At 32.1% G+C, this 72,089-nt stretch overlaps 3 protein-coding genes across 3 annotated transcripts; 2 read left to right on the plus strand and 1 right to left on the minus strand.

Annotated features, from left to right (window-relative positions):
• Nucleotides 1–3,688: 3,688 nt before the first annotated feature.
• On the minus strand, nt 3,689–6,440 carry LOC139843395 (uncharacterized). The gene is made up of 3 exons (XM_071833467.1): nt 6,023–6,440; nt 5,693–5,913; nt 3,689–3,775 (listed from the first exon to the last, which is right to left on the minus strand). The coding sequence occupies exons 1-3, from the start codon at nt 6,438–6,440 to the stop codon at nt 3,689–3,691; spliced, it is 726 nt and encodes a 241-aa protein (XP_071689568.1).
• A 19,545-nt stretch (nt 6,441–25,985) lies between these two features.
• LOC139843405 (uncharacterized) lies at nt 25,986–26,591 on the plus strand. The gene has a single exon (XM_071833476.1). It carries the CDS (start codon nt 25,986–25,988, stop codon nt 26,589–26,591), a length of 606 nt encoding a protein of 201 aa, XP_071689577.1.
• Nucleotides 26,592–26,675: 84 nt separating this feature from the next.
• Nucleotides 26,676–34,020, plus strand: LOC139843414 (uncharacterized). The gene is made up of 4 exons (XM_071833486.1): nt 26,676–28,937; nt 29,004–29,352; nt 30,040–30,112; nt 33,681–34,020. The coding sequence occupies exons 1-4, from the start codon at nt 26,676–26,678 to the stop codon at nt 34,018–34,020; spliced, it is 3,024 nt and encodes a 1,007-aa protein (XP_071689587.1).
• Nucleotides 34,021–72,089: the final 38,069 nt, after the last annotated feature.

Raw genomic sequence — 72,089 nt, forward strand, 5'->3', positions numbered from 1 at the left:
AAGTGAAAACACTCTCATAAGTAGAGAAAGTCATCTCTCTCTCTATTCGACGGATAAAGAGATTGCTTCCGAATGGACCTCCGGCCAATAAGTAGACTTTTTTTTTAAGTAGAATAAAATTAAAATAAAATTGAGACGCCATGAAAATGGTAGAATTAAATTTTCATGAATTTCAAAACTGCATGTAATTCAATTTAGACTCTAAACGATAGTCAAGACACCAATAAATCAACGCCTGCTGTTGACTCAAATAGAGCCAACATAAAAACATAAACTGTAACTTAAATAAATAAATATAGTATATAATAAGTAAATAAAAAGAAATCAATACCGATAGATCTGTTATAATAATATTACAACAACAACAACAACGTAACCTAATACCACATGAGTGGTGTATAAGGGAGGTGAGATTTAGACAATCCTTCCTCTATCCGAGAATAAAGACAAGTCATTTCTCCACCCAGAGTGAAAACACTCTCAAGAGTAGAGAAAGTCATCACTCTCTTTATTCAACGGAAAAAGAGATTGCTTCCGAGAGGACCTCCGACCTTTAAGTAGGAAAAAGTTTTAAAAAAAAAATACTAAAATGAAAATAATAATAGACGCCATGAAAATGGTAGAATCCACTGTTATAATAATATTGTTTTCTTTTAATTCTAATCAAAATTAAAATCAAAATTAAGAAGAGTTAATAATATTAAACTTACATCGATTATTAGTTAAAGTAATAAATGATATATGTAGATTAATTTTGTACATCGCAATTATTTGTTTTCTACTTCTTAAATAGTAGTTCTATAACCATGTTCCGATAGTTATTATCTTGTTCCGATAGTTATTTATTACACATATACAATTAGGCATATTGTAATTTCGTGTTATTATTTTATTAAATAATTGGTTTTGGATTAGGCATGTTTATCTTAATCACGGTATTGAATTAATGATTATTTATGTAATTTATTTAAGCTATCATATCATATCTTATTCTATCATATCCTATCCTACTATACTTTAAAAGAGAGTTTTTATTAAATAATAAATATTTCTAAAACCTCCATCCTTTTTTTTTTTTTTTTTGAAAAGCAAACAATATATTAAACTCGAAACATATACAAGGTTTGAGCCAAAACGGCCCAAGCAATTTACAATCCCGACAAGTTGCAAAGTGAGCAACCAAAATCTAAACTAAGCACATTCTACGTTCACGACAAAACCAACTAATTAAGATAAGTGTTGGGATTACATAACCAAGTTAACCAATCTATTTTCCGACCTCTAACTCGATGGGAAATCCACTCAAAAGCCTTTACTTAAATCTCGTTTATTGCCACCGGAATGCACCAACCTTTTCCTCGAAAAACAACATTATTCCTATTTACCCAAATAAGATAAGCACAAACCCATACTACCGCTTGCCACATCCGCTTCCCATTCTCTGTCAAATTATTCGGACCATCCCCACATAGAATTTCGTTCATACTAAGGTTAGGTATTGAGCCGAAACCCCACCATGAGAAGATCCGATTCCAAATATCCAGAGATTTATTGCATCTAAGTAAGGAATGGTCAACGGTCTCGATATCGCCATCACATAACGGACAACGAACGGTGTCTAAGTCTATACCTCGCTTATCTAGTTCATTCCTATCGGGGAGACGTTTTTGAAAAGCCCTCCAAACAAATATTCCAATTTTCTTCGGTAATAAATTATTCCGCATAGTAACGAACGAGGAGGAGGAACCCGTATAAAAATGAACATAAATAATTGAAGTAAGACTTTTAACCGTAAAGTTACCGTTAGATGTGAGTGTCCACATACCCTTTGATCCAAAGGTCTATATTCATCCCTAATCACTATTAGGTAATAAATCATCTTTTTATGTTAACAAGCATATGGTTAGCCGCGCGTTGCGACGGCCAACCATGTACAAAAGCATTGTAAATAATAGTTAACGATTATACATAGGTTTTTTAGAAACATTTTACACATTACTCCTTATTGCTACATGCAACATAACGATTACACATAGGCAGTTTACAACTTCATTTGTTGTTTGCACATTATGGCAGTCCTATTTTTTTCCTTGAGTCCTTGGCCGGTTATTGTAACACAATTAACGACATGTTATCATGAATATAATAAATAATATATAAACAAATACGCCAATGGGGCTTTGCCTCATTGGTAACCATGCTTGCATGGTTTCGAGGAGACCCGGGTTCGAGTCTCACCAGGGGGTTTTCCCCACCTGCCCGTTTGGATGGTGGCGGTTTCCTCCTGGAACGTGCGATGTGCGATCTAACCACTAACCGTGCGATATAACTAACATGCCGTTCAAAAAAAAAAAAAAAAAAAATATAAACAAATACAGCCACCACATTAGAATAATCCAAGTATACACTACAACAAATTTATCAATTGTTCACGCATATTTTTACACACTTGTAAGAAAGTGTGAGCTTTTTGTCAAATTCCTCACACTTATAAATATGTATAAGTTTGTTACATTTATAAATGTTGAATGTTATTCAAATTTCACACTTAAAATTGTAGGAAAGTTTGTTCACACTTATTAGTGTATACAAACACAAATTTAATCACATTTAAAAATGTGAGTAAAATTTGTTACACCTCACTTCTTCACACAAGGGAGAGCGTGAACAAATCTAGTGCGACAAAATTAACTTAACACTCTTAAGTGTGGTTATATTTATAATTATACACACAAATTAGTGTGAACTTTTTTTTCTCACACTTTTATGTGTGAAACTATAATAATTATCTACATTTATAAATGTAATACATTTACAAGTGTGAGGAATTTAACAAAAAAGTACACACTTTTTAAAAATGTGTAAATTTATGCGTGGTTAATTAGCAAATTTGTTGTAGTGATAGCAGTTGACTTGCAAAAGTCAAACGCAGTGACCAAATCATATATAAGTGACTGCAGAAATATCTAAATTCCAAAACTTTTCGTGATCCCTAACAACATCAGTAACGGAAGTGATATGTACACAACCATTTTTTACACATACACAACCAATTATGCTTTACACACTACAACAAATTTGCTAATTAATCACGCATAAATTTACACACTTTTAAAAAGTGTGTACTTTTTTGTTAAATTCCTCACACTTGTAAATGTGTGTAAATGTATTACATTTATAAGTATAGAATACCGTTATAGTTTTACACATAAAAGTGTGGGGAAAAAAGTTTATACTAATTTGTGTGTATAATAATAAATATAATCATACTTAAGAGTGTTAAGTTAATTTTGTCGCACTAGATTTGTTCACGCTCCCCCTTGTGTGAAGAAATGAGGTGTAACAAATTTTACTCACATTTTTAAATGTGATTAAATTTGTGTTTGTACACACTAATAAGTGTGAACAAACTTTTCCTACAATTTTAAGTGTGAAATTTGAATAACATTCAACATTTATAAATGTAACAAACTTATACATATTTATAAGTGTGAGGAATTTGACAAAAAGCTCACACTTTCTTACAAGTGTGTAGAAATATACGTGAACAATTGATAAATTTGTTGTAGTGACAGTCTTGTACTTCACAACACTGTAAAGCATGTTTGATTGTGTATATGTAAAAAATGGTTGTGTATATATCATCACCCAATCAATCACCCAATCAGTAACCATGAGTTGATTATCCTCATCTTTTTTTCCTCCTCAAAATCATCTTTTCAAGTGCACTTTTCCTAGGTTCCAGAGCACCAATTGCTTCAATGAAGAATATCGCCTGTATGCGAGTACAAACATTATTGGAGTATTCCTTATATCGTATTGACAACTACAACATTAATAGTCTATGAACCATATATATATATATATATATATATATATATATATATATATATATATATATATATATATATATATATATATATATATATATATATGGGCAGGATCAATGGGGAAGTAACCGTTCGGGAGGAAGCGGAGGGAAGCAAAAAAAAAAAAATTCGTTTTTTTGGAATTTTTTTTTCCGGCACCAAGGTCACACGAAAATATGAACATTTAGAAGAGACACTTCGTGATGAATGTTATTATTTAGGCGGGAAAACGATCGACAAAAATAAAATTCAAGATAATATTGTTCGTGAAGAATATGAACGTTTTTTTTCTTCATGTTTTGTGAAGTAAAATTTAGCCCGATTTAGAGTTTAGGGTTTAGGGTTTGGTGTTTTGGGTTTATTCCCTAAACCCAAAACACCAAACCCTAAACCCTAAACCCTAAACCCTAAACCCTAAACTCTAAACCGTTCGTGTTAAAAACTCAATCTAAATCCTAAATCTAAACCCTAAATCTAAACCCTAAACCCTAAATTTCTAAACCATAATATCTAAACCCTATAAACCCTAATATCTAAACCCTAATATCTAAACCCCAATAGCTAAAACCTCAATATACGCTCGAAAAATACGATAATTGTTATATATTACTTCTTCGAGCGTTTTTCCGCCAAAATAAAAATATTTATCACAAAGTGTCTCTACTAAATGTTCATATTTTCATCTCATCTATAATGTTCGTGAACAAAGTTTTTCCAAAAAACGAAAGAAAACAAAAAGTTTTTGCTTCCCCCTAATTGGTTACTTCCCTCTTGATCTTACCACTATATATATATATATGTATATATATATATATAAATATATATATATATATATATATATATATATTAAAACTAAATTATATATATATATATATGGGCATGATCAATGAGGAAGTAACCAATCGGGGGGAAGAAAAAAATTTTATTTTTTTTAGAATTTTTTTTTCCGGCATCAGGATCACACGAAAATATGAACATTTAGAAGAGACACTTTGTGATGAATGTTATTATTTAGGCGGGAAAATGATCGACAAAAATAACATTCAAGAAAATATTATTCGTGAAGAATATGAACGTTTTTTTTCTTCATGTTTTGTGAAGTAAAATTTAGCCCGATTTAGAGTTTAGGGTTTAGGGTTTAGGGTTTAGGGTTTAGGGTTTGGTGTTTTGGGTTTATTCCATAAACCCAAAACACCAAACCCTAAACCCTAAACCCTAAACTCTAAACCGTTCGTGTTAAAAACTCAATCTAAATCCTAAATCTAAACCCTAAATCTAAACCCTAAACCCTAAATTTCTAAACCCTAATATCTAAACCCTATAAACCCTAATATCTAAACCCTAATAGTTAAAACCTCAACATACGCTCGAAAAACACGATAATTGTTATATATTACTTCTTCGAGCGTTTTCCCGCCAAAATAAAAACATTTATCACAAAGTGTCTCTACTAAATGTTCATATTTTCATCTCATCTATAATGTTCGTGAACAAAGTTTTTTCAAAAAACGAAAAGAAAAAAAAGTTTTTACTTCCCCCCGCTTCCCCCCGATTGGTTACTTCCCTCTTAATCCTACCCATATATATATATATATATATATATATATATATATATATATATATATATATATATATATATATATATATATATATATATATATATATATATATATATATATATATATATATATATATATATATATCAAACGATCCCTAACAAGGCGCTAAGGGATAATTACAAGGGCATAGAAAGCCATAAGTTCCAATTGGAAACTAAATGACCTCTATTTTTAATCCAACGAAAAGAAAAAAAGTCTAATTACATCGAATAAACTACTTTTAGAACAAAATGAATCATGAAAAACAATGCCGTTTCTGAATCGCCATAGAGCCCATAAAGTAGTAATCGTAACAGCAACAATCCGATTCTTTAAGGTGACCGGTAAATTAACGCCTTCTAACCAAACCACGAACGACTCCCACGAAGATAAATGAGGCAAACCGTAACCGAGAAAAATCGAAATTTTATGCCAAAGATCACGCACTACATTGCAACCGAAAAAAAGATGATCCCTCGTCTCTATATCATCGTTACAAACCGGACAAACAATGGAATCAACATCTATTCCTTTTGCGGAAAGGTTCCTACGAACGAGAATACGATCTAAACGGAAACGCCACAAAGAAAATATTCACTTTACGAGGGATAAAACTGAACCACAAAGTACCAACCTGAGCAGAAGGGAGACGCCTTCGGTCGATAAGTAACCGAGAATGTTTAACAAAGAACATCCCGTCTTTACTCGAGCTACATGTCCATTCGTCATGTTTGTCAGCAAGCGTAGGGGAGCCCAACGATTCAATGAGTGCACTAAGAGATTGTTCATTTCTACCACCGACAAAATCTCTATTCCAATTAAACACCCACGAACCATTAACAACTTTAGAGGCAATAGATCCGTTTGGGTCGGAATCTAAATGGAAGAGCCTGTTAAAACGTGAGGCTAACGGCTCATTGCCTATCCATAAATCGTGCCAAAAACGGATGGACTCACCATTCCGGAGAGCCATTTTAAAAAAGTCATTCGGAAGAAGCCCATCTCTTAAACATGAAAGACAACAAGTGACGATATTGCTCTAAGTGCTACTACAAGTAGCCGAAGTTTTTTCAAACACGTAGCCATGAATCGATTTAATGATTTTAACCCATAAATCATTTGGTTTCAACGCTTAATACTAAACCATTTAGTGTTCAGCGCTTTTTTTTTTCTGGCCTCTTAATAACATATGGTGCTTTCAGAGCTACAATTCTCTCTTAACCATTAAACACCTAAACTTTATATAATTTTCTATTTGAATTATATCAAAATCATTTATTAAACAACTATATTGTAGTTTTTATTAATGTTAATAAGGTTATTTTACATCATTCATATTATTCGTTAAAAATTATTATCAAACAGGTTATTGTTATTAAGAAATAACATCATCATCATTCAGAACCTTTGAATTATTCAAATTATGAACCATTCAGCGCTTACTTGTTTAGTTTTGTCTAGTATGTTATATACTTATTAATACTCCACTTATCAAATATCAAAGACCCTGCAATTTTCAATCCATGGCCTTGGACACCTGCTAATTTTTCAATTATCTAGGCTTTACAATTTTAAAATTTTTAAATCTATATTCTACATGGCTGCATATCAAACAGACTAGTTGGTTGAAGTGCAACGCGGTCACTAAGTAATGTTGTAAAAAATTATTTGGTATAACTTGTTCTGTATTATATTTCCAGTGGGGTCGTTTTATGTTTCTTGTAATGGGTCTTCTCATTGTGGTATTTTATTTTTTTTTTATTTTTTTATTTTTTATTTTTTTGGCTAAAATAACGATAACATTAAAAAAATCTTTTACATCAATAGATGAAAAAGACTAACAAAAGATACAACGAGACAAAAGCGCTATAAGGCTCGGAGGCAGTGAACAACCCTAACACTCAACAAAGAGCAAAAGCTAACTAAACCCGAGCTTTAAGCAAACTGTATCGCAACCGACCCCGGGGTCTTCTCATTGTGGTATATGTATAGCTTATAATGAGTCAAATTAAGTATCGGATGAGGTTATTGTTATTTGGCGGGAGATGATAATTTCACACTCCATTTTACTTGTGCCATCATCAAATCATGGTTTTTTTCTCAAAATGTTCCTGAAAATTTTTAACAGTAATCTTTAAGAATTTTTTGTAAACTTATCATTAAGGGCTTTTTAGTAATTTTTTGTATGCTTTAATCTTTTTATTGGTAATGCATAACTAAGAAAATGCAAGTCATCGTTGATAGGAGCAGTTTAACAAGCTTTACCAGTCAAAGTCAACATAATATTATTGTGTTATCATCATTGATATGAGCACTTTGTCACCTCCAACAGTACTATCGATGTGAGATCCAACTATCGTGTAGCTTCAGTGAAGATAAAAAAAGTAATTCATTAAAATGGTATATGCATAAGGTATTTATAGAGACCCAACTATCGTGTAGCTTCGTTGCAGCTCAAAGAAAGTGGGAGCATCAAATACTTGCATTACTTCAGTTTTTTGTATTTTAGACAATGGTATTTAATCCTTAACATGGGTTAGTCTTGCTTGTGATATTTACAGTTCTCAATAAATAACTTATTCATTTTGTGCGTGTCGTAAAGTTTGTTTCTGAATTTGCTTAGTGACGGTCATTCTGTATGTTGTCTTCTCGATAGTATACACTTGAGGTGATGCCAACAACAACAGGAATAGACATGGTCGATCAGCTTCTCAAGCTCTACGGAGAAAATTACTCATCAAACATCATGAATTTAGATGTGTATACGAAAGGTATGTGCGTTTTAAGTTTTTTCGTCCTTTTTGAAATGATTTAGCTCCTCACCCCATTAACTTTTGCATTTGATATTAATAATATTTTGACGATTATGGTTTGAAACAGGTACTATCAATGTTTGGATTTCATGTTTTGAAATGATTTAGCTTCTCACCCCATTACTTGTTTTTGGCCACAGGTGGTTGTTTCGTTGATTTTATACTGCGGTTTGGAAGTCAAACACTTAATATCGCGGGTTTGGTATGGCAAGCAGGTAATATCCATTTTGTTTGTAATTCTATTCATCTAGATTATAATGTTGAATGTTGATTGAGATTCGATTTGGTTTTGCTACAAATATCCGATTTTGTTGAGTTGTTTTCGTCCTAAGGTCGTTATAGATGGCCATTAACTTTTTATGATACTTTTTTCAGGTTGTAGGTTTAGTGTTTGTGTTTGTAAAATCGGGTTGATTCATACTTCATCTCCATATATTTGTTTTTTCATGATACCAACAACTTTCGACAAAATGTGTAGCGAGATTATGTCTTTTAATTGCCACCCATATGATGCGCGCCAAATGTTTGATAAAATTGTAGTTGAAAAGTGTCTTACAACAAGAAGCAGTATTGTTTGATATTAGCTATTTAGTATGCTAATTAAGAATAGGCGACTATTGCACTACACATTGCTTGCACTAATTACCCGAATGGTTATCGTATAGTTGATGTAATTACAAAGGTATGATCAATTTTAGGTGTTAATAAAGTGGCATATACGTCTTCTTTTCTTTCATATAAAGATTATATCGTGTGCAAATGCAGCTAGATATGATGAATAAATGAACAATATATTCAGTATCTTCATTAGTTTGTTTATATATATATATATATATATATATATATATATATATATATATATATATATATATATATATATATATATATATTTATTTATTTATTTATTTTTATTTTTATTTTTATTTTTATTTTTATTTTTATTTTTTTGTGAAAGGCAAGGTTAGTTGTTAGTTGTTAGACTCGAACCTGGGTCACTCTCGAATCCATGAAACATGGATACCAATGAAGCAAGGCCTCATTGTCATATAAAGATATACTTCCTTATCAATGTTTTCTTAATCAATGTTTACCTGTTATTGCTGAGAACAATTATGAAAATGTATTATTAAGATGAGCTGACGTTTTCCTGTTAGTTTTATGTATCATAACCTTACATTGATATTATCATTCTTTGTTTAGGGTTTCAAATCGCATTAAAGGAAGGAATTTTGATTGGTTTTGTGTTCAGTTTAAATGTTTAATTTCATATTAAGAATTAAGATGTACATGTCTTTGATTTTAAACGACTGATTGCAAATTCTTACATTGTTTCATATCGCATTACTTAACAAGAACTTTGATTCTTCTCGATTACTTGCAGGTTTTGTTTTATGTTTCATTCGTATCCAGGATATGCCTTTGATTTTTTATTAGATGGTAATCGATTAAAGTATTAAGTATTGCACTTCAACTGTTTGTGCTTATGTCTATGATTTTATACATTTCGTGCCATTTAATTGTTGCATTTCATTCGCTACAGCTTCTATGTATTTAATACTCAGACAATGCGAAAGGTACACCAATAAAACTTAAGAAATATGTGTGGCTCAACAATAGCCTAGAATTACTGCAAAAGGTATGTAATTCTTACGAATATATGACGTCACTAATACTAACGGGTTGTTTCCAGCTGCTTGTAATGCGTTCCTCTTATTTCAGGTACTTATATTTGGCTCTTTAAAAACATTACAACTTCAGCCTTGATGATCTTGATGTCGTTGCAAATGGTTACCCGTGTTTTCAAAGTTACGTGAGGGACGTATGCGGTAAGGTCCCTTTACGGTAAGGTCCCTTTATGTAAGAGCGATACATTATGTTAAATGTGGCAATTTTTAACCCATGTACATATAAAAATATAAAATGCGCTAAATAGTTTATGCTGGTATCTCAAATGGGTCAATCTAATCGATCTAACTAGAAAGGAAACATTTAAAACAGTTTTGCAAGTCACCGAAAGTATATTCATATGTTTAAAACCCATTAGATTATTTTATCAAAGAAATTTATTTTTATTGTTAATTTTATGAATCAAATCTTCACCGCATATCTAACACATTAACTAATTATAAAACTAAACGGACAATGGAGAGAGAGAGAGAAAACAAAGAGAGGGAGAGAGAAAACGAAAAGGGGTGGGAAACTGTAACAAAGAAACGAAACAAATCTAGGGCAAATGGAGAGCATTCGGTTGCAGGCGAGCAAGGGGAGTACAACGGTAACGGGTTTCAGGGTCGGCTAGGTAGACCAAACAATCCAAGAGTGATGTCGTTCATGATTTTCAACTTCACGGAATCGTGGATTGTACCGGATTTCTGGAAGTTTTTCAAACCACAAGGGGGAATAAGAGATGTATTCATCCCTAAAAAACGTCTAAGAAACGGGCAAAGATTTGCATTCATACGTTTTGAAGGGGTACATGATGAGACATTTTTCCTACGAAGACTCAACAACTTGACAATCGATGAGTGGCATTTAAGAGCTTACAAGGCATTCGACAGAAACATTGATGGAAAAGAAAAGGTGAAGAGTAATTCAGCTCCGACAAGAAACAACAACCCAAAAACGCAGGCAAACTTCAACACTTTCACTGATAATAGAGGTTACAATGAAGTGGCAGGGATGAGATGTAGTGACCCGAACTTTTCCATGTTTATATATATTAATTGAGATTGATGTTTACATGATTAAATGTTTCCAACATGTTAAGCAATCAAACTTGTTAAGACTTGATTAATTGAAATAGGTTTCATATAGACAATTGACCACCCAAGTTGACCGGTGATTCACGAACGTTAAAACTTGTAAAAAAAAACTATATGATGACATATATATGGTTATATATATAGTTAACATGATATTATGATAAGTAAACATACCATTAATTATATTAACAATGAACTACATATGTAAAAACAAGACTACTAACTTAATGATTTTGAAACGAGACATATATGTAACGTTTATCGTTGTAACGACATTTAATGTATATATATCATATTAAGAGATATTCGTACATCATAATATCATGATAATATAATAATTTAAAATCTCTTTTGATATTATAAACATTGGGTTAACAACATTTAACAAGATCGTTAACCTAAAGGTTTCAAAACAACACTTACATGTAACGACTAACGATGACTTAACGACTCAGTTAAAATGTATATACATGTAGTGTTTTAATATGTATTTATACACTTTTGAAAGACTTCAATACACTTATCAAAATACTTCTACTTAACAAAAATGCTTACAATTACATTCTCGTTCAGTTTCATCAACAATTCTACTCGTATGCACCCGTATTCGTACTCGTACAATACACAGCTTTTAGATGTATGTACTATTGGTATATACACTCCAATGATCAGCTCTTAGCAGCCCATGTGAGTCACCTAACACATGTGGGAACCATCATTTGGCAACTAGCATGAAATATCTCATAAGATTACAAAAATATGAGTAATCATTCATGACTTATTTACATGAAAACAAAATTACATATCCTTTATATCTAATCCATACACCAACGACCAAAAACACCTACAAACACTTTCATTCTTCAATTTTCTTCATCTAATTGAACTCTCTCAAGTTCTATCTTCAAGTTCTAAGTGTTCTTCATAAATTCCAAAAGTTCTAGTTTCATAAAATCAAGAATACTTTCAAGTTTGCTAGCTCACTTCCAATCTTGTAAGGTGATCATCCAACCTCAAGAAATCTTTGTTTCTTACAGTAGGTTATCATTCTAATACAAGGTAATAATCATATTCAAACTTTGGTTCAATTTCTATAACTATAACAATCTTATTTCAAGTGATGATCTTACTTGAACTTGTTTTCGTGTCATGATTTTGCTTCAAGAACTTTGAGCCATCCAAGGATCCATTGAAGCTAGATCCATTTTTCTCTTTTCCAGTAGGTTCATCCAAGGAACTTAAGGTAGTAATGATGTTCATAACATCATTCGATTCATACATATAAAGCTATCTTATTCGAAGGTTTAAACTTGTAATCACTAGAACATAGTTTAGTTAATTCTAAACTTGTTCGCAAACAAAAGTTAATCCTTCTAACTTGACTTTTAAAATCAACTAAACACATGTTCTATATCTATATGATATGCTAACTTAATGATTTAAAACCTGGAAACACGAAAAACACCGTAAAACCGGATTTACGCCGTCGTAGTAACACCGCGGGCTGTTTTGGGTTAGTTAATTAAAAACTATGATAAACTTTGATTTAAAAGTTGTTATTCTGAGAAAATGATTTTTATTATGAACATGAAACTATATCCAAAAATTATGGTTAAACTCAAAGTGGAAGTATGTTTTCTAAAATGGTCATCTAGACGTCGTTCTTTCGACTGAAATGACTACCTTTACAAAAACGACTTGTAACTTATTTTTCCGACTAGAAACCTATATTTTTTTTGTTTAGATTCATAAAATAGAGTTCAATATGAAACCATAGCAATTTGATTCACTCAAAACGGATTTAAAATGAAGAAGTTATGGGTAAAACAAGATTGGATAATTTTTCTCATTTTAGCTACATGAAAATTGGTAACAAATCTATTCCAACCATAACTTAATCAACTTGTATTATATATTATGTAATCTTGAGATACCATGGACACGTATACAATGTTTCGACCTATCATGTCGACACATCTATATATATTTCGGAACAACCATAGACACTCTATATGTGAATGTTGGAGTTAGCTATACAGGGTTGAGGTTGATTCCAAAATATATATAGTTTGAGTTGTGATCAATACTGAGATACGTATACAATGGGTCATGGATTGATTCAAGATAATATTTATCGATTTATTTCTGTACATCTAACTGTGGACAACTAGTTGTAGGTTACTAACGAGGACAGCTGACTTAATAAACTTAAAACATCAAAATATATTAAAAGTGTTGTAAATATATTTTGAACATACTTTGATATATATGTATATATTGTTATAGGTTCGTGAATCTACCAGTGGCCAAGTCTTACTTCCCGACGAAGTAAAAATCTGTGAAAGTGAGTTATAGTCCCACTTTTAAAATCTAATATTTTTGGGATGAGAATACATGCAGGTTTTATAAATGATTTACAAAATAGACACAAGTACGTGAAACTACATTCTATGGTTGAATTATCGAAATCGAATATGCCCCTTTTTATTAAGTCTGGTAATCTAAGAATTAGGGAACAGACACCCTAATTGACGCGAATCCTAAAGATAGATCTATTGGGCCTAACAAACCCCATCCAAAGTACCGGATGCTTTAGTACTTCGAAATTTATATCATATCCGAAGGGTGTCCCGGAATGATGGGGATATTCTTATATATGCATCTTGTTATTGTCGGTTACCAGGTGTTCACCATATGAATGATTTTTATCTCTATGTATGGGATGTGTATTGAAATATGAAATCTTGTGGTCTATTGTTACGATTTGATATATATAGGTTAAACCTATAACTCACCAACATTTTTGTTGACGTTTTAAGCATGTTTATTCTCAGGTGATTATTAAGAGCTTCCGCTGTCGCATACTTAAATAAGGACAAGATTTGGAGTCCATGCTTGTATGATATTATGTAAAAACTGCATTCAAGAAACTTATTTTGTTGTAACATATTTGTATTGTAAACCATTATGTAATGGTCGTGTGTAAACAGGATATTTTAGATTATCATTATTTGATAATCTACATAAAGCTTTTTAAACCTTTATTGATGAAATAAAGGTTATGGTTTGTTTAAAAATGAATGCAGTCTTTGAAAAACGTCGCATATAGAGGTCAAAACCTCGCAACGAAATCAATTAATATGGAACGTTTTTAATCAATAAGAACGGGACATTTCAGTTGGTATCAGAGCGTTGGTCTTAGAGAACCAGAAAATTTGCATTAGTGTGTCTTATCGAGTTTGTTAGGATGCATTAGTGAGTCTGGACTTCGACCGTGTTTTCTTTAAAAATGATTGCTTAACATTTTTGTTGGAAACTATATATTTTTAACATATGAATATTATGTGATATATTAATCTCTTAACGTGTTTGATATTATGTGATAGATGTCTACCTCTAGAACAAGTCCCATTGACTCACCTAATAATAATGAAGAGTCAAATGTAAATTGGAATGATTTGTGGACTGATTCACAAGTTCCCGAAGAGGAACCGGAAGAAGAGTCGGAACCGGAAGAAGAATCGGAACCGGATGAAGAAATAGAACCGGTGGGGGAAATAATAAAACGGTTAAGTAAAAGAAAATCCTCAACCAACCGACCAAAGTTAATTATGGTCAATGGTGTTTCCGCCAAGGAAGCAAAATATTGGGAGGATTACCAATTCTCCGATGAATCGGATTCCGACGAGAATTCCGATGATGTTATAGAAATTACCCCAACTGAATTTAAAAAGGCAAAAGAAAATAATAAGGGAAAGGGCATAAAAATAGAGAAATCTAATTCCAACCCCGATGAACTTTATATGTATCGTCAACCCCCGAAGTCCTTAAGTTGTAACAATGACCCGGGAACCTCTAAACCACCAGGTTTTTCTAAACCAATGTGGACAACGACGGCTCGTATTAGGGGAACATCATATATCCCTAGAAACTTGGCAAAACGAACCAAAACCGAAGAAGAAGAAACGAGCGAGTCGGAATAAGATAGTTGTATTCGTGTGGTGTAATATATGGAATATAGTGTTCTTATGCTTTATGATATATGTAAAAATTGCTTGTATTAATAAGTATTTTTTTTATGAATCTAACTCTTGTCTATTTTACAGTTTAAAAACACACAATGGATAGACAACCCAATATTTTAAGAGACCTACCCGGAGACATGATTGATGAAATCTTGTCTAGAGTCGGCCAGAATTCTTCGGCACAACTATTTAAGGCGAGATCAGTTTGTAAGACATTCGAAGAACGTTCCAAGAATGTCTTGGTTTATAAGAGACTTTCGTTTGAAAGATGGGGGATATCACATTGGGAAACCCATAAGTTACGATGTGTTTACTTTGACGCATATATTGCGGGGAACCCAAATGCTATTTTACGCAACGGGTTAAGAAATAATTTTGACTCAATATATCCGAATATTGGACTTCGTGATTTAGAAAAAGCGGCTAACATGCAACATAAAGAAGCATGTTATGCTTACGGATTAGTAATGTTCGCTTCTCACCAAAGTGAGAACAAGAACATCGGGCTACAACTATTAAACAAAACGTTTCCACAAGTGACGGAGTCGGTAATTGGGGTAAGAAATGAGGTTTTTAGATTATTACGGGACTGTTGGACATTACGTAACCCTCGTCCCTTTGATGACGTTACAACACGCTGTCTTATCAACGGCCATAACGGTTATGTTGCACAAGACCAAGGATGGGAAGTAGTCCTAGTAAAACCAGAATGCATGACTTGTTTCTGGACGTATGAATTACGTGTCTTTATTGCCTTTGCTGAACGACTTGTGTACTAGCTAGAATTGTCTTCACAACTATCTTGTATCAAAGTTATTGTGTGCTATATTTCATGCTTTATGTAAAATAAGCGGTATTGTAAGTTTGTAAAATATTGTATAAAAGTTTGAACGCGAAATATTATTATAATCAGTTTTTCATATAGAATTGTAGTAGTTGAATTGTATATTAGCTACTAAGTATGAACTTAACGGGTAGGTACTACCCGAATTTAAACTTATAAAACGCTAATATGAAGAAAAAGCTTTTATAAATGAGTTCATATTATGCTACGAAATACTATTAACTACTCTTAATATTCTGTATGATTAACTTGTTCCATTTAACTATTTTGAAGGAAATGGCACCGACTACTCGACACACCGTGAATATGAATGAAGAGGAATTCCGTACTTTTCTAGCTTCAAACATAGCCGCAGTACAGGCTGCGCTACATACCAACAATAACCTTGGATCTAGCAGTACAGGAAATTGTGTAGGATGCACCTACAAAGAATTCACTGCCTGCAAACCTTTGGAATTTGATGGAACCGAAGGACCGATCGGATTGAAACGGTGGACCGAGAAGGTTGAATCGGTGTTTGCCATAAGTAAGTGTACTGAAGAGGACAAAGTGAAGTACGCTACGCATACCTTCACAGGTTCTGCGTTAACATGGTGGAATACCTATCTAGAGCAAGTGGGACAAGATGATGCGTACGCACTACCGTGGTCAGCATTCAAGCACTTGATGAACGAGAAGTACCGTCCCAGAACCGAGGTCAATAAGCTCAAGACAGAACTTAGAGGGTTACGAACCCAAGGATTTGACATTACCACGTACGAAAGACGATTCACAGAATTGTGCCTATTGTGTCCGGGAGCATTCGAAGATGATGAAGAGAAGATCGACGCGTTTGTGAAAGGATTACCGGAAAGAATCCAAGAAGATATAAGTTCACACGAGCCCGCCTCCATACAACAGGCATGTAGAATGGCTCACAAACTAGTGAACCAGATTGAAGAAAGAATTAAAGAACAGACTACTGAAGAGGCCAATGTGAAGCAAGTCAAAAGAAAGTGGGAGGAAAACGGTGATAAGAATCACCAATACAACAACAACAGCAATTACAACAATAATCGCAACAATTATCCCAACAATCGCAACATCAATCGCAACTACAACAAACGGCCCAACAACAACAACAACAACAACAGCAACTACAACAATCATCCCAACAACAATAATAACCGCAACAACAACAACAATTAGAAGCAACTATGCCAAAGGTGTGAAAAGAATCACTCGGGGTTCTGCACCAAATTTTGCAACAAGTGTAAAAGAAATGGTCATAGCGCGGCGAAGTGTGAGGTCTACGGACCAGGGGTTAATAGAACGAAAGGAACAAATGGTGTCGGAACGAGTAATGGCGGAGCAAGTAGTGTCGGAGCAAGTTATGCCAACGTAGTTTGTTATAAATGTGGAAAACCAGGCCACATTATTAGAAATTGCCCGAACCAGGAGAACACGAATGGACAAGGCCGTGGAAGAGTTTTCAATATTAATGCGGTAGAGGCACAGGAAGACCCGGAGCTTGTTACGGGTACGTTTCTTATTGACAATAAATCTGCTTACGTTTTATTTGATTCGGGTGCGGATAGAAGCTATATGAGTAGAGATTTTTGTGCTAAATTAAGTTGTCCATTGACGCCTTTGGATAGTAAATTTTTACTCGAATTAGCAAATGGTAAATTAATTTCAGCAGATAATATATGTCGGAATCGAGAAATTAAACTGGTTAGCGAAACATTTAAGATTGATTTGATACCAGTAGAGTTAGGGAGTTTTGATGTGATAATCGGTATGGACTGGTTGAAAGAAGTGAAAGCGGAGATTGTTTGTTACAAAAATGCAATTCGCATTATACGAGAAAAAGGAAAACCCTTAATGGTGTACGGAGAAAAGGGCAACACGAAGCTACATCTTATTAGTAATTTGAAGGCACAAAAACTAATAAGAAAAGGTTGCTATGCTGTTCTAGCACACGTCGAGAAAGTACAAACTGAAGAAAAGAGCATCAATGATGTTCCCATTGCAAAAGAATTTTCCGATGTATTTCCGAAAGAATTACCGGGATTACCCCCACATCGATCCGTTGAATTTCAAATAGATCTTGTACCAGGAGCTGCACCAATAGCTCGTGCTCCTTACAGACTCGCACCCAACGAGATGAAAGAACTGCAAAGCCAATTACAAGAACTTTTAGAGCGTGGTTTCATTCGACCAAGCACATCACCGTGGGGAGCTCCTGTTTTGTTTGTCAAGAAGAAAGATGGTACATTCAGGTTGTGTATCGACTACCGAGAGTTGAACAAACTTACCATCAAGAACCGCTACCCACTACCGAGAATCGACGACTTATTTGATCAACTACAAGGCTCGTCTATTTATTCAAAGATTGACTTACGTTCCGGGTATCATCAAATGCGGGTGAAAGAAGATGATATTCCAAAGACTGCTTTCAGAACACGTTACGGTCATTACGAGTTTATGGTCATGCCGTTTGGTTTAACTAATGCACCAGCTGTGTTCATGGACCTTATGAACCGAGTGTGTGGACCATACCTTGACAAGTTTGTCATTGTTTTCATTGATGACATACTTATTTACTCAAAGAATGACCAAGAACACGGTGAACATTTGAGAAAGGTGTTAGAAGTATTGAGGAAGGAAGAATTGTACGCTAAGTTTTCAAAGTGTGCATTTTGGTTGGAAGAAGTTCAATTCCTCGGTCACATAGTGAACAAAGAAGGTATTAAGGTGGATCCGGCAAAGATAGAAACTGTTGAAAAGTGGGAAACCCCGAAAACTCCGAAACACATACGCCAGTTTTTAGGACTAGCTGGTTACTACAGAAGGTTCATCCAAGACTTTTCCAGAATAGCAAAACCCTTGACTGCATTAACGCATAAAGGGAAGAAATTTGAATGGAATGATGAACAAGAGAAAGCGTTTCAGTTATTGAAGAAAAAGCTAACTACGGCACCTATATTGTCATTGCCTGAAGGGAATGATGATTTTGTGATTTATTGTGACGCATCAAAGCAAGGTCTCGGTTGTGTATTAATGCAACGAATGAAGGTGATTGCTTATGCGTCTAGACAATTGAAGATTCACGAACAAAATTATACGACGCATGATTTGGAATTAGGCGCGGTTGTTTTTGCATTAAAGACTTGGAGGCACTACTTATATGGGGTCAAAAGTATTATATATACCGACCACAAAAGTCTTCAACACATATTTAATCAGAAACAACTGAATATGAGGCAGCGTAGGTGGATTGAATTATTGAATGATTACGATTTTGAGATTCGTTACCACCCAGGGAAGGCAAATGTGGTAGCCGATGCCTTGAGCAGGAAGGATAGAGAACCCATTCGAGTAAAATCTATGAATATAATGATTCATAATAACATTACTACTCAAATAAAGGAGGCGCAACAAGGAGTTTTAAAAGAGGGAAATTTAAAGGATGAAATACCCAAAGGATCGGAGAAGCATCTTAATATTCGGGAAGACGGAACCCGGTATAGGGCTGAAAGGATTTGGGTACCAAAATTTGGAGATATGAGAGAAATGGTACTTAGAGAAGCTCATAAAACCAGATACTCAATACATCCTGGAACGGGGAAGATGTACAAGGATCTCAAGAAACATTTTTGGTGGCCGGGTATGAAAGCCGATGTTGCTAAATACGTAGGAGAATGTTTGACGTGTTTTAAGGTCAAAGCTGAGCATCAGAAACCATCAGGTCTACTTCAACAACCCGAAATTCCGGAATGGAAATGGGAAAACATTACCATGGATTTCATCACTAAATTGCCAAGGACTGCAAGTGGTTTTGATACTATTTGGGTAATAGTTGATCGTCTCACCAAATCAGCACACTTCCTACCAATAAGAGAAGATGACAAGATGGAGAAGTTAGCACGACTGTATTTGAAGGAAGTCGTCTCCAGACATGGAATACCAATCTCTATTATCTCTGATAGGGATGGCAGATTTATTTCAAGATTCTGGCAGACATTACAGCAAGCATTAGGAACTCGTCTAGACATGAGTACTGCCTATCATCCACAAACTGATGGGCAGAGCGAAAGGACGATACAAACGCTTGAAGACATGCTACGAGCATGTGTTATTGATTTCGGAAACAGTTGGGATCGACATCTACCGTTAGCAGAATTTTCCTACAACAACAGCTACCATTCAAGCATTGAGATGGCGCCGTTTGAAGCACTTTATGGTAGAAAGTGCAGGTCTCCGATTTGTTGGAGTGAGGTGGGGGATAGACAGATTACGGGTCCGGAGATTATACAAGAAACTACCGAGAAGATCATCCAAATTCAACAACGGTTGAAAACCGCCCAAAGTCGACAAAAGAGCTACGCTGACATTAAAAGAAAAGATATAGAATTTGAAATTGGAGAGATGGTCATGCTTAAAGTTTCACCTTGGAAAGGCGTTGTTCGATTTGGTAAACGAGGGAAATTAAATCCAAGGTATATTGGACCATTCAAGATTATTGATCGTGTCGGACCAGTAGCTTACCGACTTGAGTTACCTCAACAACTCGCGGCTGTACATAACACTTTCCACGTCTCGAATTTGAAGAAATGTTTTGCTAAAGAAGATCTCACTATTCCGTTAGATGAAATCCAAATCAACGAAAAACTCCAATTCATCGAAGAACCCGTCGAAATAATGGATCGTGAGGTTAAAAGACTTAAGCAAAACAAGATACCAATTGTTAAGGTTCGATGGAATGCTCGTAGAGGACCCGAGTTCACCTGGGAGCGTGAAGATCAGATGAAGAAGAAATACCCGCATCTATTTCCAGAAGATTCGTCAACACCTTCAACAGCTTAAAATTTCGGGACGAAATTTATTTAACGGGTAGGTACTGTAGTGACCCGAACTTTTCCATGTTTATATATATTAATTGAGATTGATGTTTACATGATTAAATGTTTCCAACATGTTAAGCAATCAAACTTGTTAAGACTTGATTAATTGAAATAGGTTTCATATAGACAATTGACCACCCAAGTTGACCGGTGATTCACGAACGTTAAAACTTGTAAAAAAAAACTATATGATGACATATATATGGTTATATATATAGTTAACATGATATTATGATAAGTAAACATACCATTAATTATATTAACAATGAACTACATATGTAAAAACAAGACTACTAACTTAATGATTTTGAAACGAGACATATATGTAACGTTTATCGTTGTAACGACATTTAATGTATATATATCATATTAAGAGATATTCGTACATCATAATATCATGATAATATAATAATTTAAAATCTCTTTTGATATTATAAACATTGGGTTAACAACATTTAACAAGATCGTTAACCTAAAGGTTTCAAAACAACACTTACATGTAACGACTAACGATGACTTAACGACTCAGTTAAAATGTATATACATGTAGTGTTTTAATATGTATTTATACACTTTTGAAAGACTTCAATACACTTATCAAAATACTTCTACTTAACAAAAATGCTTACAATTACATTCTCGTTCAGTTTCATCAACAATTCTACTCGTATGCACCCGTATTCGTACTCGTACAATACACAGCTTTTAGATGTATGTACTATTGGTATATACACTCCAATGATCAGCTCTTAGCAGCCCATGTGAGTCACCTAACACATGTGGGAACCATCATTTGGCAACTAGCATGAAATATCTCATAAGATTACAAAAATATGAGTAATCATTCATGACTTATTTACATGAAAACAAAATTACATATCCTTTATATCTAATCCATACACCAACGACCAAAAACACCTACAAACACTTTCATTCTTCAATTTTCTTCATCTAATTGAACTCTCTCAAGTTCTATCTTCAAGTTCTAAGTGTTCTTCATAAATTCCAAAAGTTCTAGTTTCATAAAATCAAGAATACTTTCAAGTTTGCTAGCTCACTTCCAATCTTGTAAGGTGATCATCCAACCTCAAGAAATCTTTGTTTCTTACAGTAGGTTATCATTCTAATACAAGGTAATAATCATATTCAAACTTTGGTTCAATTTCTATAACTATAACAATCTTATTTCAAGTGATGATCTTACTTGAACTTGTTTTCGTGTCATGATTTTGCTTCAAGAACTTTGAGCCATCCAAGGATCCATTGAAGCTAGATCCATTTTTCTCTTTTCCAGTAGGTTCATCCAAGTAACTTAAGGTAGTAATGATGTTCATAACATCATTCGATTCATACATATAAAGCTATCTTATTCGAAGGTTTAAACTTGTAATCACTAGAACATAGTTTAGTTAATTCTAAACTTGTTCGCAAACAAAAGTTAATCCTTCTAACTTGACTTTTAAAATCAACTAAACACATGTTCTATATCTATATGATATGCTAACTTAATGATTTAAAACCTGGAAACACGAAAAACACCGTAAAACCGGATTTACGCCGTCGTAGTAACACCGCGGGCTGTTTTGGGTTAGTTAATTAAAAACTATGATAAACTTTGATTTAAAAGTTGTTATTCTGAGAAAATGATTTTTATTATGAACATGAAACTATATCCAAAAATTATGGTTAAACTCAAAGTGGAAGTATGTTTTCTAAAATGGTCATCTAGACGTCGTTCTTTCGACTGAAATGACTACCTTTACAAAAACGACTTGTAACTTATTTTTCCGACTAGAAACCTATATTTTTTTGGTTTAGATTCATAAAATATAGTTCAATATGAAACCATAGCAATTTGATTCACTCAAAACGGATTTAAAATGAAGAAGTTATGGGTAAAACAAGATTGGATAATTTTTCTCATTTTAGCTACATGAAAATTGGTAACAAATCTATTCCAACCATAACTTAATCAACTTGTATTATATATTATGTAATCTTGAGATACCATGGACACGTATACAATGTTTCGACCTATCATGTCGACACATCTATATATATTTCGGAACAACCATAGACACTCTATATGTGAATGTTGGAGTTAGCTATACAGGGTTGAGGTTGATTCCAAAATATATATAGTTTGAGTTGTGATCAATACTGAGATACGTATACAATGGGTCGTGGATTGATTCAAGATAATATTTATCGATTTATTTCTGTACATCTAACTGTGGACAACTAGTTGTAGGTTACTAACGAGGACAGCTGACTTAATAAACTTAAAACATCAAAATATATTAAAAGTGTTGTAAATATATTTTGAACATACTTTGATATATATGTATATATTGTTATAGGTTCGTGAATCTACCAGTGGCCAAGTCTTACTTCCCGACGAAGTAAAAATCTGTGAAAGTGAGTTATAGTCCCACTTTTAAAATCTAATATTTTTGGGATGAGAATACATGCAGGTTTTATAAATGATTTACAAAATAGACACAAGTACGTGAAACTACATTCTATGGTTGAATTATCGAAATCGAATATGCCCCTTTTTATTAAGTCTGGTAATCTAAGAATTAGGGAACAGACACCCTAATTGACGCGAATCCTAAAGATAGATCTATTGGGCCTAACAAACCCCATCCAAAGTACCGGATGCTTTAGTACTTCGAAATTTATATCATATCCGAAGGGTGTCCCGGAATGATGGGGATATTCTTATATATGCATCTTGTTATTGTCGGTTACCAGGTGTTCACCATATGAATGATTTTTATCTCTATGTATGGGATGTGTATTGAAATATGAAATCTTGTGGTCTATTGTTACGATTTGATATATATAGGTTAAACCTATAACTCACCAACATTTTTGTTGACGTTTTAAGCATGTTTATTCTCAGGTGATTATTAAGAGCTTCCGCTGTCGCATACTTAAATAAGGACAAGATTTGGAGTCCATGCTTGTATGATATTATGTAAAAACTGCATTCAAGAAACTTATTTTGTTGTAACATATTTGTATTGTAAACCATTATGTAATGGTCGTGTGTAAACAGGATATTTTAGATTATCATTATTTGATAATCTACATAAAGCTTTTTAAACCTTTATTGATGAAATAAAGGTTATGGTTTGTTTAAAAATGAATGCAGTCTTTGAAAAACGTCGCATATAGAGGTCAAAACCTCGCAACGAAATCAATTAATATGGAACGTTTTTAATCAATAAGAACGGGACATTTCATGAGATGGGTTAGGAAAGATAACCAAAATGAAGAATTCCCTCCATTACCAAAACACAAACCTGAAATAAGGGGAGAAACTGAACGTGTGGTCATCATAGAAGATGATGAAGACAACACAGTGTGCCTTAAAAACGCGATAATACGAGAGGCAAAGAATCTAGAGGTACTATCTCAACTCAGGTCAATATGTGACATCGAAGGACTACGTAACATCGACATTAAATTCATCGGGGGTTTGGAGGTTATGTTGATGTGTGGATCCGAAGAGCTAGCAAAGAAACTACTTTAAGATGAAGAGCATGGGATTAGAAAATGGATCTTGGATTTAAAAAGATGGAGGGCGACAACCAAGAATCCAGGGAGATTGACCTGGCTATCAATCTTCGGTGTTCCGGTACCCATATGGAAAGAAAAAACTTTTCATAAGATTGCATCCTGGTGGGGAAAAGTCTATGAACTTCAAAATTGTGTCCTTCAGGGAGATCAAAATCTTTCCAGTGGTAAAGTCTTGGTTAAAATCATGTCCCCAAAAATCGTCAAGGAAGAGGTAAGCCTCAAATATAAGGGTAACATTTTCTATGTCAATGTATACGAGGTTCCACGTGATATTTTCCAGATACAAAAAGATGAAGATGATGTAAGTGAATGGGAAACAGAAAATTGTTCCATAAACAATGAGGCCATGCCGATTAATGATAAACCACCGGAATCCGTATAGCAACCGGTGGCCGAGCTAAATCCGATGATAAACCCTAACACAAGGGTGGAAGATCAAAGGTCCAAATGCTTTAAAACCAGTGAGGCTTTCTCTAGGGTTGAGGATACATTTAATGATGATAATCTTAAAAGGAGTAAAGATGCGGATGATGGGTTGAACGAAGTGTCAGACATTAATGATGAGAATGTGGTGTGGAAGGTCCGGAAGGATATCGAGGAGACAAACAGTTCAAACAACAACGGTATTAGAAGTGGGCCAGGGATACAAGTTGACGTTGGGCCCAACATATGCCCAGGACCAAGTGGGCCGAGAACCCAAAACGGTGGGTTAGCAACTAATATTGGGGACACTGTCAAGAAGCCTGATGGGCCTATTGGGCTTAACAAAACAGACAAGGTGGATCACGAACCTAAAGAGTGCAATAAAGGATTAGAGCCCACTGATATTAATTTGGCAGAATTGGGGATCCCTGTTGAATTTCGCAGTGATAACTCAACCAAAATCACGGGTCACAAGTTTAGAACCAAATTATCAAAGAGGAATGTTAAATCCCAAATTAATCTACCTAATTTACTTTCTACAGGTGATGTGAGCTCGAAGACAAGATACAGTAGTCGATCACTTAATTCAATTTGGAAGAAAGCAGCAAGATGGCATGTATCTTCTAGGTTTTTACATCTGAAGAATTTTGCAAGGAAAATCCACCTGCTGAAGAGAAAAAAGAGAAAGTTCCCATCTTCAATTTCAACTTCTAAATCAGTCTCTAAGTCTAAAAATAGCAAGTACGGATCAAAGAGTGGAGGTGGAAGCTTGGTGAACAAGGGCAAACAGAAAGTACCCATCAATTGCATCAATTCTCATTCTCAAGGAAGCGAAGATACGGTGAATCACCAGGGATTTGGTGAATTGTTGGGGCTTCATTGGGGAGGTCAGAAACATTGAATCTTCCTTCTCGTTCGATAGTCTGTGTTATTATGATACTTCTTTCAGTCAATATTCGAGGTTTTAAAAAGAAAGGGATGTTAGGTTGGCTTCGCAACCTCTGTGATAGTTCAAAACCTTATATTATGGTAGTACAAGAAACAATGTGCGAGTCTATTGATGAAAAATTCATTGAGTTCTTTTGGGGTTCCCCGAATTATAATTTTACTCAGAAGGCGGCTAATGGCAGGTCGGGGGGGGGGGGGGGGGGGGTCGTTACTGATATGGGATCCTAGTATGTTTAATGTTGATCAAACTGTGGAGGGTGAATATTACCTAGCGGCTAAAGGAAAATTCAAAGGACACGATCGAGATACAATTGTAGTGAACGTATATGGTCCTCACGATGATAATAAAAAGCGAGTGTTTTTCGACAGTTTGGAGAACCTTATGAAATTCGACAATGAAAACATGATATTGTGTGGAGATTTTAACGAGGTTCGGAGGATGGAAGAACGAAGGAATTGTGAATTCAATCAACGAAGAGCTACTCGTTTTAACAAATTTATTGATAAAGCAGGGTTAGTTGATGTTCCTTTAGTTGGCAAAAAGTACACCAGAATCTGTGATAATGGGAAGAAATTCAGCAAGTTGGATAGGGTTTTAGTCTCTGGTTCGGTCCTAAATATATGGAGTGAACTATCAGTTTTGGTTCTCGATATGCTAAGATCCAAAGTCATAGATTACGGGCCCAAGCCCGTAAAGGTTTTTGACTCGTGGCTCAAACATCCTGATGCAGGTAACGTTATTTCAGAAGCATGGGATACTCAGGTGAAGGCAACACGTCCGGATATCATCTTTCGTTTGAAACTCAAAAACTTAAAGACGGCTCTCAAGAACTGAAGTAAAATTGTTTATGGTAATTTGGATTCTGAGATCGAATCGGCGAAAAAGGAGGCAAGTAATTGGGAACAAATTGCAAACGACATGGATATCGACGACAATGAAAGATCTAAGTGGCTGGAAGCTAGGAGAATATGGCTTGAAAAGGATAAAATAAAAACAAATATGATGAAGCAAAAGTCGAGATGCAAGTGGATCACCGAGGGGGAGGAAAACACCAAATATTTTCACTCCTTGTGCAAAAGAAGAAATAGCAAAAACGCAATCAGAGGCCTGCATATCCATGGCAAGTGGGAGGACGATCCGAAACTGGTCAAAAAAGAGGTACATAATTATTTTCAAAATCTATTTCATGAAACCAATGGGGACAGACCTGTCATTCCAAACGGACCCAGAATCGAATTAACAGTTGAAGAGGCAAACCTTTTAGAGGTCAGTTTTGATGAACAGGAGATTTGGGAGGCGGTGAAAGGGTGTGATGGGTCGAAGGCTCCGGGACCCGACGACTTTAATTTTAAATTTTTAAAAAAATATTGGAATCTAATCAAGCGTGACCTTCTTGTGGCGATTGAGTGGTTTTGGGAAAAAGGTGAGATTTCGAATGGTTGCAACGCTTCTTTTATGACACTAATCCCGAAGTGCATTGACCTAACAGAACTTGGTGACTATCGGTCAATAAGTTTGATAAATAGCTACTATAAGGTAATCGCCAAGTTACTTGCTAATAGAATCCGAAGGGTCTTACCTCGTCTTATTGGAATTGAACAAAGTGCTTTTCTTTCGGAGCGTTCCATTTTAGACGGGATATTGGTTCTAAATGAAAGTGTTTGTGATTTAAAAAGGAGTAGGGCTAGAAGTTTCATCTTCAAAGCGGATTTCGCTAAGGCATTTGATAGCGTGAATTGGAATTTCTTACTATCAATGTTGAGTCGAATGGGATTCGGGGCTAAATGGGTTAAATGGATTGAATCGTGCCTTAAATCCGCATCTATATCCATCCTTGTCAATGGATCTCCAACTGAAGAATTCAAACTTCAACGTGGTATTAGACAAGGTGACCCTCTTTCACCTTTTCTTTTCATTATAGCTAGTAAACGTCTAAATGTTCTTGCTCAAGAAGCTAGGGTAAAGGGTCTCATGTCGGGGGTGAAAGTAGGTAAAGATAAGATTCCGTTAACCCACTTCCAATACGCGGATGACACCATATTTATTGGAGAATGGTCTAAACGGAACATTTTTAATTGTATAAAACTATTACTTTGCTTTGAAGACGTTTCGGGCTTTAAAATTAACTTTGAGAAAAGTTGTCTTTACGGGATTAATGTGGTGACGGATGAAATAGAGTTAATGGCTAAGCAACTCAAGTGTAGCTCCGGCAAACTTCCCTTCACTTATCTCGGGGTACCGGTAGGGGCAAAAATGAATAAAAGTAAAGATTGGGATCCGGTGATTAAAAAATTTCATAAACGATTCTTGGATTGGAAATCTAGAACGGTATCATTCGGGGGGCGTTTGACGCTTATCAAGTCGGTTCTAAACAGTTTACCGGCTAGCATCTTACATTTGCTTGAAGGTTTGCGTCATATCTTTTTTTGGGACGGGTCGGGTGAGGGAAATAAAATGTCTTGGGTTAAGTGGAATGATATTTTACTTCCATATGGGGAGGGAGGGTTAAACATAGGGTCGCTAAAAGCAAAAAATTGGGCACTCTTGGGAAAATGGTGGTGGAGGTTTCGTACCGAAACCAATGCTTTTTGGGTTAAAATAATTCAAAGTATCTACGGTCGGGAGGGCGGGTTGGGGTCATCTCCTAATGGTCGGGTTGGGGTTGGTTACTCACCATGGAAAGATGTCATTAAGATTGGCATGGAAATGACAAAACGTGGCTACAATTTTAACAATTCGTTTGTAAGAAATATTGATGAAGGTTCGGACGTGCTATTTTGGGAGGATCTTTGGGTCGGTGAACAACGTTTAAGAGATAAATATCCGCGACTATACCACTTGGAGGAAGTCAAAGATGCTAAAATAAATGACAGAGTGTTGTGTAACAACGGTACTCGAGTTTTCACTTGGCAATGGAGCAGGCCACCTCTCGGCAGAAATGGAGTTGAGGTCGAACAGCTGCAGCTTGAAGTCAGGAACCAGTTTCATAGGTTAGGGTCAAGAACTGGGTGGGAGTGGTCGTCTAGCGAAGATGGAAAATTTCACACCAAAACATTAACAAACATCTTGGACTTGCAACTTTGTGAGGCGTCTGGGGAGGCAAGAGAAACCGAAATCAACAGATTGCTTCCACAATCAATCGGAATTTTCATTTGGAGGACCAAAAGAAGACGGTTACCGGTAAGAGTAGAACTTGATAGGTGAGGGATTGACTTACATACGGTTAGATGTCCCGTATGCGACAAGGATTTGGAATCAATTGACCACGCCATTGTTCTTTGCAAATATGCGACTGAGATTTGGGATCGGGTTTTTCATTGGTGGGGTCTTGGAGACTTCACACTTACTAGTGTCAATGATGTTTTCAATGATCACGAGGGCACTATAGCCGGGGTAAAATCAACGTTTCTATGGCAAGCGGTTAAATGGGTTTGTGGGTATCTAATATGGAAGAATAGGAACCTAAAGGTTTTTCGCAATGAGACACGTTCAAGGGATACACTTGTTAACGACATCCAAATTAAGAGCTTCGAATGGATATCCAAGAGAGGTAAAAAGCTTAATATCGAGTGGCATCAATGGTTGATAAATCCAGGTTCATATGGGAACTTTCGATCGGGCATAGGTTAAAACTCTATCGATTTAGTAACTGTACTTAGTTAAGCCATACATAGTGTGTTTTTAGCTGTAAAGTTTCGGGCTTTCTGTGTGTAACGGAGGCATCCGCAAATGCAATGTGCATGTCTCTGTTAAGTTTATAAATATATATATTTCTTGGCTTTGCAAAAAAAAAAAAAAAAAAAAAAAAAAAAATTATAAAACTAAACAATGGTCAAAAAGGTTGTGGGTCAATCTGTACAAAATGTTTTGACCCATTACATAAACATTTATTCAAAAAGATGGAGATAACATCTTTCAAATTTTCTTTTGCTATCTATTACTCTGTATATAATATCAATGTTTGATATAATAGCTTTAAATTTGAATGTAATTCTTTCGTTTTGATTGTGAAACGATTTTTTAATGCCTACAAGTGATCCGATATGGGTTGACATTTGAAGAATTTTATCTCATTAGGAAAAATGGACGAATTTGAGATGGACGACTGGACAATTTAATTTGAAAATTGCCATACTCTACCTCCTTTATGTGGTGTGGTTTGCTTTAAAATTTTATGAATGGTTCCATACTTGTGTTATAGGTTCTAAAATGAGATGTAGAAGCTGACTTGATAGTTCTCAACTTTGCTACTATTTATCATCAAGAGTTGACTGGGTGATAGAATGTGAGCAACAATTGGAGGAGCTACAAAATTCTAATTATGATCGATATAGCATTGGTGCCATAAATACAAGGTGAGGAGGTCACTAATGTGACATAAGTATATAACTGGTGAGATCCATGAATTGTGAAGTGATCTTAAATTATAAGAAAAATCATTAAGTAGTGCTCTGTGTGCCAAAGACTATGCGGCTGCCAACTTAGGTCGAGATAATCCTTCTCACATCGCTAAAATGGTCACCTCACAAATTAATTCCTTCCATATGTTATTTGAGTGACTATCTTCTTTTGAGATATAAAGTTATGTTATTTCAGTGACAATATATATTTTATGTTATTTCAATGACAATCTTCTTTTAGACGGGATGGAGGATATTGTTGGTCAAGGTGAGCAACTTTTGTTTGATTTTTGAGGTTTGAGTTGTTTTGTAGATATTGGGCATCTCTCATTATCTATTCGGCTATTCCTCTTTTTAGATGTTATATTTCGAGGTTGATGTAACATAGAAACCAAATAAGCATTTGCCACATGTACCCTATTGGTATTGCTTCAAAATGTAACATTTTTTTAGTGTATAATAAATAGTACATATTCAATTTGGATACATATATGATATACCGAAGAATGTGATGGTGAACGACTGTTTACTTCTTTGTAGGAATTTCTTTTACATGAAATCAAGAATTTCTTTGTAGGAATTTCTTTTGCATAATCCCGCGAAGTCGCGGGTTATAACTTAGTAAAGTTTCATATTGTCTTAAAAAAAAAAAAAAAAAAAAACGGAAACTTCGAATGGAGTGTCTTCGTCAAACTCTTTTCTTTTTAATAATTACTCGTATATGTGTATTTACTTAAAAAAATTCCTTGACTGATTTTCGATGTATATTATGTCTAGGGAAGATGGTACATCGTATCCGATTAAATGTTATCGTAAATTTTGATTAAATTAAATTTTATCATATTTCCCATTAATTTTAAAGATTTTTTCAAAATTTAAACATAAGCATCAAGATCAAACAATAGGTTTGTTTAACCACGCAATTTAATTTTACAAAAAATAGAAAATTCCTTTTTTTTTTTTTTTTTCAAAAATACGGAGTATCATATAAACGGTAAATAAAACCTTGTATCTAAAGGTTTGGTAAATTGAAACTATAAAACGGAGACAATGGCCATTATCCGTATTTGTTAGTGCTATGAAGTTACTAAAATTGCAACAGTCGATATCATTATATTTGTTAAATGTTTTAATGTTATTTTTTTTTGAAAAGCAAACATGAATTATTATTATTATTAAAATAGGAAGATACAAGCTAAGTATGCCAAAAGCATACCAAGCATTACATGACATAACTGTACAACTCAAGAAAGAAAACATAGAGCAAAGAACAAACTGAAAAGCTGAGAAGAGACAAAGATCAACAAGAGTTCAGTAGGTCAACCATGGTCATCAAACGAAGACGGATTTAAAAGCCACTGATTCCAATCTAAGTTTGATTTTATTTGATCTTTTTGAAATACATTCGAACGATTTTAATTGAATCTCATTGAGCGCCATCGGACCATTCCCTTTTTTCTTTTGAAATATAGTAGCGTTTCTATTTTGCCAAATAGTATAACCCGAAATCCACTCAATAGCTTGCCATAATTTCGAGATCCCACCCAACAAAACGCTGCTTCTTTTCCCACTGACGATAGACCATATCTCATAAATCTTTTGCAAACGAACATTTAAGAAGGATATGATCAACGTTTTCAATGTTGCCATCACAAACAAGACATCCCAATGAATTAAGGTCAATTCCACGTTTATCTAGCTTTACTCGAACGACAATTCTTCATAAAAGCGCACGCCAAACAAAGATACCAATTTTTTGTGATACTAAGTTGTTGCACATGGTTTCCTTAGGGTAGGGTTTGAAGGCAATTATAGAATGTTGTCATCAATCCTCTCAGCAAGTATAGAAGTGGATAAAATCCCAGAAGGGTGTAAATTACATATCCAATAATCTTCATCCTTACACCCGAACCTGAATTCACCAAGAAGATGTTGGAGTTCATCAAATTTAGCCTGGGTTCTACGTTTCGGCATTCGAATTCAATCCCAGTCAGCAGTCCAAAGACTATCATTCTTCACTAGCCTATCCATGACCAAAACATTTTTAATTCCCGCAAGTCTGAAAAGCCTTTCGAATTTTTCACTAAGAATTAAATAGCCAAGCCATTTGTCCTTCCAAAAGAGAGTACAATCGCCTTTGCTTACAATTTTCACAAATGAGTTAGTAAACTCAAAACCAAGATTATTGATTTCCTAACCAATTAGGCGAATGTTGTTTCAAGTTGATTTTGTAAATAAGTTTTGGTTTTGATCCAAACAACCCAACCTGCCATCCCTCCCAAAGATACAACGAATTACCTTTGTCCAAAGTGCATTTTTTCAATTCTAAATCGCCACCACCATTTTTCTAGCAAAGCAAAATATTTTGCTTTAAGAGACCCGATGTTCAACCCCCCGCGCATAAGTTAAAAGAACATTTTCCCATTTAACCCATGAGATTTTTGAGATATCTCCCGGCCCGCCCCAAAAGAATTTACGTCTCAAACCTTCGAGTGTGTTAATGACATTCGTTGGAACACGGAATAAGGAGAAGACATATAAGAGAACACTAAGCACCGATTTGATTAGGGTAAGGCGTCCACCAAATGACATGGTTTTACAGTTCCAATCCGATAACCTCAAGTAAAATTTGTCAATTATTGCCTTCCAATCCCGACTATTATTCATCTTTTGACCGATTGGAAGACCAATATAAAAACTCTGCCACTCATTTTCTATCTCATCCCAACCTCCATTCATTCAGATGAAACCTACAACTTCTTTTCATCAATATAAGATTTCCTTTTCAATAAACTCACATAAAAATATATTTTTTAAATTTAAGTGGTGGGAGGCGGATGTCCAGCTCCTCTCCACAGGCAATGCTATAGCCCTACACATGGGGCAAAGATTCTTCTTTGACAACCATCGTTTAATGCAATCAACGTGATAACGATGCCCACACGGCAATCCACCAGTGTTCTCGTTTTATTCGTAATCATTCAAACAAATTGCACAAATACCTGCAACGTTTGTTATGCTCACTCGTAGATACTTAAGCATCTGCTTTTCGGATAAACCTAAACGATTATTGATCAAGAAACTTAATTGTATGGTATCTATTGTAACGAAAAATCAATATGCCGTCTATATACTCTACCAAGTTTGGTGGTGGATATAGAGCCAATTGACATATTACAAATTCTACCAAATTTGTTGGTAGATTTAGCATGTTGGGGTGAAAATTATATTTTCGATTCCATGTATATGAATCGGGATGAGGATTAATCGCCCATGTGAGATAGTGTGTATTATAATGTAGAATCACTACACCGTCTATATATTCAACCAAGTTTGCTGTTGGAGTACTAGCCAACATACCGTATACATATCCTATCAAGTCTGGTGGTATATGTCGCATGTTGGGGTGAAGCTCGTGATAATTCATTGTTTTCTAAATTTTAATAGTCAACCTAAATTCGACAAACTAATGAATTTTGAAAGAGTAAGGCTTCAGAACAAGAAGCAAAATTGGCTGATGTAGAATTCAAGAAGCAAAATCAATCAAATTAGCAAAAGTCATTACTAAAGCACAAGACAAGGCTCTAGATAAGCTTGAAGCTGCTGAAAAGGCACCTGAAGTGAGTCCACTGGAGACTGAACGATCAATGGAATTATCTGATAAGCATCTCAGGAGAAAATATGCTGATGTGATAACAAGGAGATCTAATCCTGGCAAGATCGTCAAATGTCATAGAGGGACAAAGAGAACCTTCAATATCAGCAGAGATAATCATGTTCATGAGAAGGTAGATTATAGAGATCTGAGGGTGTTTGGACTTAATGAATGGATGGAAATGCTGCAGTACTTCATTGGAAAATGAGACAGTAAAGAAGATACTGAGTCTTGAGTTACAAGATCTACTTAACAAGGCAACAAAGCATGGTAATGCACCAGTAATTAATGATTGTAGATGAAGTGCTATTTCAAAAGAAGAAGATGAAGAAATCTACTGGTGGCCCACGTAGAAGAGATCCAATCATCCTACCTCCTTAAATTCTTGTACTCAAGCCAGAAGACTTGCCTGCACTGTTTCCTGAAGTGCTATCTCAAAAGAAGAAGATGAAGAAATCTACTGGTGGCCCACGTAGAAGAGATCCAATCATCCTACCTCCTTAAATTCCTGTACGTTATATATATATATATATATATATATATATATATATATATATATATATATATATATATATATATATATATATATATATATATATATATATATATATATATATATATACTGCTTTGTTAAATAATAATTACTTGTACAGAAAGGTTTTAAATTAAATATTTCTATAAATCTATCCGATTAGATGAATATGCAAAAGATCCTCTCCGTGTTTTCTGGTTAGTTAATTATTTGAATTGATACGTGTTTTTTTCTATAATCTGTCATTTGACACATTTAAAAAGCGTGGTAAACTATTTTCATAAATAAATAAAATCTCTTTATATATTATATATATATGATAATAACAAAACCAATAATAGATCATCTAAAATTTAAAACACTAATCCTAGCCATCCATTATTATTAACATCTATAATCTACACCATTCAAATTTTCTAATCAACATTATGACCTCATAATCACCTTTAGTAGTTATTTAATGACTAAATTACCTTTCTAAAATTTTGGACGGAATAACACTAACAAATTAGGGGTCTGCCACCTATTTCCCAACCATTTGAAAACACACCCAAATTAAAACATGTTTTCTCCCATTTGAAAAAAAAAAGAAACACCCTCAAAATGTTAATTAGGGGTTTTGAAAATTGTTGTAATCATCAAGCCTACAATCATAGTATGTTCATTTAAATTAATTCATCTCATCATCAAACCTGCATCCGATCATGTTCGTTTAAATTTCAATTACATTATCAACTAATTTCAGAACCCTAATTTACCTCATCGACTCAATTGTATCATCTTCTCAACAATGATTAAATTTTAGCATACATATGGATTCCATTATCAGGTACTTTTATCTTCATCTATAAATTATCCTTATCTATAAATTGTGTAATTAATCATGCTTTTCATCACTACGAATTCAGTCATTTCAATTATGTATTTTTTGATTACATTGCTTATCATCAATAAACCCTATTAAAATCAATTTTCTGTTACGAATTTATTCAATTTAGTTTTGGGTTTTTGATTATTTGATTAAATTGTTTATTATGATTATTCTATTTTAGGATAATATATGGGATTTTAAAAATTATTAAAATTATATGCCGGTATTTAGGTACTATATTATTCAATTTCAAAGAATATTATACAGAGGAATATTCAAATGAAATCAACTTTTAAGTTGAGTTCCAAATGATCAATCAGAGTGTGACACGTGGCACGATAATCACATGTGATTGAAAAAAATTCAAAAAAAATTATTTTTTTTTTGAAATTTTTTTCAATCACATGTGATTTGATTTGACATGCAGTAATCACATGTGACTCTGCATGCCAATCACATGTGATTCTGCATGTCAAATTCAATCACATGTGATTGAATTTTTTTTTTAATAAAATGACGAATTTCAGTAAATTTGTGCTGAAATCTTTAAACACCAAGTTTTTGATCAAAACTTGATCAAATCACCGAATTAAAATCTGAAATTTTGAAGATATGATCATGAAACGCTAACAAACTTAATCATATCACCAAATTAAAGTCTGTTTCCGGTTGAATTTTTTTTTTTTTTGAAAAAGAAATTTTGAATTATTTTTTTCAATCACATATTATTGTATTTTACAATCACATGTGATTGAGTTTGAAATGCTAAATAAATAAAAAAAAAATTCAAGAAAAAAAATTAAAAAAAAAATTTTCAAACAAAAAAAATTAAAAGAAAAATTCATTTTTTGAATTTTTTTTTCCAATCACATGTGATTGTCGCGCTACATGTCGCGCTCTGATTGGTTCGTTGAATTTCAAGCAAATTATTGGATTTAAGGGATTACAACTCTAGACAAATAAATTGATAATGCAAAATAAAATGTATTAGTCCCTCCGCAACGGGCGAGTTTAATCAACTAGTTATTACTATTACTATTATTATTAATATAATAATTCTTATTATCATGACAAATGGTTCGAAAATGTAAAATAAGTTACTAAAATTATCTAAGAAGATAACATGATTTTTCCAAATGTCTAAAAAGGATAGTATTTTTTAATTTGAAACTCGAAAAGGATTGTGATTTCAAATTGTGCTACAAGTAAGCCCATCATGTAACCAGTATACGTCAACACTTAACAGACTTAGTTAACATAAGTTAGAAAATGTATCAACAATGAGCATTCTTAAAAGTACAGGGACTAGTGGTATAGGCGTATAGCTGTTAAAAGATAGGGACTGGCGATAAATATTTGGATAAACCACGTGAACTAACGGTATAAGTAACTCTATTATAGAATAATTATCTTATTGATCGAATTAGAGAATTATTTTTAGTTATTTATCTTTGTGACATGCACTTTCAATAATTTTATTTTGAAGTTAAAGAGCGCACTAAGACATTAGAATACGAGCAAAATATATATTTCGAGTAAAATTATCATATTGTACATGAGGATGAGCAAGTTGTTCAACCGCTTTTAAATTTGTTATCAATGATTTTAAACCGTCTAAATGTCGTTGAGCCGAGTTGTAATGATTTTTATTATCGTATTTATATGACTATGATGATGCTTATTTTTGTTGAGTACTAATCAAAAGATTTTAGTGTTCACCCTCCTAGTCATAAACTTCAAGTGTGACGCCCCGTACAAAATCAACGTGTACGGATAATCAACAACAGGATCTTTACACGGTTACAACACTATATGCTATTTTAAAATAAGCTTTGCATTCGTGAAAAGGTAACGTTTTTACCAACGTCGAATGTTTTACAAAAGATGACGTCTTTACCAACGTCAAATGTTTTACAAAAGATGACGTCTTTACCAACGTCAAATATCTTACAAGGATAACGCGCTTCTACGAATAGAAAGCATTAACATAAGTACGTGACACAAAGGTCATTACAAAACCATTGTTCAAATGAAACATAAGTTGTGAATGCAAAGTAAAAGTTTCACGATTGAGACATCTCTAAACAATGAAGCGGAAGTCTAACATAGCGAGTCTGTAACAGCAAGTCTATAGTGTGATAATCCGGAAAATTTCCGATTAAATTTAAACTAAACTTCGACTGTTTCCAACGATTCACGAATAACCAGTTATGAAAAGATATGTAAATATATATGTGAGTATATGTACATCATTTACAATCATTATTATTATCAGTATTATAATTATTATTATTAATAATTATCATTAATATAATTACTAATATATTATTAGTATTAATACTTACCATTGATATTAAAATAATGAAATATCATTATTATTATTATTATTAATATTATTATTAACAAAATTATTATTATTATCATTCATCATTTATTAATATGATTATGAATATTATATTATTATTAAGTATTATCATTTACAATCATTATTATTATAGATATTATTAATATTAATATCATAACTATCACTAGCAGTATTATTATTATTATTATTATTATTATTATTATAGTTATCATTATTTTAATTATTATTATTATTAGTATTATTATTAGAATTTTTCATTAACAAAAATTATTATCATTATTATTAATTATAATTATAATTATAATTAAAATTATCATTATTAATATGATTAATAATAATATTATTATCATTTTATTTTAGTATTATCATTATTAATATTATTATTATTAGGATTATTATTATTATTATTATTATTATTATTATTATTATTATTATTATTATTATTATTATTATTATTATTATTAATATAACTAATATTATTATTCTTATATATAATACAATAATACAGATATATAAATCAATTAAGGCATACAAATACCTAAATTTTTCTAGTTAATCACGATCTGTATATATTTTTTTTCCTTTTCCTGATCGTATCCATTGCCATCTGCTTTCCATTCTATTTTTTTATTATCTGCTTTTATTTTGTTTATATATTTCTGTTCTGGATCGTGACTATGAGTCAACCTTCACCATCTTTATCTAACAATTTAACCATTGAGAGTATATTAATCTCACCTAAACTCTATATAACTCCCTGATACAAATTTAATTCACAAACCAAAAAGAAAAACAGAAAATAAAGCTCGTATACCTCTGTTCTTCACTTTTTCAGCCAAATCGCGAATTCGAATTTAATTTAAAAATCTATAAATGCAAATGTGTTAGGAATTAATTACTTAAACTTTCTGCAAAGTCTCAAATTCCAATTCATTCTATCGAAGTCTAATTTTAGAGTCAAAGTTTCGAATTAAAAAGTTAACTGATTTGTTCTTCGTAAAATTCGAGTTCGTGGTGACGTTTTTAGTCAAATTGATGGTTTGAAATGTTCCAAGGAATGATTTGAAACATGATTCGTGATGAAATTTTTGTTTAAAACAATCCCAAAATCGAAATCATTTTTTTTTCTTTCTCTCCTTCGCGACAGCAGCAGCACTCTTATTTTTTTATATTTTTTTTTCTTTTCTGTGATTAAAAAACACCCACATCCTATTCGTGTTTGTTTCTATTTCACTCATAAATCAAGTTCTTAATTAAGATTGAGTTTGATTTTGGTCGTTTGATTCATGAAGAAGAAGGAGATGAACACATAAATAATTCGGGTTAAATATTGTTAGGCAGTGTTATAAATTAGAAAATCAAATTGGACTGGATGGTTTAGTGGGTGTTTAGGTATTCGGGAGGTCTCGGGTTCGAGCCCGGTCGTAGGCATTTCTTTTTGGGAAAACATATAAAGGCAGCTTTCTAATTATTATTATTATTATATTATTTATTGTTATTATTATTATTGTTACTATTAGTTATTGTTATTATTACTAGTATTATAGTTATTATTATAATTATTATTACTAATAAAAGTATTAGTTACAATTATTATTATTTTTATAATGATTATTATTATTATTGTTATTACTAATATTATTATCATTACTAAGTATTGTTATCAAAAATTTAAAATAAGTATAATTATCATTAATAGTATTATTATTATTATTAAAACTATTATTATTATCATTAGTAACAAAATGGTTATTTTTATAGTTATTATTAATATCAGTATTATTACTGTTATCATTAATACTAGAAATATCATTAATTTTTAAATCTATCATTTTATTAAAACTAGTATTATTATTAAGAATATTATTAGTAGTATCATTATTATTAACATTATAAGTGTTATTAAAATTATCATATTATATTAAAATTTCATTATTATTATTATTATTAAATCTAATAGTATTATTACCCTTATCTTAATATTTTCATTAATTTAACTAACAAATGATATTCATATAACAATATACTTAATACACATAATTAAACTATATTAATATCTTATTTATTAAAATATATAAAATGAATATATTTAATAAGATAATGAAATATATAGTTTATTAATATAAAAACTATATCATTAATAATAATATATATATTTGTTCAATTAAAAGTATATGTTTTAATATATATAATTGAATATAGGTTCGTGAATCTGAGGATAACTCTACACTTGTTCAGTACCGTCATATGCATATTTACTACAAACTATCGTATCGTATCGTGAGTTCATCTGCTCCCTTTTTATATATTTTTGGGCTGAGAATAAATGCAATATTTTTATAACGGATAGACACAAGTGCAAACTATTATGCGACCAACATGAGTACTCTTATTGTGTTGATATGTAACATGTTATTGTGTTCATATGAAACATGTAAAACCCTGCTTTGTAATATCATTAATTGCTAGATAATGAAGAGGCAAACGGAATTATTATAAATAGCACTATTGGGAGTAACGTCATGCACTGTTGACCTCAGGTCAATTGGTGGTATAATAATGATCTCGACAATTACATATGTATTGTCTCGGGGTAAAATCGTTTAGTTTTGATATTATACGCTCATGGCATACTTTTGATATACATGATATATCATCTTTTATTAAATCTTGTGATCTATTACTGAAATCATTATTTATGACAAACCTATGAACTCACTCAACCTCGTGTTGACTTTTTAAAGCATGTTTATTCTCGGGTACTTAAATATTGCTTCCGCTGTATATCTGCTGCTTTGATGATGATTGCTTGCTATGCTTGGAGTCTTCATTACATATCATATCAATTAAAGACAATTAATGTTCTAAATACAATGTAATCTATTTATCTTCCGCTGTAAAACTCAATAAAACGTCTCATATAGAGTCGTTCTCGTTTATACAACTGTGATTTGATATAATTAGTCACAAATACCCCAGGCCCTATTTGGGGGTGTGACATAAATGGTATCAGAGCAGACTGTTGTAGAGAACCGGGATTGCATTTTATGTGTGCCTTATACAATTAGGTACCTTAGCAATGTAGGACTACAACTTTCCTTGACCATAGTGCCTTTAATTGTTGCCTTTAATTGTTAAATGCTACACTATACCTTAGAAACTATGCTTATTAAATTCTTTAATCTTTCTTAGAATGCCGAGCCAACCTAAGATTTCTGCTCACTCTCCTAAGTACTATCCAATTCCGCCACCATATTTAAATGCGACACCATGATTTCTGAAATTCTCTACATTCCTTTGTCATGTATCATGGTTTTGTGTATTACATATGTATTACATGAAATGTTATCCATGATTCTTGAAATCTCTACTATTCATATTCATTACTTTCAAAATCTTTGCTTTCTCGTTATTTTTGATCATTGAATTTTCTTGACGAGTGGCGTCTACGAAACTCTAGAATGGAAGGGTTTGGATTACCGATTTAAAGGATCCTATAGCTCAAGCCCCTATACCTGAATAGGCCATTACGAATTAAAAGTCTTTAATCGAAAGATTATCAGATTACATACTTATTATTTATAATCTCAACACGTCATACCGCCATTATTACATAAATGGAGGACACATCATATCTTATCATATCTATTCCAATAGACTTTGTCTAACACTTTTTCTAAATTTCCTCCGTAAATCACGAATATCTTTTTACTATATATACGTATTTAAGGAGACGGATATATCATTCAGTATCCAACACCCATTTCATATCAAACCCTATCCCAAACACATAATATGGATTCCTCGAACTCCTCAAGCTAAAAATGGCAGCGTAACCGGAACGAACGAACCAATCAGTCATCATCTATTCTGGATGAATTGGGGATGGGTTCGCAGTCGACACAGTCAATGGAGGCAAGAAGAAGGTGATCCCTTCCACCAAGCGAATTCACCTCTTGGTGAAGAACCTGAAGCGCTTACCGGCGAACCAGTCCAAAACACCATTTTCTCTCTTCTTTCCAGGATATCCCATCACGATTATATAATATCGAAGATTTTAGATCTTATTCACCCCCTTGTTCCAACCGCCAATCATCCATGAATAGTAGAAGAAATCAACGAGCTTCGCGCTCGAGTGGTGGCTCTGGAGAATATGGTGCAAATTCTACAAGCATCAGCAGCATAACCAGCACCACCAGTACCAGCAATACCTCCAACATCACCAAAACCGCAAGCACTGAAAGCACCAGCAGCATCACAAGCTCCGCAAACTCCGAAACTACTGAAGACAGCAACACCATAGATATCAAGGAATAATAGTAATAATGAGTTAAGATGTATTGACTCATTCTTCCTGAAGAACTATATATGTATACTTTATATATATATATATATATATATATATATATATATATATATATTATATATATATATATATATATATATATATATATATATATATATATATATATATATATATATATATATATATATATATATATATATATGGTTTGGAACAATAATAAATCTTTTCGTACTAAGCTATTACGTGTTAATCTTAACTAGTATGTCCTACTTGGTTAATTCATATCACTAATATGCTATGATGTACATCCTTCGTTAATGACTTAACAATCGTTAATCACTGCTTCAACACAATAATCTTCATTTCATAGTAAACTAAGTGTGTTATTCGAATACATGTTTGGTTTTACACTTCTATTTTCAATGTAATCGAAACTCTCTAGAAAACATCATTCTTGCCTTGCAAATTTCACAAGAATTCCACGAGCACCAACATCATATATCGAGGTATATCAATAACAATAAATGATTGAAGTATTGATTCATAACTTCATTAAAGAAATATTCCGCGACGATTATGTAATCTCGAAAGTTTTGGAGATTATTTATCCTCGTTTCAACCGAAAATCAAATAAGTTTAATATTATATTAACTCATTAAATCCATAATTACATCTGAAGGAAGATATATATATGTACGTATATTTTTATAAAGATTGTAATTAAAAATTCTTTTGTACAAACTGTTAATTGTGAAAATATTTTAACGGGTTGGTAATACCCGAGAAATATTTATATCTCACATTAATATGTTACATTGTACATTCTTCAAAATTCTTGAAAACACCTCAGAACTATAACCAATGATTCAGAATCGTTAAACTTTAAGAACGCTGACGAAACAACAAAAGCTGTAGAGGGTCTTAATGACCAAAAGCTTGATAATAAAGAATGGTACGATGGAGAAGCTCAAAAGAAAACTTGGTACCCATGAAGGAGGTTGTTGATAAATCACGAAGATTAAACATATAACCAAAGAATCTAGATGATTCAATTTCTGAAGGAAATCATAGAAGATCTTCTTACTTATCTTAAATCCTTACAGAAGAATTTTCCTCATTATCATTTGATCTTAGAAAATTCTAAGATATCATCGTATCTTTCGTTATAAATATCCTCTATATTTCTGAAGATATCTTCATAACGATTCTTGTTCGTAATTAATTATCTCTTTGCGATATCTTTATTACATTATAAAGGAAACTGTTTTAGTTTCTATATTCTGTAAAATTCAAGTTTAAATTTTGAATGATTTGAAGTAGTGTTGGGAATTGAAGCATGAGTTAGTATAATATAATGGTGTCAGGCCAACGTGATTATATTACAGTAAGTCATGCTAAATTTTAATGGAAGATGATGATTCATAGACTTTATAATCATCATGTACCATGTTACACGACTCTTACATTCTATTTAACCTCTAAACATATCAAGAAAATATATTTCTTGATGATTCGGTCTTTTCCGGATATTCTGGTAATTTGACAAATCAAATCGTGCTATTACCTTTCCTTTCTACTTTGTATATTATGATCATTTGAAACTCCATACCTACGAATTCTGGACCATTACTCGCTTTACTTAAAGTTGAGAAGAAAAAACAAGAGCATAGAGCTCCGACATATAAGGGAAAATATAAAGCCCGATAACAACACTGAAATTACAAACCGTGTATATCAATGCGTATAGCAATATAAAGACACGGGAGAACTAAAAACACTATAAATCCAAGAGCATAGTAGAAGTAAACTGACTCTTCAGGCGACAGATGAAAAAAGAAGAACGATAGATATAAAAGTCATGAATATATCCAGAATTAGAACTGGATGAAGCATATTGAAGAATCTTTTTGAAGTATGAATTGAGGAAAAAGTATAGAAGTGGTGAAGATAATAAAACAGAAGAAACTAATTTATAGCGAAATTCCAGACACGGCAATTAAGGCAATTCACCGCATTTAATTAAAGAAAATCCAAATTTCCTTAATTACCGGAGAATTAAATCTTATAAAGATTTCGAAGATTTCTTTAAATCCCTTGAATTCCGAAAATCAACTTTAACCATATCAAAAGTTAAGGCGAACATTTAATTTCCTCATTTCAATCTTTTATGATAGCTTCGCTTATACTCTTCCTGTAATCAAATTATTTCATCCATATTACCCAATGTTAATAAAACTCTATTTTTCAACTCATATTCATCATTCTTGTTGTAAAGAATGACGATCTCTATCAAATTTCATGACTATGATTTTCATGAACTACTCTCTATTTTGTCTACCCTAATATTGTGGCATAAACACTCAAGGTTTATATAAGCTCACTATTATTCATAACACATTTCAAGTGTATTGAAATGTTTGTATAGCGTCATCATCTCTTTCTGAGAAAACCTAATCAATAACACTCTTGTTAAATTGTTTAGATAACCTCCGCAATAATAATAAAATGCACTTCGTAGAATTTATGGTTCGTATGATTTAAACTCTTGAAACAAAACAATATCTATCTGTTAAAATTCATGCAAAGCCCCGAGTATACCTGGGAACGTGAAGACCAAATAAAACGAAAATATCCTCACATATTTACAAATAACGCCGACTGGTGGCAACAACTAAATTTGTGGACGAAATTTCTATTAACAGGGGGATAATGTGATAACCCAGAAAATTGTCGATTAAATTTAAACTAAACTTCGACTGTTTTCGATGATTCACGAATAACCAGTTATGAAAAGATATGTAAATATATATGTGAGTATATGTACATCATTTACAATCATTATTATTATCAGTATTGTGAGGACCCGTCCTAATCCATCCGGACGAAGTCCATATCGATTATAAACGATTCACAACAGTTGATTACATCGCGAGGTTCTTGACCTCTATATGATACATTTTACAAACATTGCATTCGTTTTTGAAAAAACAACCTTTCATTACATCGAAAGTTGACAACATGCATACCATTTCGTAATATATCTTACTATAATTGACCTAATAATAATCTTGATGAACTCAACGACTCGAATGCAACGTCTTTTGAAATATGTCATGAATGACTCCAAGTAATATCTCTAAGATGAGCAAATGCACAGCGGAAGATTTCTTGCATACCTGAGAATAAACATGCTTTCAAGTGCCAACCAAAATATTGGTGAGTTCATTACTTTATCATAAATAATCATTTCATAATTTTAATAGACCACAAGATTTCATATTTCCATTTCTCATAAACATACGTCCCATGCATAGAGACAAAAATATCATTCATATGGATTGAACACCTGGTAACTGACATTCACAATTTGTATATAAGAATATTCCCATCATTCCGGGATCCTCCTTCGGACATGATATAAATTTCGAAGTACTAAAGCATCCGGTACTTTGGATGGGGCTTGTTGGGCCCGATAGATCTATCTTTAGGATTCGCGTCAATTAGGTTGTCTGTTCCCTAATTCTTAGATTACCAGACTAAAAAGGGTGATATTCAATTCAATAATCTAACCATAGAATGTAGTTTCGATTACTTGTGTCTATTTCGTAAAACATTTATAAAAGTGCATGTATCCTCAGTCCCAAAAATATATATTGCAAAAGCATTTAAAAAGGGAGTAATGAAACTCACGCATATAAATATTGTAAAACAGTTAATAAAGCGTTTGCATGTATTCTCAGCCCAAAAATGTAAAGAGTAAAAGGGAGCAAATGAAACTCACAATACTGTATTTTGTAGTAAAAATACATATGACGACATTGAGCAATGCAGGGTTGGCCTCGGATTCACGAACCTATTATTCAATCATGTATATTAATACATGTAATGGTAATCAAACAAATAATTATAGTATTAGTGATTTTATTTGTTATTTTATATCATGTGTTTTATTAATAACCTAATTAGATATATTTATCTTTATATAGATGTTTAACATTTCTTACAAAAGTATTAATATGGTTAGGTTTTATGTCACAATTATATTTTTATATGAAAAATCTATATTTGATATATTAATAGTACTAATGATAATAATGATAAAAATAATACTAATTATGGTAAAAGTTATGGTAATCCTAATAATAATAATAATGATAATTTTAATATTAATGGTAAAGATAGTACTAATAATAATAATGTTTGTAATGTTAATACTAACAACGTTTAATGATAATACTAATTATATTGTTAATAACATGGTAATAAGAATGATTTATAACTCATTATAAGTTAAATATATTTATTTTCAAAAATTTTAAGTAATTACCTAATATTAAATTAAAAGGGTGATTTATAATTATTAATGTGTTAAATTAAAATATTTTAGTCTTAGTAATAAATAAATAAGTAAAATGATATTAGTATCAATATTTATGACCATAGTAATAATTGTAGCGATAATAATGATATTAGTATCAATATTTATGACCTTAGTAATAATATTATTAACAATAATAATGATAACAATCAAAATAGTACTTAAAATCATGATTCTACAATTAATCATAATAATGGTAGTAACAATAATGATCAAATTAACACTAATAATAATACTTCTCAACAATAACAATAATAATAATAATAGTTATAGTAATAATAATCATAATAATAAAAATTAAAAGTAATAAAAGAGTATACACTTAGGATCTTTTCTAAAAAGAAATGCCCGAGATGGGGCTTGAACCCGAGACCTCTTGGATACTCTCAAACACACCAGACCACTCCTCCATTAACGTTTTTCTGATTCAATATGTATTCCAAATTTATTTAACATGTTTTCTTTCGGTGTTCATCATATTCCTCAAGATCAATACAACTAGGGACCAGATCAATTAACAACAAATTACTTAATTTGTTTTAGGATTTAAACTGAAATATAAATACTTACAGGTTATTTAAAATAAACATAATAAAAAAATAGAAATGAAACAAGATTTATAGCTGCTGTCGCTGCAGCTTTAAAAAAAATATATATTAACATCGATCATTAGCCAAAACAATCATGTTCATGAATTTAATAATGGATTTAGGTTCTTTACTGAAAACTGAAATCAACCATGTCTAAGAAGTTCTTGTTTTAAAAAAAAAAATTAAACAAAAAATAAAGAAAAGACAGTAGCAGGTCACGAAGAACTCAAACAAACTCAAACATTGTTTTTCGATTTCCAGTTGTTTTGAGCTTACGGTTACAAAATGAATTATGCTTTAAATCGTCTCTAAAAACTTTAGGATTCAACAATTTTACCAGAATTAACACTTGCAACTTTAATTTGATTATTGAACATCGGTTGACTTTTAAGTTTTGAAATTTTGACTCATGAATTCGGATTCATTCAATTGAATTGAGATATGAAATTTTACATATAAATTCATATAACGAATCCAATGAACTCTATATTAATAAATTTTGAGAATTGATTCTAATTTCAATTCTTGATTAAACCGTTCGTAAAAAAAAAATTAAAGAAAAAAAAAACATGAACTTCCCTTCAATTTCTTCAAATAGCAGCTAAGATAAATTATCATGTAAATGATTGATAATAAAAATTGATTGGGGTTTGTTTGATAGCGTAAATGGATCGACCATATGTCACGAGCCAAAGAGAAAAAGAAGGAAAAGAACAGATGATTTTGAGATAAAAAAATACACGCTGTATATATCTCAATTATATATATCTGTATTTAATATATTATAATTACTATTAATACATTTAATATTATAAATAAGAATAATAGTAATAATAATAATAATCATAATAACTAAAATTGTAACCTTTTCTTCTAATTATAGTAATAAAGATAACCATAATATTAGTAATATTTATTCATAATAATATGGCAATTTAAATGTGTCAAATTTTCATATCATATAATATTCCTAATACTGATATTAATATTAATATTAATATTTATTTTAATAATAATTATGAAAGTAATGATACTGATATTAATACAATAATTATATTTTTAACTCGTAATTGCATATTAATATCACCATTTATTAATTATGTAATATTTGATATTTACATAATATATACTATATATATTTTATAGTTACCCATTTTAATAATATACATATAGTATTATTCATGCATAGATATCACATATATTAATTATATATATTGAAACACATAGACTAAAAGTATTATAATATATATCTAATACTTTCCTAACGTTGATAATTTATGTTCGAAATCAATTATATTCAGTATACTCTATATATTTCAAAATAACAAGTTTTAGTTATTTTAAATTTATCTTTCTAGATCACATAATAGTTCACTAACATATTTAGTTTATTATATATAATTATTTATATCTACATTTCTGTTTACAACAAAGGATTCGTGAATCGTCGAGAATAGTCAAAGGTCGAATGATCTTATTACAGTAGTTCAAAAAATTTTGAGACTCAACATTACAGACTTTGCTTATCATGTCGAAAACATATAAAGATTAAGTTTAGATTTGGTTGGAAGTTCCCGGGTCGTCACAAGTATTATAATTATTATTATTAATAATTATCATTAATATAATTACTAATATATTATTAGTATTAATACTTACCATTGATATTAAAATAATGAAATATCATTATTATTATTATTAATATTATTATTAACAAAATTATTATTATTATCATTCATCATTTATTAATATGATTATGAATATTATATTATCATTAAGTATTATCATTTACAATTATTATTATTATCGATATTATTAATATTAATATCATAACTATCACTAGCAGTATTATTATTATTATTATAGTTATCATTATTTTAATTATTATTATTATTAGTATTATTATTAGAATTTATCATTAACAGAAATTATTATCATTATTATTAATTATAATTATAATTATCCTTATTAATATTATTAATAATATTATTATTATCATTTTATTTTATTATTATCATTATTAATATTATTATAAGGATTATTATTATTATTATTATTAATATTAATATAACTAATATTATTATTCTTATATCTAATACAATAATACAGATATATAAATCAATTAAGGCATACAAATACCTAAATTTTTTTGGTTAATCACGATCTGTATATATTTTTTTCCTTTTCTTGATCGTATCCATTGCCATCTGCTTTCCATTCTATTTTTTTATTATCTGCTTTTATTTTGTTTACATATTTCTGTTCTGGATCGTGACCATGAGTCGAACTTCACCATCTTTATCTAACAATTTAACCATTAAGAGTATATTAATCTCACCTAAACTCTATATAACTCCCTGATACAAATTTAATTCACAAACCAAAAAGAAAAACAGAAAATAAAGCTCGTATACCTCTGTTCTTCACTTTTTCCAGCCAAATCGCGAATTCGGATTTAATTTAAAAATCTATAAATGCAAATGTGTTAGGAATTAATTACTTAAACTTTTTACAAAGTCTCAAATTCCAATTCGTTCTATCGAAGTCTAATTTTGGAGTCAAAGTTTCGAATTAAAAAGTCAACTGATTTGTTCTTCGTAAAATTCGAGTTCGTGGTGATGTTTTTAGTCAAATTGATGGTTTGAAATGTTCCAAGGAATGATTTGAAACATGATTCATGTTGAAATTTTTGTTTAAAACAATCCCAAAATCGTAATCATTTTTTTTTCTTTCTCTCCTTCGCGACAGCAGCAGCACTCTTATTTTTTTTATATATTTTTTTCTTTTCTGTGATCAAGAAACACCCACATCCTATTCGTGTTTGTTTCTATTTCACTCATAAATCAAGTTCTTAATTAAGATTGAGTTTGATTTTGGTCGTTTGATTCATGAAGAAGAAGGAGATGAACACATAAATAATTCTGGTTAAATATTGTTAGGCAGTGTTATAAATTAGAAAATCAAATTGGACGGGATGGTTTATTGGGTGTTTAGGTATTCGGGAGGTCTCGGGTTCGAGCCCGATCGCAGGCATTTCTTTTTGGGAAAACATATAAAGGTAGCTTTCTAATTATTATTATTATTATATTATTTATTGTTATTATTATTATTGTTACTATTAGTTATTGTTATTATTACTAGTATTATAGTTATTATTATAATTATTATTACTAATAAAAGTATTAGTTACAATTATTATTATTATTTTCATAATGATTATTATTATTATTATTGTTATTACTAATATTTTATCATTACTAAGTATTATTATCAAAAATTGAAAATAAGTATAATTATCATTAATAGTATTATTATTATTATTATTAAAACTATTATTATTATTATCATTAGTAACAAAATGGTTATTTTTATAGTTATTATTAATATCATTATTATTACTGTTATCATTAATACTAGAAATATCATTAATTTTTAAATCTATCATTTTATTAAAACTAGTATTATTATTATTAAGAATATTATTAGTAGTATCATTATTATTAACATTATAAGTGTTATTAAAATTATCATATTATATAAAAATTTCATTATTATTATTATTATTATTATTATTAAATCTAATAGTATTATTACCCTTATCTTAATATTTTCATTAATTTAACTAACAAATGATATTCATATAACAATATACTTAATACACATAATTAAACTATATTAATATCTTATTTATTAAAATATATAAAATGAATATATTTAATAAGATAATGAAATATATAGTTTATTAATATAAAAACTATATCATTAATAATAATATACATATTTTTTCAATTAAAAGTATATGTTTTAATATATATAATTGAATATAGGTTCGTGAATCCGAGGAAAACTCTACACTTGTTCAGTACCGTCATATGCATATTTACTACAGACTATCGTATCGTATCGTGATTTGATCTGCTCCCTTTTTATATATTTTTGGGCTGAGAATAAATGCAATATTTTTATAACGGATAGACACAAGTGCAAACTATTATGCGACCAACATGAGTACTTTTATTGTGTTGATATGTAACATGTTATTGTGTTCATATGAAACATGCAAAACCCTGCTTTGTAATATCATTAATTGCTAGATAATGAAGAGGCAAACGGAATCATTATAAATAGCGCTATTGGGAGTAACGTGAAATGTCCCGTTCATATTGATTATAAATGTTCCATATTAATTGATTTCGTTGCGAGGTTTTGACCTCTATATGAGACGTTTTTCAAAGACTACATTCATTTTTAAAACAACCATAACCTTTATTTTATCAATAAAGGTTTTAAAAGCATTACGTAGATTATCAAATAATGATAATCGAAAATATACTGTTTACACATGACCATTACATAATGGTTTACAATAGAAATATATTACATCGACATATGTTTCTTGAATGCATTTTTTACACAATATTATACAAACATGGACTCTAAATCTTGTCCTTATTTTAGTGTGCAACAGCGGAAGCTCTTAGTATTCACCTGAGAATAAACATGCTTTAAACGTCAACAAAAATGTTGGTGAGTTATAGGTTTAACCTATATATATATATATATATATATATATATATATATATATATATATATATATATATATATATATATATATATATATATATATATATATATATATATATATATATATATATATATATATATATGTAACAATAGACGACAAGATTTCATATTTCAATACACATCCCATACATAGAGATAAAAATCATTCATATGGTGAACACCTGGTAACCGACATTAACAAGATGTATATATAAGAATATCCCCATCATTCAGGGACACCCTTCGGATATGATATAAATTTCGAAGTACTAAAGCATCCGGTACTTTGGATGGGGTTTGTTAGGCCCAATAGATCTATCTTTAGGATTCGCGTCAATTAGGGTGTCTGTTCCCTAATTCTTAGATTTCCAGACTTAATAAAAAGGGGCATATTCGATTTCGATAATTCAACCATAGAATGTAGTTTCACGTACTTGTGTCTATTTTGTAAATCATTTATAAAACCTGCATGTATTCTCATCCCAAAAATATTAGATTTTAAAAGTGGGACTATAACTCACTTTCACAGATATTTCCTTCCTTGGAAATAAGACTTGGCCACGGATAGATTCACGAACCTATACAAATATGTACATATATATCAAAGTATGATCAAAATATAATTACAACCATTTTTATTATATTTTAAAGATTTGAGTGTATTAAGTCAGCTGTCCTCGTTAATAACCTACAACTAGTTATCCACAGTTAGATGTACAGAAATAAATCGATATATATTATCTTGAAACAATCCACGACCCAGTGTATACACGTCTCAGGCTAGATCACAACTTAAAGTATATATATTTTTAAAATCAACCTCAACCCTGTATAGCTAACTCCAACATTACTGCATATAGAGTGTCTATCGTTGTTCCAAATAATATATATACATGGGTAGATATGATATGTCAAAACATTTGAATACGTGTCTATGGTATCCTAAGATTACATAATATATTAGAATACATGTATAATACAATATAAGTTAGCTAGGTTATGATTTGTATATATTTGTTAAACATTTCCCGTAGCTAAAAAGATCAAAAATATCCAATCTTGTTTTACCCATAACTTCTTCATTTTAAATCCGTTTTGAATGAATCAAATTGCTATGGTTTCATATTGAACTCTAATTTAAGAATCCAAACATAAAAAGTATAGGTTTATAGTCTGAAATTTAAGTTACATGTCAATTACTAAAGAGGTAGTCATTTCCGTCGAAAGAACGACATCTTGATGACCATTTTGAAAAACATACTTTCACTTTAAGTTTAACCAAGATTTTTGGATATAGTTTCATGTTCATATGAAAAATTATTTTCCCAGAAGAACAACTTTTAAATCAAAGTTTATCATAGTTTTTAATTATCCAAACCAAAACAGCCCCCGGTTTCACTACGACGGCGTATATCCGATTTTATGGTGTTCATCGTGTTTCCAGGTTTTAAATCATTAAGTTAGCATATCATATAGATATAGAACATGTATTTAGTTGATTTTAAAAGTCAAGTTAGAAGGATTAACTTTTGTTTGCGAACAAGTTTAGAATTAACTAAACTATGTTCTAGTGATTACAAGTTTAAACCTTTGAATAAGATAGCTTTATATGTATGAATCGAATGATGTTATGAACATCATTACTACCTCAAGTTTTCTGGATAAAACTACTGGAAATGAGAAAAATGGATCTAGCTTCAAAGGATCCTTGGATGGCTTGAAAGTTCTTGAAGCAGAATCATCACACGAAAATAGTTCAAGTAAGATTTTCACTCGAAATAAGATTGTTATAGTTGTAGAAATTGAATCAAAGTTTGAATATGAATATTACCTTGAATTAGAAAGATAACCTACTATAAATAACAAAGGTTCCTTGATCTTAGATGATTACTTGGAATGGATTAGAAAGCTTGGAAGTAGACTTGCAAACTTGGAAGTATCCTTGATTTTTATGAAACTATACTTATGGAATTTATGAAGAACACTTTGAACTTGAAGATGGAACTTAAGAGAGATCAATTAGATGAAGAAAATTGAAGAATTAAAGTGTTTGTAGGTGTTTTTGGTCGTTGGTATATGGATTAGATATAAAGGATATGTAATTTTGTTTTCATGTAAATAAGTCATGAATGATTACTAATATTTTTGTAATTTTATGAGATATTTCATGCTAGTTGCTAAATGATGGTTCCCACATGTGTTAGGTGACTCACATGGGCTCCTAGGAGCTGATCATTGGAGTGTATATACCAATAGTACATACATCTAAAAGTTGTGTATTGTACGAGTACGAATACGGGTGCATACGAGTAGAATTATTGATGAAACTGGACGAGGATGTAATTGTAAGAATTTTTGTTAAGTAGAAGTACTTTGATATGTGTCTTGAAGTCTTTCAAAAGTGTAAGAATACATATCAAAACACAACATGTATATACATTCTAATGGAGTCGTTAAGTCTTTGTTAGTCGTTACATGTAAGTGTTGTTTTGAAACCTTTAAGTTAACGATCTCAATTAATGTTGTTAACCCAATATTTATTATATCAAATGAGATGTTAAATTATTATGTTATCATGATATTATGATGTATGAATATCTCTTAATATGATATATACATTAAAATATCGTTACAACGATAATCGTTACATATAAGTCTCGTTTCGTAATTCTTGAGTTAGTAGTCTCATTTTTACATATGTAGTTCATTGTTAACACACTTAATGATATATTTAAATATCATTTTATCATGTTAAATATAGTGTATCAATATCTTAATATGATACATATGTATTTAGTAGACGTTATCATAACGATAATCGTTATACATATCATTTCGAGTTTCTTAACTTAGTAATCTCATTTCTTATGTATATCACACATTGTTAATATACTTAGTGAGATACTTACTCATCATAATCTAATGTCAACCATATACATATGTCTATATATACCACAACATGTAGTTTTTACAAATTTGTAACGTTCGTGAATCGCCGGTCAACTTGGGTGATCAATTGTCTATATGAAACTTATTTCATTTAATCAAGTCTTAACAAGTTTGATTGCTTAACACGTTGGAAACATTTAGTCATGTAAATATCAATCTCAATTAATATATATAAACATGGAAAAGTTCGGGTCACTACAGTACCTAACCGTTAAATAAATTTCGTCCCGAAATTTTAAGCTGTTGAAGGTGTTGACCAATCTTCTGGAAATAGATGCGGGTATTTCTTCTTCATATGATCTTCACGCTCCCAGGTGAACTCGGGTCCTCTACGAGCATTCCATCAAACCTTAACAATCGGTATCTTGTTTTGCTTAAGTCTCTTAACCTCACGATCCATTATTTCGACGGGTTCTTCAATGAATTGAAGTTTTTCATTGATTTGGATTTCGTCCAACGGAATAGTGAGATCTTCTTTAGCAAAACATTTCTTTAAATTCGAGACGTGGAAAGTGTTATGTTCTGCCGCGAGTTGTTGAGGTAGCTCCAGTTGGTAAGCTACTGGTCCGACACGATCTATAATCTTGAATGGTCCAATGTACCTTGGATTTAGTTTCCCCCGTTTACCAAATCGAACAACGCCTTTCCAAGGTGAAACCTTAAGCATGACCATTTCTCCAATTTTAAACTCTATATCTTTTCTTTTACTGTCCGCGTAGCTCTTTTGTCGACTCTGGGCGATTTTCAATCGTTGTTGAATTTGGATGATTTTCTCGGTAGTTTCTTGTATTATCTCCGGACCCGTAATCTGTCTATCCCCCATTTCATTCCAACAAATTGGAGACCTGCACTTTCTACCATAAAGTGCATCAAACGGTGCCATCTCAATACTAGAATGATAACTGTTGTTGTAGGAAAATTCTGCTAACGGTAGGTGTCGATCCCAACTGTTTCCGAAATCAATAACACATGCTCGTAGCATGTCTTCAAGCGTTTGTATCATCCTTTCGCTCTGCCCATCAGTTTGTGGATGATAGGCTGTACTCATGTCTAGACGAGTCCCCAATGCTTATTGCAACGTCTGCCAGAACCTTGAAATAAATCTACCATCCCTATCAGATATAATAGAGACGGGTATTCCATGTCTGGAGACAACCTCCTTCAAATACAATCGCGCCAACTTCTCCATTTTGTCATCTTCTCTCATTGGTAGGAAGTGTGCTGACTTGGTGAGACGATCAACTATTACCCAAATAGTATCATAACCACTTGCAGTCCTTGGCAATTTAGTAATGAAATCCATGGTAATGTTTTCCCATTTCCATTCCGGGATTTCAGGTTGTTGTAGTAGACCTGATGGTTTCTGGTGTTCAGCTTTGACCTTAGAACACATCAAACATTCTCCTACATATTTAGCAATATCGGCTATTATACCCGGCCACCAAAAGTGTTTCTTGAGATCTTTATACATCTTCCCCACTTCGGGATGTATTGAATATCTGGTTTTATGTGCTTCCTTAAGTACCATTTCTCTCACATCTCCAAACCTTGGTACCCAAATTCTATCAGCCCTATATCGGGTTCCGTTTTCCCAAATATTAAGATGTTTCTCTGATCCTTTGGGTATCTCATTCTTCAACTTTCCTTCTTTTACAACCCCCTGTTGCGCCTCCTTTATTTGAGTAGTAAGGTTAGTACGAATAATTATATTCATAGCTTTTACCCGTATAGGTTCTCTGTCCTTTCTACTCAAAGCGTCAACTACCACATTTGCCTTCCCCATGTGGTATCGAATCTCAAAATCATAATCATTCAACAGTTCAATCCACCTGCGTTGTCTCATATTCAGTTGCTTCTGATTAAATATATGTTGGAGACTTTTGTGGTCGGTATATATAATACTTTTGACCCCATATAAATAATGCCTCCAAGTCTTTAATGCAAAAACAACAGCACCCAATTCCAAATCATGAGTCGTATAATTTTGCTCGTGAATCTTCAATTGTCTAGACGCATAAGCAATCACCTTCATTCGTTGCATTAATACACAACAAAGACCTTGCTTTGATGCGTCACAATAAATCACAAAATCATCATTCCCTTCAGGCAATGACAATATAGATGCCGTAGTTAGCTTTTTCTTCAATAACTGAAATGCCTTCTCTTGTTCATCCTTCCATTCAAATGTCTTCCCTTTATGCGTTAATGCAGTCAAGGGTTTTGCTATTTTGGAGAAATCTTGGATGAATCTTCTGTAGTAACCTGCCAATCCTAAAAATTGACGTATATGCTTCGGAGTTTTTGGGGTTTCCCACTTTTCAACGGTTTCGATCTTTGCCGGGTCCACCTGGATACCTTCTTTGTTCACTATGTGACCGAGGAATTGAACTTCTTCCAACCAAAATGCACACTTTGAAAACTTAGCGTACAGTTTTTCTTTCCTCAATACTTCTAGCACTTTTCTCAAATGTTCTTCGTGCTCTTGATCATTCTTTGAGTAAATAAGTATGTCATCGATGAAAACAATGACAAACTTGTCAAGATATGGCCCACACACTCGGTTCATAAGGTCCATGAACACAGCTGGTGCGTTAGTCAATCCAAACGGCATAACCATAAACTCGTAATGACCATAACGCGTCCTAAAAGGAGTTTTTGGAATATCATCCTCCTTTACTCGCATTTGATGATATCCAGAACTTAAATCGATTTTCGAATAAACCGACGAGCCTTGTAGTTGATCAAATAAGTCGTCAATTCTCGGCAGTGGATAACGGTTTTTGATGGTAAGTTTATTCAACTCTCTGTAGTCAATAAACAACCTAAATGTACCATACTTCTTCTTGACAAACAAAACAGGAGCTCCCCATGGTGATGTGCTTGGTCGAATGAAACCACGTTCTAATAGTTCTTGCAGTTGGCTTTGCAGTTCTTTCATCTCACTGGGTGCGAGTCTGTAACGAGCAGAGCTATTGGTGCAGCTCCTGGTACAAGATCTATTTGAAATTCAACAGATCGATGTGGAGGTACTCCCGGTAATTCTTTCGGAAATACATCGGGAAATTCTTTTGCGACGGGAACATCATTGATGCTCTTTTCTTCAGTTTGTACTTTCTCGACTTGTGCTAGAATAGCATAGCAACCTTTTCTTATTAGTTTTTGTGCCTTCAAATTACTAATAAGATGTAGCTTCGTGTTGCCCTTTTCTCCGTACACCATTAAGGGTTCTCCTTCTTCTCGTACAATGCGAATTGCATTTTTGTAACATACGATCTCTGCTTTCATCTCCTTCAGCCAGTCCATGCCAACTATTACATCAAAACTCCCTAACTCTACTGGTATCAAATCAATCTTAAATATTTCGCTACCCAGTTTAATTTCTCGATTCCGGCATATATAATCTGCTGAAATTAATTTACCGTTTGCTAATTCGAGTAAAAATTTACTATCCAACGGTGTCAATGGACAACTTAATTTAGCACAAAAATCTCTACTTATATAGCTTCTATCCGCACCCGAATCAAATAAAACGTAAGCAGATTTATTGTCAATAAGAAACGTACCCGTAACAAGTTCCGGGTCTTCCTGTGCCTCTGCCGCATTAATATTGAAAACTCTTCCGCGGCCTTGTCCATTCGTGTTCTCCTGGTTCGGGTAATTTCTAATAATGTGACCCGGTTTTCCACATTTATAACAAACTACATTGGCATAACTTGCTCCGACACTACTTGCTCCCCCATTACTCGTTCTGACACCATTTGTTCCTTTCGTTCTGTTAACCCCTGGTCCGTAGACCTCACACTTCACCGCGCTATGACCATTTCTTTTACACTTGTTGCAAAATTTGGTGCAGAACCCCGAGTGATACTTTTCACACCTTTGGCATAGCTGCTTCTGATTGTTGTTGTTGTTGCGGTTGTTATTGTTGTTGGGATGATTGTTGTAGTAGTTGTTGTTATTGTTTTTGTTGTTGTTGTTGTGCCGTTTGTTATAGTTGCGATTGATGTTGCGATTGTTGGGATAGTTGTTGTTGTATTGGTGACTCTTATCACCGTTTTCCTCCCACTTTCTTTTGACTAGCTTCACGTTGGCCTCTTCGACCGCCTGTTCTTTAATTCTTCCCTCAATCTGGTTCACTAGTTTGTGAGCCATTCTACATGCCTTTTGTAAGGAGGTAGGCTCATGTGAACTTATATCTTCTTGGATTCTCTCTGGTAACCCTTTCACAAACACGTCGATCTTCTCTTCCTCATCTTTGAACGCTCTCGGACACAATAGGCACAATTCTGTGAATCGTCTTTCGTACGAAGTGTGATGACCCGTCCGAATCCACTTGGACGAATACATCATTCATCGATTTCATAGTGAGGTTTTGACCTCTATATGATACGTTTTGTAAACATTGCATTCTTTTGAAAAGGCACACCATAAATAAATATATATAAATCCAAGGTTTTCGACGTCTGATGATTTCTACGTATAGACAATCACTGTATATAATAGTTTACAATACTACATCCGTTGATAATGCAGTCAAAATAAGATACACGGTGATGATTTTGTGAATGCAAAGTTTTCTTGAATAAAGCATGTATGACTCCATGCACATAGCTTGTATAACGTATAAGCAAACAGCGGAAGACTTCTAGGAACCTGAGAATAAACATACTAAAAAGTGTCAACACAAAGTTTGGTGAGTTCATAGTTTTAATGTTGCGCATAATCTGTATATAAAGGTGAATCACAAGTTTTCAGTTGTTTCATCCAAAAACGTTTATCAAAATATTCTACGAAATTGAGCACCCTGGTAACTAAACTTAACGTATATATAATTTATACCCTTTGTATAATCATCTTAATAATACACGCAAACCAACGTGTATGCTTCTCAAATAGCATACGTCTGTTAAAAGGCTAGTGCTCTAGCTCGAACGGGGATATCAAGCCCTATGGATCCATATACTACTACTCGCGCCCACCAGTTCTTATAACTGGCAGTTACTAGTTACCAAAGCTAAGGGATTTTCGGTTTAAACTCAGTGTAGAATTTAGTATGTACTTGTATCCATTGCGTTTAAAATAAATTGCATGTATTCTCAGCCCAAAAATATAGATTGCAAAAGCAATTAAAAAGGGAGCAAATGAAACTCACCTTAGCAGCATATAAAGTCGTTCACCAAAATGTGACTGAAACTCAGAATGCAAAATTAACCGTAGATCTCAACCTAGAGAACATATGTTGGTCAATAAATGTCTATCAAGCTAGGTCTGGTCATAGTGTATCACAATCCTAATGCTCGAGATCGACATACAAAAGTTATCCAAAGTCGTTTCAAAAAGTCAATTTTGATAATAGTTCAACAAAATGAGACGTACCTTATATAAGGATTCATTTACTCAGTTGGTAATACTCAAAAATCCAATTTATCAATCTTATAAACAAGTTGTTTAAAGACAAAATCGCTGAAATGGTCCCTGTGGTTTGTACCAAAATGCTGGTTTCGTCCCTGTGCTTTTTTTTTTGATTGATTTGGTCCCGGTGGTTTATAAAAGTTGCTGATTTAGTCCCTCTGACCGACAGCCGTCAAAAAAGGCCGTTAAGTCCAGTCATGTGCCAGACATGTGAGGGTATTTTCGTCAGTTTCATTCATTTATTAGCAAAATTGATGAAATGGTCCCTGTGATTTGTACTAAAATTGCTGAAATAGTCCATGTGGTTTGTAAAAAAAATTGCTGAAATCAATTTACCTTATCTCCTTCCTCACTTTCATCTTTATCTTCAAAAAAGATGAACAAACCCTAATTTATTAATTTTCTTCAAACACTCTAATTAACATTAACATGGTAAAATCAAACCCACCAAAACTAAAACTAAATCGAAACCATTAAAATTAATCTCAAAACTAAATCCAACTCTTTCTTCCTCTTCTCTAAACCTTCTTATCCACCCAAAAATGATGAACCCTAATCTATACTTTATCTTCTTCCTCAATCCTCTATATTTTGACTAAATTTAAATTTAATAACAGTGACTTCTTTACACACACACACACACACACAGATATATATATATATATATATATATATATATATATATATATATATATATATATATATATATATATATATATATATATATATATATATATATATATATATATATATATAATAAACTCCAAATTAAAATTAAAAATAAAATTAGATTAAATCAAACTAACTCAATTAAAACCCCAAACACCACCATTACCACAAAATTGGCCAAAAAACAACCACCGCCGTTATCCGTAAAATTGTTACCTGCAGTTGGTGACCATGTTCGTTCAGATCTGTACTGGAAGCAAGATCAGACAGCGAATTGATTCCAGCGGAGGGTGCGATTTGATTTCGGTGAATGGATTCCGGCAGAGGCCCCATCTGTTTTTTGTATGTAGGGTGCGTTCAGATCTGTATTTCAGAGGGTGCGTTTGTATATGTGTAAAGATTGTTTGTATATGTGTAAAGATTGTATAAAATGAGTATTTGAAGTTGGATTTAGTTTTAGTTTGAGGTTTGATTTAGTTTTGAGATTAATTTTAATGGTTTCGATTTAGTTTTAGTTTTGGTGGGTTTGATTTTACCATGCTAATGTTAATTAGAGTGTTTGAAGAAAATTAATAAATTAGGGTTTGTTCATCTTTTTTGAAGATAAAGATGAAGGTGAGGAAGGAGATAAGGTAAATTGATTTCAGCAATTTTTTTACAAACCACAGGGACTATTCCAGCAATTTTGGTACAAACCACAGGGACCATTTCAGCAATTTTGCTAATAAATGAATGAAACTGACAAAAATACCCTCACATGTCTGGCACATGACTGGACTTAACGGCCTTTTTTGACGACCGTCGGTCAGAGGGACTAAATCAGCAACTTTTATAAACCACCGGGATCAAATCCATCAAAAAAAAGCACAGGGTTGAAACCAGCATTTTGGTACAAACCACAGGGACTATTTCAGCGATTTTGTCTTGTTTAAATAATAATTGCAGATTCAAAAGCAATTCCAATTATCATTAATCATAATTCAGTTGTCCATATCTTTTAATTCGTTCATCAAAATTACGCGATTCCTAAATGAAAAGTTATTGATTTTTCGCCAGCTTTCCAAAAACATGCATATTATATACCTTTTATCAGTAACATATGTATTTAATTCGTGATTCGTCATAAACCGTTTAACGACAAAATTTATCGTACTAGCATGTATAATCCTATATACTCGAGCAATAGTCAGGGATACACTATTAATATATAATAGATAAGATATAAATGCTTACGTATCAATATTGTGATTCAATATTGTAGGAAAGTACGTAGACGCAACGGAGATGATAAACACTAGTTTGACTCACGAGTAAAACCCTCGAATCAATACCCATGACCTCCTTAGTAATAACCCATAATTTCCTTAGCTCTATCCCGCTCGTAAAAACTCATTTTTAAATTACTCAAACAGCACTCCGTCGTAGTATTTTATGTATAATAATAATACTAATAATAATAATAAGATTAATAATAATAATATTAATCTTTAATAATAATAATAATAATAATAATAATAATATAAATAAGTAAATGATTACGGAGTATATTAAATGAATGAGACCAGAGCCAATTCGATCAATTTATAGGACCTGGCCTGAAAAAGTACCCCATGCGATCGCATGGGATTTGTGCTTCATGGCCATGCGATCGCATGGCACCCTGGGACAGCTCACAATTGTTTAATTTTTAGCTCGTCGACATATTATTTTATTATATATAATATATATAATTTATATTTAATTTATATAATTAATTATATATTATATTATATTCACGTGCATAGTTGACTTGTAATTTTTGATCCGTTGACTCGTACGTTGTCACTTGACTTATGTCCCTGTTCCGGTTTATCGAACGTCCTTTCGTACACTGAGAAAACTTGTACTTTACGTTTCGCGAATCGTACCTTTGTCAAAATATAGATTTAAATTATACATAAATCATACCACTTGAAATATAACTTATACATTTGAGTGTTTTGATCATTTACTTCTATAAATCATCGTCTCGTCTCGTTATTTATTAATATATATTTAATAATATTATTTTAAATCAAATCATTTTAAGATTAAGTTAATATTTTATTTTATCACATAAAATATATATATACATTTTTATTTTGAAATAGTGTTTTACTGTAGCAAAGTTACGGTAGCAAATAGTGATTTTCAAAAAAACACTGTAGCATTTTGGGTACTGTAGCAATTAGAAAATACTGTAGCAAATTAGTGTTTTACGTTTTAGTTCACTTATCTAAATATCAATCGAATTAACAAACGAATGGTACTATCGTTTACTAAATAACTTGAAATCATATATATATATATATATATATATATATATATATATATATATATATATATATATATATATATATATATATATATATATATATATATATATATATATATATATATGCACATTAAGTTATATATATATATTGTTCGTGAATCGTCGAGAACAGTCAAAGAATAATTGATTATATGAATATAGTTCCAAAATTTTTGTGACTCAACATTACAGACTTTGCTTATCGTGTCAGAAATGTTTAATCATACAAAGATTAAGTTTAAATTTGGTCAGAAATTTCTGGGTCATCACAGTACCTACCCGTTAAAGAAATTTCATCTCGAAATTTGAGTGAGGTCATCATGACTAACAATAAAAATGTTTTCATGATGTATATGAGTTGATAAATAGAGTTTTATCACCGTTGGATAATATGGATAAAACAATCCGATTATTCGAAGCGTATGAGAGAAGTTATCGTAATTGAGTGAAATGAAGAATAAAGATTCGTCTTAACTTTTGACGTAGTAACGATTGATTTTCGGAATTTAAGGAATAGAAAATCTTCATAATTTAAATAAGATTTGATTCTTCGAAATTTAAGGAAATTAAGATTTCCTTTAAATGCGTAATCTGCCTCGATTGCTATGTCTCATATTTTGCTATAAATTAACCACTTCCGTTTCATTATTTTCACCACTCCTACATCTTCTTCCTTATTTCATACTTCCAAAAGATTGTAAAATGCTTAATCCAGTTCTGATTCTTGATATTTTCTTGGCTATCGTATCCTTCATTCTTCTTTTTTATCTGCCACCAGAGGAGGTTATTTTCTTTTACTATTACCTTGGGGTTATAGTGTTTTTCATTCTCCCGTGTCTTTATATTGCTATATGCATTGATATACACGGTTTGTAATTTCGGGGTTTTTATCGGATTTTTATTCTCCATTATATTTCGGAGCTTCATGCTTTCATTTTCTCTTCCCGACCTTAAGTCAAGCGAATAATGGTCCAGAATTCGTAGTTATACATTTTGGAATGCACATAGTTAATGTTCTAAGAAAGAAATTGTAATGGCATGATCTTGATTTGTCAAATTATCAGAATACTTCGGAAAAGACCGAATCATCAAGAAAAATATTTTCTTGATATGTTTAGAGTTTAAGTAGAATACAAGAGTCGTGTAACATGGCACATGATGACGTTATGATATCTGAATCATCACGTTCTATTTAGAAACTCAACATGACTTACTGTAATATAACCACGTTGATCAAGTGTCATTATATTATATTAACTCATGCTTCAGTTCCCAACAATACTTCAATAACATTCATAATTTAAGTTCAAACTTTTCAGATTTTAGAAACTAAAATAGTTTCCTTTCTGATGTAACACTGATATCGCGAAGAGATAAATGATCTCGAATAAGAATAGTTATGAAAATATCTTCAGAAATATCGAGGATCTTTATAATGAAAGATACGATGATATCTTAGGATTTCTAATATCGAAAGATGATAAAGAAGATTTGTCCGTAAAGGTTTAGAGTCAGGAGCAAGGTATTCGTTAATGACTTCAACAGATACTGAATCATTTGGATTCTTTGAAGGCAGGTTTTGTCTTTGTGATTTATCCACAGCCTCCTTCATACTTTGCTCAATCCGTTTTTCAGTTTCAAACTTTCTCTTTTTCTAAGCTTTGCCAGCACACTATTCTTTATCATCAACTTTTTACTGCTAAGGCCGTTTACAGTTTTTGCTGCTTCATCAGCTTTTTCAACATTCAGAGTATTGATTCGTAGACTGGTTGCTTTACAGATTTTCAGAATGAAAGCTCATAATTCTAAGAAATGAATGTTATATGTATACATATGATGTTCTAGTACAGTTTTGAATTCAAAGTATGACATTTGAAAGATGTAAGAATCTAAGAGTGATGTTTTCTGTTAAATCTGGGCTTGGATTCCGATTTTTCAAAATCAGAATATGTAATCAAATTTGGATGCGAATGGTTATTTTGATTTCTATGAAAAAATGTATATCGTTGTGAAAGTAGTGAGTATAGTTGATGATTTGTTGAATCAGAATCGAAGAATGTAACATATTATTTGTAAATTTATATATCTTTTGGGTATTACCTACCCGTTAAAAGTTTCACAAATAATATTTTGTACAAGAGAATTTTATTACAATTTTTATGAAAATATTAGTATGTATATTTTCTTCAAATGTAATACAGATTTAATGAGTTAATATTATATTAAGCTCATTTGATTTTCAGCTGGATTAGAAATGAATAATCTCTAAAACATTAAAAATTTAATAATCTTCACGGAGTATTTCACTAATGTAATCAATACTTCGTTATTCAGTTTTATTGATATTTCCTTAGTGAATCATGTTGGTGCTCATGGAACTCTTGCTAACTTCACAATGTACGAATGATGTTTTCTAGAAAGTTTCGAATACATCGAAGATGAAAGTTTAAAATCAAACATATAATTGAATAATATACTTAGTTTATTATGAAATGGAATTCAATGAATTTGAAACTGAGATTGTAGTTAACGATGGTTATGTCGTTAATGAAGGATGTACATCATTGCACATTAGTAATATGAACTAACCGAGTAGTTAAGATTCACACATAATAGCTTAGTACGAAAAGATTTATTTTGATTTCAAAATTCATATATATATATATAAAATATACATATAATTTCTTTAGAGGGAATGAGTTAATACTTCATAACTCGTTGATACGATATGCGCGTTGTTGATTGGTGATGATGTTTGCGGTGATTATGGATCTGGCGGAGGTTGTGATGTTGTAGATGCTGCTGATGCTGACGATGCTGACGGTACTGACGGTACTGTTGATGCTGCTGGTAAAACAGATCTAGCTTGTAAATCGTGCACCATTCCGATCAGGGTTTTATTTCATCATTTCTATTCACTCACTCATCTGGTTTACAATTAGAACTGGAATAAGTAATCTCTAAGACTTTTAGAAACTACATATTCTCTGCAGAATATTTCTTCGATGAAATTATGAATCAATACTTCATCGTTTGTTGTTGTTGGTATTCCTTGGTATCTATGGTGCGTATGACGTTGATGTTCGAGGTACAAATTGTGATGTTGAGGTGTAGGATGCGGATGTTACTGTTGGTGGTGGTGATGATACTGTTGGTGTTGATGATGGTGGTACTGGTTATGCTGCCTGTGTTTGTAATCTTTGCAACATATTCTCCAAAGCCACTACCCGAGCGTGAAGCTCGTTGACTTCTTCTATTATACTGGGATGATCAGTGGTTCGGACGATCGGATAAATAAGATTTAGAATATGGGATAGTATATAATCGTGACGAGATACTCGGAAAATGAGAGAGAAAATGGTGTTTCGAATAGGTTCGCCGGTAAGTGCTTCAGGTTCTTCGCCAAGAGGTGAATGTGGTGGATGGAAAGGATCGTCTTTTTCTTGTCTCCAATGATTAAGTAGACTACGAACCCATCCCCAATTCCAGAATAGGTGATGGCTGATTGGTTGATCCATTCCGGTTACACTTTCTTCGGAGTTCAGGTGAATATCCATATCGGAATAGCTGTCGGAGTTTAAGGAATTTGAACTAGATACGGGATCTATCTTGTATAATTAGAGAGATAATTTTTGATATGAAATATTTTATAGAATTTAGATTGGTACTCTTCGATACATAATTTACATATGTATATATAATACCAAAATCTCGTAAATTACGGAGAAATTTTCGGAAGATGTCAGGAAAAGTTTACAGTAACAGATATGCTAAGATATGAATTTTGTCGATACACTATCTATGCAGTAAATGCAGTAAGACGTGTCTAGACTTAAGAATGATAAGCAAGTAATTTCTGACAAGAAATGATCGGTAAAAACAGATACGGTCATAGTCCAGACTCACTAATGCATCCTAACAATTACCAGTTAAACACACTAATGCAAATTCTGGTTCCCTATGACCTCAAGCTCTGATACCAACTGTGATCACCCGTCCAAATCCACTTGGACGAATACATCATTCATCGATTTCATAGTGAGGTTTTGACCTCTATATGATACGTTTTGTAAACATTGCATTCTTTTGAAAAGGCACACCATAAATAAATATATATAAATCCAAGGTTTTCGACGTCTGATGATTTCTACGTATAGACAATCACTGTATATAATAGTTTACAATACTACATCCGTTGATAATGCAGTCAAAATAAGATACACGGTGATGATTTTGTGAATGCAAAGTTTTCTTGAATAAAGCATGTATGACTCCATGCACATAGCTTGTATAACGTATAAGCAAATAGCGGAAGACTTCTAGGAACCTGAGAATAAACATACTAAAAATTGTCAACACAAAGGTTGGTGAGTTCATAGTTTTAATGTTGCGCATAATCTGTATATAAAGGTGAATCACAAGTTTTCAGTTGTTTCATCCAGAAACGTTTATCAAAATATTCTACGAAATTGAGCACCCTGGTAACTAAACTTAACGTATATATAAATTATACCCTTTGTATAATCATCTTAATAATACACGCAAACCAACGTGTATGCTTCTCAAATAGCATACGTGCGTTAAAAGGCTAGTGCTCTAGCTCGGACGGGGATATCAAGCCCTATGGATCTATATACTACTACTCGCGCCCACCAGTTCTTATAACTGACAGTTACTAGTTACCAAAGCTAAGGGATTTTCGGTTTAAACTCAGTGTAGAATTTAGTATGTACTTGTATCCATTGCGTTTAAAATAAATTGCATGTATTCTCAGCCCAAAAATATAGATTGCAAAAGCATTTAAAAAGGGAGCAAATGAAACTCACCTTAGCAGCATATAAAGTCGTTCACCAAAATGTGACTGAAACTCGGAATGCAAAATTAACCGTAGATCTCAACCTAGAGAATATATGTTGGTCAATAAATGTCTATCAAGCTAGGTCTGGTCATAGTGTATCACAATCCTAATACTCGAGATCGACATACAAAAGTTATCCAAAGTCGTTTCAAAAAGTCAATTTTGACAATAGTTCAACAAAAAGAGATGTACCTTATATAAGGATTCATTTACTCAGTTGGTAATACTCAAAAATCCAATTTATCAATCTTACAAACAAGTTGTTTAAATAATAATTGCAGATTCAAAAGCAATTCCAATTATCGTTAATCATAATTCAGTTGTCCATATCTTTTAATTCGTTCATCAAAATTACGCGATTCCTAAATGAAAAGTTATTGATTTTTCGACAGCTTTCCAAAAACATGCATATTATATACCTTTTATCAGTAACATATGTATTTAATTCGTGATTCGTCATAAATCGTTTAACGACAAAATTTATCGTACTAGCATGTATAATCCTATATACTCGAGCACTAGTCAGGGATACACTATTAATATATAATAGATAAGATATAAATGCTTACGTATCAATATTGTAGGAAAGTACGTAGATGCAACGGAGATGATAAACACTAGTTTGACTCACGAGTAAAACCCTCGAATCAATACCCATGACCTCCTTAGTAATAACCCATAATTTTCTTAGCTCTATCCCGCTCGTAAAAACTCATTTTTAAATTACTCAAACAGCACTCCGTCGTAGTATTTTATGTATAATAATAATACTAATAATAATAATAAGATTAATAATAATAATAATATTAATCTTTAATAATAATAGTAATAATAATAATAATAATAATAATAATAATAATAATAATAATAATAATAATAATAATAATAATAATAATAATAATAATAATAATAATAATAATAATAATATAAATAAGTAAATGATTACGGAGTATATTAAATGAATGAGACCAGAGCCAATTCGATCAATTTATAGGACTTGGCCTGAAAAAGTACCCCATGCGATCGCATGGCATTTGTGCTTCATGGCCATGCGATCGCATGACACCCTGGGACAGCTCACAATTGTTTAACTTTTAGCTCGTCGACATATTATTTTATTATATATAATATATATAATTTATATTTAATTTATATAATTAATTATATATTATATTATATTCACGTGCATAGTTGACTTGTAATTTTTGAACCGTTGACTCGTACGTTGTCACTCGACTTATGTCCCTGTTCCGGTTTTTCGAACGTCCTTTCGTACACTGAGAAAACTTGTACTTTACGTTTCGCGAATCGTACCTTTGTCAAAATATAGATTTAAATTATCCATAAATCATACCACTTGAAATATAACTTATACATTTGAGTGTTTTGGTCATTTACTTCTATAAATCATCGTCTCGTCTCGTTATTTATTAATATATATTTAATAATATTATTTTAAATCAAATCATTTTAAGATTATGTTAATATTTTATTTTATCACCTTGTAAAATATATATATATACATTTTCATTTTGAAATAGTGGTTTACTGTAGCAAAGTTACTGTAGCAAATAGTGATTTTCAAAAAAACACTGTAGCATTTTGGGTACTGTAGAAATTCGAAAATACTGTAGCAAATTAGTGTTTTACTTGTTCATCTTAAACGTTTTAGTTCACTTATCTAAATATCAATCGAATTAACAAACGAATGTTACTATCGTTTACTAAATAACTTGAAATCATATATATATATATATATATATATATATATATATATATATATATATATATTTATATATATATATATATATATATATATATATATATATATATATATATATATATATATATATATATATATATATATATATATATATGCACATTAAGTTATATATATATTGTTCGTGAATCGTCGAGAACAGTCAAAGAATAATTGATTATATGAATATAGTTCCAAAATTTTCGTGACTCAACATTACAGACTTTGCTTATCGTGTCAGAAATGTTTAATCATACAAAGATTAAGTTTAAATTTGGTCAGAAATTTCCGGGTCATCACACGAAGTAATATCGAATCCCTGTGTTCGTAACCCTCTAAGTTCTGACTTGAGCTTATTGACCTCGGTTCTGGGACGGTACTTCTCGTTCATCAAGTGCTTGAATGCTGACCACGGTAGCGCGTAAGCAGTATCTTGTCCCACTTGTTCTAGATAGGTATTCCACCATGTTAACGCAATAACTGTGAAGGTATGCGTAGCGTACTTCACTTTGTCTCCTTCAGCACACTTACTTATGGCAAACACCGATTCAACTTTCTCGGTCCACCATTTCAATCCGATTGGTCCTTCAGTCCCATCAAATTCTGAAGGTTTGCAGGCAGTGAATTCCTTGTAGGAGCATCCTACACGATTTCTTGCGCCGTTAGCTGTATTGCTAGATTCAGAGTTATTGTTGGTATGTAGCGCGGACTGTACTGCGGCTATGTTTGAAGCAAGAAAGGCACGAAATTCCTCTTCGCTCATATTCAAGGTGTGTCGAGTAGTCGGTGCCATTTCCTTCAAAATAGTCAAATGAAACAAGTTAATCATACAGAATATTAAGAGTAGTCAATAGTATCTCGTAGCATAATATGAACTCATTTATAAAAGCTTTTTCTTCATATTAGCGTTTTATAAGTTTAAATTCAGGTACTACCTACCCGTTAAGTTCATACTTAGTAGCTAATATACAATTCAACTACTACAATTCCATATGAAAAACTGATTATAATAATATATCACATACAAATATTCTACAAACTTACAACTTCGCTATATTACATATAACATGAAATAAAGTACACTATGATACAGGACAATTTTGAAGATAAATCTAGTTAATACGCAAGTTGTTCAGCAAAGAAAATAAAGACACGTAATTCATAAGTCCAGAAACAAGTCATGCATTCTGGTTTTACTAAGATGACTTCCCATCCTTGGTCTTGTGGAAAATAACCGTTATGACCATTGGCTAGGCAGCATGTTGTAATGTCGTCAAAAGGACGAGGGTTTTGTAATGTCCAACAGCCCCGTAATAATCTAAAAACCTTGTTTCTCACCCCAACTACTGAATCCGTCACTTGTGGGAAAGTTTTATTTAAAAGCTGCAATCCGATGTTCTTTTTCTCACTTTGGTAAGAAGCGAACATCACTAACCCGTAAGCATAACATGCTTCTTTATGTTTCATGTTAGAAGCTCTTTCTAATTCACGAAATCCTATGTTGGGATATGTTGAGTCAAAATAGGTTCTTAAACCGTAGCATAAAATTGCATTTGGGTTCCCCGCATTTAACGCTTTAAAGAAAACACGGTGTAACTTAAAGTCTCCCCAATGTGATATACCCCACGTATCAAAGGAAAGCCTTTTATAAACTAAGGCATTTCTGGAAAGTCTTTCAAATGTTTGACAAGTTAATTTCGCCATAACTAAATGTGCTGATGAATTCTGACCGACTCTGGACAAGATTTCCTCAATCATATCCTCTGGTAGGTCTTCTAAAATATTCGGTTGTCTACCCTTAACGTCCATTTTGTTTTTATACTATAAAATAGATAAGGATTAGATTCGTAATAACAAACAATACAAGCAATTTTTACATAGAACATAAAAGTACAAGCACACTACAATACATTTATTACACAACATGCTCACACCCCTCTAATCTGAATCACTGGTTTCTTCTTCTTCGAACTTGGTTCTTTTTCCTAATTTTCTAGGTATATATGATGTTCCTCTAATACGAGCCGTCGTTTTCCACATTGGTTTAGAAAAACCTGGTGGTTTAGAGGTTCTCGGGTTATTGTCACGATATTGAAAATACGGGTGTTGACGGTACATATAAAGTTCATCGGGGTCGGAATCAGATTTCTTTATTTTGATGCCTTTTCCCTTATTATTTTCTTTTGCCTCATTAAATTGGGTTGGGGTAATTTCTATAACATCATTGGAATCCTCATCAGGATCCGATTCATCAGAAAATTGGTAATTTTCCCAATATTTTGCTTCCTTAGCGGAAACACCATTGACCATTATTAACTTTGGTCCATTGGTTGAGGATTTTCTTTTATTTGATCGGTTTTCTGTGGTTCCTACTATTCCCCCCTCCGGAATCTCTTTTTCTTCCGGTTCCTCTTCTTCTGGTTCCTCTTCTTCCGGTTCCGTTTCCTCTTCTTCCGGTTCTTCGGGAACTTGTGAATCTTGCAAATATATATTCGACTCTTCATTATTATTAGGTGAGTCAATGGGATTTGTGCTAGAGGTAGACATCTATCACACAATATCAAACATGTTAAGAGATTAATATATCACATAATATTTACATGTTAATAATATATAGTTTACAACAAAAATGTTAAGGAATCATTTTTAAAGAAAACACGGTCGAAGTCCAGACTCACTAATGCATCCTAACA

Source organism: Rutidosis leptorrhynchoides, chromosome 1, assembly GCF_046630445.1.
Source record: "Rutidosis leptorrhynchoides isolate AG116_Rl617_1_P2 chromosome 1, CSIRO_AGI_Rlap_v1, whole genome shotgun sequence".
NCBI lineage: Eukaryota > Viridiplantae > Streptophyta > Magnoliopsida > Asterales > Asteraceae > Rutidosis > Rutidosis leptorrhynchoides.

Bases quoted from the DNA above. Each gene is read 5' to 3' on its own strand.
- LOC139843395 (XM_071833467.1), bottom strand. From the start codon at position 6,440: ATGGCTCTCCGGAATGGTGAGTCCATCCGTTTTTGGCACGATTTATGG. The intron at 5,914-6,022 runs GTTCGTAGGAAC...GTTGCAATGTAG, and splicing joins TCCGTTTAGATCGTATTCTC to TGCGTGATCTTTGGCATAAA. The intron at 3,776-5,692 runs GTAATTAGACTT...ACTCGCATACAG, and splicing joins CTAAAAGTAGTTTATTCGAT to GCGATATTCTTCATTGAAGC.
- LOC139843405 (XM_071833476.1), top strand. From the start codon at position 25,986: ATGTTTAATGTTGATCAAACTGTGGAGGGTGAATATTACCTAGCGGCT.
- LOC139843414 (XM_071833486.1), top strand. From the start codon at position 26,676: ATGGATATCGACGACAATGAAAGATCTAAGTGGCTGGAAGCTAGGAGA. The intron at 28,938-29,003 runs GTAAGAGTAGAA...GTATGCGACAAG, and splicing joins CCAAAAGAAGACGGTTACCG to GATTTGGAATCAATTGACCA. The intron at 30,113-33,680 runs GTGAGGAGGTCA...TGGCTGATGTAG, and splicing joins ATTGGTGCCATAAATACAAG to AATTCAAGAAGCAAAATCAA.